General features: G+C 43.0%; 1 protein-coding gene across 1 annotated transcript; it reads right to left on the reverse strand.

Moving 5' to 3' along the window:
• Positions 1-10,664: 10,664 nt before the first annotated feature.
• On the reverse strand, positions 10,665-51,088 carry LOC147452479 (plant cysteine oxidase 4-like). The gene is made up of 5 exons (XM_086518158.1): positions 50,695-51,088; positions 12,169-12,341; positions 11,954-12,092; positions 11,578-11,781; positions 10,665-11,034 (listed from the first exon to the last, which is right to left on the reverse strand). Exons 1-5 carry the CDS (start codon positions 50,855-50,857, stop codon positions 10,913-10,915), a joined length of 801 nt encoding a protein of 266 aa, XP_086374284.1. The 5' UTR covers positions 50,858-51,088; the 3' UTR covers positions 10,665-10,912.
• Between the last annotated feature and the right edge of the window lie 21,001 nt (positions 51,089-72,089).

Consider the following 72,089-nt stretch of genomic DNA (forward strand, 5'->3'; position numbering starts at 1 on the left):
TTGCTCCTATTAAAATTCACCAACGGAATATCCAAGGTGGATTAAGTAAAAAAATCAAAACCATTAATAATTTCAATGTTCACGATACAACCACTGAATGATCCATCACCTATCCACATTTTGGCAGCATCCAAGATACAAGAGACATCCGCCCTTTCTTTTAATGGCCATTTTTCTATGTCCGTTTGACTATAGACTGAAATAAAGAAATACCATAGAAAACCAACATGTGCTCTTTAGTAAAGCCTAAAGAAAACATTGAGTGCTTATGCAGCAAGATTTTTTCTTTTGCAAAACTCACAATTGTGTGTGATTGTATTAGAATGCCACTAAGAAATATACAAATCAGCTACGAAATATACAAATCAAGCTCAAGCTCATGCCGAGTCTTGAGGGGCAGATGGTTACATAAAAGCTTAGTTAGAAATACCTACTAACGTTCTATTATCAAAATCCCACTCGTGTATACAATGAGGCTCGACCGGATGGGGAGGGTCGCCCTAAGCCAATCATCCGAGTTTTGCCTTTTGCCCATCACATATATTATCTCCTTAATCTCTTGTACAATCTATGAGAAGCTAGCCACATAGAGGTCGCCATCAAATACACGGCAGTTCTTGGCCTTCTAGATATTACTGAAGAAATGGTATCTTATAATTTGAACACAAATTAGAAGTGCACGACTTCGAAACTATTTTCCACCAAGGCACAAATCCTTCTTGAGAAACCCTATCTTCCACGTCCTTTGTATCCTTTTTTTTTAAAAAGTTATTTTTTAACATAAGAAAAACTTACATGTGGAGAATTTTCATCAATGGAAACAAAAGTTGAATGGATGGTTATCAAAAATCTAACGGCACCATGCTCATAATAAGTATGAGCCCCATTTTCCCTTGTCATTTTTATTATATAAACACGCATTTGTAAGGCCCTGCTAGGAGGAGAAGTCGTTGTGTGTAAGAAAATTCACTCACCAAAAAACCAAAAATTCAACATGGACAGTGGTCGGCGTTCAATGGCTGGTGGGTGGCATGCAACAACCGACGGCCGGTTTTTAGGTGGACTCGTCTACTCATGGGCGGCTACACACGAGCAATTGTCTCTCATGTGAGAGGGTAGCCCATAGAAGCCCCTTTGCATCTATAAAATGAGGCCTCTTCTGAACATGAAATGGGAATTAAGAAGAAGCAAGAAGTGCAAGATATAGAGAGAATCAGGCAAGATGACCACGAAGGGCTTCTAAACCCTTTGTAAACTACTTCAAGTTTGAAGTGCAAACCCATTGAGTGGCTGCTTTCCCGTGAGTTGAGGTATGGAGGGAGGTTTTTTCATATTTTTGCTCAATTGAACAAAAAAAGAAAAAACACTCTCCCCTCCAAAATGGAGCGAGATGTTTTCCTTCTCTCTCTCTCTCTCTCTCTCTCTCTCTATATATATATATATATATATATATTCCTCTCCCGCACCCCTCCCCCTTCTTGCTCTCTCTCTCTCTCTCTCTCTCTCTCTCTCTCTCTCTCTCTCTCATATGTTCAAGTCACGCAATGTTAGAAAAAAACCACGGTCTAGTATCAGACATACTGGTGACTTTCATATTCTATTATGGAGAATCTTCTCGGATTCCTACATCGATCACCTCAAACCAACTACTAAAAGCTAAATGAGGTAACACGTTTTGAACCCTGGCAGCCAGCACAGGAGTACAATAACGTAAGGCTAACCATCAAACCAGGTTGTCGTCGGTGATGTCATGTCCGCAATTTTAATATTAAAAAAACAGCCCCAACCTAGGCCAATTTGCCCTCAGGTCGCCGCTTTCCTCAGCCTGCTCCTGCGTCCACTCCTTCACCCCATGCGTGGTGCCGATGCACATCCTTGCCTTTCGAGTTTGCTTTCCCTTCGAAATCAAAGCGCATCAGTTATGATTCCCCTCTAAGATGATTTCTGAAAATCGTAGGTCCATACTCGACTGAAATTATATATACCGAGTTAGATTTCGAGCTTGCCTTTAAGGAAACCAAAAAAATTACACAAGTTTAGTGTATTACCGGCAAAAGCTTCCAATTTTGATCTAAAAATCGAAAAAAAATCAAGTTTTCCCTTATTTTCATCGGTTAGGGAAAATGTATTTTTCTAGCCAGTAAGAAAGAAACCGGGGTCCAATGTATTTTAAACAGCTAAAATTATAAAATATCGACTAGATTTTGAGCTTGCATTTCAAAAATCCAAGGAATTTACATACGTTTTAGTGTGATTACCTACAAAAGCTTCCCTATAAACAGAGATAATTTCACAGATTAGAGATAACGTATTTTTTTATCCCTGGATCTAGCCCTTTGAATCAAGTGGGCGCTAGCGCCTGGAATGAGAGAGAGAGAGAGAGAGAGAGAGAGAGAGAGAGAGAGAGAGAGAGAGAGAGAGAGAAGGGGGGGGGGGGATTCACCATCAAAAACTTACCGCAACACGTAAGTGTAGGAGAGGGGGTTTTTCTAACAAGTTACATAAGCGTATAAGTTAGGGGTAGGCTCCCAATAATTTATCTCCCAAACTTAAAAATAAGGGAGAGGGGTAGCATATTTAGGGGGCGGGGGGGAAGAGGGGGACTTGGCCGGGGTTGATGTTGATCGGGCACATAGTTTGAAAGTCAAGCTAAAACACATTGAGGGTACACCTAGTTATTAGCAGAAGTGGTTCCTTAGTACATTTTCAATCACTATGATACACACTCTTTGACTAGTTTTACTTAGTTAGATCATGTGAGAGATAAATTTTAAATGTAAGATAGGGGTATGATAGTTTTCTTCACTGATTGTCGTATAAGCGTAGAAAGGGGGGTCATATTCCCTGATATGAGTCGTTTATAGGGGTTCTATCAAAGTTGTCCGCTCACAGGTGGCGTCCTGTTTTTGTATATAGAGTGAATTCTCGGGATAGGGAAGTGTTAGAAAGATTGATCGAACGGGCGTCCACTTTGTCAAACATGTAGCCAAACACCACATTTGTACTCTTATTGTTTCTCCGAGCTAGTGTAGTGATACTCTGTGTAAATCCTGATTCCAGAGTAACAAGTCAATTTCCTGAGATGTACTTCTTTTATGATGATTGTAAAGGTCCATGTGAGTCAGCCACACTGGTCATTTAGAAATCCCTAGGTATAAAGGTCAATAACTTCATTGTGAAGAGAGGCTTATTTTTTAAAAAGAAGGAGCTCTGAAAACGTACTCTCGAGCTACTAAGCTGCTCCAACTTATAATCAACTTTTCAAATTATTGGGTTATCCGATGTCAATTCCAAAACTTGCATTATGTTCCTCTCTCTTTGCTCTTTCATTTAAGTGTAAGCATTGTTAGTTTTTGTTGAGGTTTGCAACTACGAGTCAGTGAGCCTAATCATCATATTTGAGTGTTTAAATCACTGTTTATTGGCATTTTGACCGTAGGAGAGTGTTGTTAGACCATAGGGCGACATCTTTGGTATGTTCTATTGCAGTTTTCAAGACCTTTTTCATGATGGATTGTGATTTTGGTACCCTGTCGGATTGCGACCAGACTTGGTAGGATAGTGCCCCTAGGTGTCTTAGACCTCCTCCTAAAGTTTCGTTGCATTTCGAGTCCATTCAAATGCCAAAATGGTGTGATGACCTAGAGTGGTGAGAAAGGACATCGGTAGATTTTCGTGATCATTGAGTGGTGGTTTTCTTGTTGAGTTGATGTGTTTGCTTGTTAGGTTTACTTTTGAGATTGACAACCTTAAAGAGTCTCCGTGCCCTATCAGAGTTACTTCTTTGAGTATTGACATTATGTTAGTGCCAGATAGATATGCTACAGACGTCCGTCGTGGCAGCCCACTAATAGAGAGGGAGGGGAGGGAGCTTGTTGCAAGCAATGGAAGCTTCCTGAACCTTTGAATCAAGTGAGTGTTAGCGCCTGCATGAGCATGAGTGAGAGTGAGAGAGAGAGAGAGAGGGGGGGGGGGGGGGGGGGGGGGGGGGGGGGTATGTGCGAGCAACATTTGCTGTAGAAAGTGTTGCCGCTTATTGCATGGATTTAAGTTAACTTCCCTTCAACGATGACAAACCTACAGGTAGACGCAAAGGTTTTCTCATGTGATGGAGAAGCTCCAAGTTTGCTGCTGCAGAGATGGCCAAATCGGCTCCCTTCTTGAATTCGTCGCAAGCAGTGGAAGCTTTCCGGACCTGCAAAACTCAATAGCGCATAGTTCAACCGAATTACTCAAGCGTGCACCACCACTACATGCATTCAAAGGATTTGTCCTCATATTCATCACATGTGCAACAGTAGAAGTCACATTGACAAGGCAGTTATGCACACATAAGAACCCACATCCCCCCACAAATTTCATTGCGCATGCACTTATGTTGACATAAAAACCCACATCTCTCACACATCATTGTGGACGCAACTATATCAAAATCATGACGCGTGCATGTGATGGATCATATAGCACAGAAGTAAGAGGGATTCTTGAAAACCCATCAGCATGGTGGTGTATGTGACTATAGCTAAGAGCTTCTGGCCTTGGAGCCTAAGGCCACAAGTGAGGGCTCTCACCCGGGCCACCGAATGCAGAAGATAATAGATGGCTTGAACGCCCAAAGAAGTCTTTGGTTGGGTTGCAAACATGAATTCGAAATGTCCTCACCAAAATTGCCACTCCTTGATTTGAAGGAATGCACTTGTTTTCCTCGAGAATAGTCGAGCACAAGAAGTTTTTAGGCGTTATAGTCTCGAGCTTAAGAAAGCGAGTCCTTTTTAACATCTATAGGAGATTTTCTGGAGGCTAGATTTAACTTGCAAGTCTTTACCAATGTAATGTGTATACAACATGCAAACTAAGTTTTTTTCACACACAAAAAAAAGAGAGGGGGGGGGGGGGGGGGGGGGGGGGGGGTTTAACACTATGGAGAAGGACTCATTCTCATTGAAATGAAGCGCGCGCACGCACACACACACACACGCACACACACACATAATATATATATATATATATATATATATATATATATATAGAGAGAGAGAGAGAGAGAGAGAGAGAGAGAGAGAGAGGGGCGGAGGGGGGGGGGGAGGGAGAGGGGGGAGAGGGAGAGAGAGAGAAGAAGAAGGAAAATTGTAGATGATAAAACATAGGGTTTGGATTTGTTGCAATATTGCTCAAGAAGCTATAGCCTACTTTAATACCAAACGTGAGGTTTAGAGTTGCAACATTGCACACAAGCTTAGAAAAAAAGAGAAGCTCGAAAGCCTTATGCACAAATGTAGTATTTCTTAGTGTGTAAGTGAAAGATAAAGAAATCCTAGAAGTGTATACAATGCATTAGAAAGAAAAAAAAGCTAGTGAGTAAAAACCCAACGATGATATGGTAATGGTAGTCTTTTTTTTTTTTTTTCAAAACTCACAATTGTGAGTGAATTATATTAATCAACCCAAAAAATTCCAATGTCTTGTCATGCTCGTGTTGAGCCATGACATCATCCAAGGACCATAATTACATCAGTAGTGATCCCAACCAACTCGTCCTTTTATCCTTGATACAAAAGGTCCATTATCATGTTCTTCTGAGATCTTTTAATTACCGATAGCCAAGATTTTCCCCCATCCTAGGCATACCCTCTGCTGACAACATGGTAGTCTTAGGTTATGCAAGAAAATATGGTCTCCAACAAATGGGAGACTATGCAAAACCATGAGATCCAAGTATCTCAAGCCTCTTTGACATAAAGATATATGGCATTCTACCTCCGCTTATAATGGGAATTACAAGGAAGGATGCTACCTCCATTATAATTTGACATTCTACCTCCACTTATAACAAGGAAGGATGTTGCTATGGGTTCTTTTGCTTTTTTTACTTGATAAACCCATTGTCTTAGTTTCATCATTATAAATTATCTTTCAATCCCATTGTCCCTTTGAAGAATGTCACGAGTAAACTAACTTCTTGTATTAATTTGATGTCAGATGACCTAAGTGTGCCTTACATGTATACCAACTTAATTGGAAGTGGATACGAAAACCTGAACCGACATACTATTTTGGGTCAATCTTCAATGCATTAATTAATTATGTGGGAAGATTCCTCTTGCAAGTTCCTCTGCCAACAATTCCAAAAGCAAGTGTCCCCTCGTCCCCGTTCCCACGCAAAGTGAGATGTCAGATGACCTAAGTGTGCCTTACATGTAAACCAACTTAATTGGAAGTGAATATGAAAACCTTGAAACTTAATTTGATGTTAGATGACCTAAGTGTGCCTTACATGTAAACCAACTTAATTGGAAATGGATACGAAACCTGAACCAACATACTAATGGTTCCATCTTCAATGCATTAATTAATCATGTGGGAAGATTCCTCTTGCAAGTTCCTCTGCCAACAATTCCAAAAGCAAACGTCCCCTCGTCCCCGTTCCCATGCAAAGTGAGATGTCAAATGACCTAGGTGTGCCTTACATGTAAGTGGATACGAAAATCCTGAACCGACATACTATTTGGGTTCATCTTGAATGCATTAATTAATTATCTGGGAAGATTCCTCTTGCAAGTTCCTTTGCCAACAATTCCAAAAGCAAACATCCCCTCGTCCCCGTTCCCACACAAAGTGAGATGTCAGATAACCTAAGTGTGCCTTACATGTAAACCAACTTAATTGGAAGTGAATATGAAAACCCTGAAACTTGATTTGATGTTAGATGACCTAAGTGTGCCTTACATGTAAACCAATTTAATTGGAAGTGATACGAAAACCCTAAAACTTAATAAAACATTAAAAATATAAGTATGATCGAATCATTTACACAATGGAACCAAAAAAGGGAAATTTTAATGAAGGATCTATTGGCCTCTCAATTTGCAACACTCATTCTAGGAGTTGTTCTTTCCTTTCTATGCATGGGAGCTTCCTTTGCTACATGCTTCTCATTTTTTGCAATACAATACCGTGTTCTATTGTATATCAATGAATTGCACAAGTTTATTGTGTCTATGCTTGGATATTTTCCTTGTCATTCTTATAATGAGCACCGAGAGCATTAAATTTATTTAAAAAATCCAATATAAAGTATTGACGACAAAAGGTTTGAAAACACAACACATAATAACAAATTTCAAATTTTCCTTGTGATTTGCTAGTCTACAATGCAATGTTTATGCTCACAGATGAAACATGTCTATACTAAAATCACCTAGTGAGGATGAATAGTGAAATTTAATTGACCTTGTAAGCAATTTCACCTACTTTTCTGACACCATAATGTACCTAGTATTTTTGTTCTTTTTTTAGGACATCTCAACATCTATATAAAATTCGCAATTTGGACTACACATATCAATCTTGTTTTGAAATCATACTTAGAACATCGGTGAAATTAAGAAAGAAATTAAGAAAATACGAACGATTGTTTCTTCTTAGAACATTGGTGAAATTAAGAAAGAAATTAAAAACCTTGATCATCTTATCTACAACAATTTCAAGATTTCCTATTTAAGTGTGTAAAAAGATTGATGTACTCCCAGAACCCGAAATATGTGAAGCATCTAAAGACTTACCCAATGGATGAGAGTCACTCAAGATGGTGAGTGGCCATTGATTCTCACCTCAAAGACAAGACGAGTGCAGAAAATTGGAAACTATACTCGAAGAAAGAGCTGGACAAAGCTCTTGAAAAGAAGATGAACCAGTTAATGAAAGGCTTGAAGCACTCTCGGAAGTAGAAAAAATCGGCGGATTTTTCCAGTTATTTGGGCCAGAAGCCGGCTTTTGAGGTGGCGAGCAAATCCATGAAGCATGTTCGTTTTAAAAATGACTCAGATTTGTCTTCGTCTTCAGAGAGTCCCAATAGTTGCAATTCTTGGCGCTAGCTTTTGAGAGTAGATGCTTTTGGGGTTTAGCGCTTTTGGGAGAAGTGCTTCGTGGGCAAAGGACCCTCGGGAGTTTATTGTTGCGATTCAAGAATAAAGAAATACCGCAAGGGGTGCCAGTCTTTGGGGCCAATGCATCTGGGCGTGGAACTCCGTTGTACCGTGCTCTCTCTCTCTCTCTCTCTCTCTCTCTCTCTCTCTCTCTCTCAAAGTTCATTGATTTTGCAGTTTCTGTTCGTGTGTTGCTATTGATTTCTTGCTTGGAGTGACCAAGCCTGTAATGGTGGTATCAGAGCTCAAGAAGATTCTTTTCCTATAGAGGATCCAATCGCTTCTGCAGCACACATGGGTTCTCGCAGAGAATCTGACAGAAATGACTCCCCTCTGCGGGGAGGTGAAGAGTCAAAACCTAGTGCAAGAATTGAAGAAAATCACGAGGATTTAGGAAAATTTTCGGAAGAGAACTTTGCTAGAGCGGAGTACAAACGTCAGCTACAGGTTGACAAATCTCGTTGTCCCCCAATCCTCAATACTCCTCTAGCTTTTATCACCACTCTTGAGAAAAAGGCGACTTCAAGAATGCGCTCCGTTCCCCCATACCATGGGACGAGAGCCATGGGACATGTTGGTTGGAGACATAAGATCTAGGTGTTCAAAGCCAACTTTGATCGATAAGCAAAACTATAACTCGGTATGCATTGCCTTGTAAAGTTCTTGAATTGACGCTCTTAAAACTTTATGAGAATTATAAAAAGGGCGTAGGAGTTGTTTGTCAAATTATTCCAAAGGGATTACAAAATAATGATGTAAACATTGTTAAGTGCCCCTGCAAACCTTCTTCTACAAAGTAAGCAACGTGTGAGCTCTACTGTGATCAATGGATCAAGATGTTGAAAGTTATGAGGGATTGAAAGAATGTTGATTGTGGAAAAAATTGCAAGACGGCACAATCCGAGGGCCTTCACCTTGTGCCGCACTAGGTGGAACATCCAAAAGCCACGAGAAAGGGGTATTTTTCCTATTCTCTAGGGGTGAAAATGTGAGTTGCCCTTTTTTTTAAAAAAACACACTACAATTGCCAAAATATATATATATATCATCAAATCTTACAAATTTGAAGGCATGTCAAAATTCAACCCTGGCCAAGAGGAGAGGGTGGGTACATGCCAACAATGTCATGGCATGTTTATTGTGATGACGTCAGATACTGTGGTTGGTGCCATATGTAAATAAAGTCATGCATGTACAAACTGCAAATATGCAACTAGTTACTAGCTTTGAACACTTGTTTGAAATATGAATGTGTGGTTTCCCAAACAATCCACAATCTTTTTAAAACTTGAATAACAAGAGCTTCGAGAGTTCACACACGTGAGTGTTGTGGAGGTTTTTGGAGACCAAAGAAGAATGAAAATTAGTCAGTGAAGAGTGGTAGCTTCTGGAGACAAAAGTACCGTGCGTGAATTTTAGTGTGGCTCTACATGTGTTAAGGGCATGTCTGCACTATGAGCTGATGGGTACATGTTTTCTCAATATGTGCCCTAGCTTGTGCAAGGGAGTATAGCAAGGTGCATTGTTTAACACTCTTTAGTTGAAGGTAGGCTGTGTGTAAAAAGGCTCTTTGCAGTGTGTGCAAAAGAGCTACAGTGGCATTTCAATGCCATGCATTCAGTTCTTGTTCCCTTATTGGAATGCACATATGTGAGCACCCCTTTTTGGTACTCAAATATCTGTTATGAAATATCATAGTGGTGGTCATTGTCATAAACTCGCACCTTAATATCAAACAAAACTTTTGCTAGGTTCGAGAAGTCATCCCTGTTGCCTACACTTTCATCCCAACCTACACTAAGTCAAATCATCATTGCAAAATTCCTCTCATGTTTGAGTACCCCTGCACTTAATTGAGCGTAATTACTGAATGAAATGAAACATATTGCACCCAAGTTAGGACCTACAAAGCTCTATTGGAGATACTTACGGAGGGGGCTAAGGCTTGTAAAAGAATTGAAGTACCATGATCGAGATTTGCGATGCGATACAATAATTGGTGAAGAGAACGAATTCACAGCTTAATGATAAAGGCCATTGATGGCAATTACAATGACCACTTTTCAATTGACAAGTCTATTCATTTGTGTTCTGATATGTGCATCTGTTTATGAAGACATGAACAATTCTCTTGAAGAGAAGGTGGCACATGTATACGTCTTTAAGTAAAACATTATAAAACCGATGAAGTCGCTCGTTCTTGGTACTAAGGCGTATACAATCCAAGCCATAGCTGTCTCTTAATTAATTAATAGGAACCATAAAAGGCAAATACATCGACCAAATAGGTGAGTACTTGCAACAAATAAGATGGGAAAGGATGCATGCCAATTCCAATTAATTTCATACTCTAATAGAGCATTGCCTAACAATTGGAAGAAAATCTCTTGTCAAGATGCACAAAATGCAAAACGCAATACTTGATTTGCTTAACATTCTCAAAAACCTTCACCTTCCCAAGGAAACCTCAAATTGACCATCAAGCCAGTGAATTGCGAGTCAGGCCATCAAGTTCCTCTTCAACAAATTTAAAAAATCATGAGATTGAGCATCAAGCCCATAAGTAGAGGTGAATTACCTACGAGGTCATCAAATTCCTCTTAGATCTTAGACAAATTCATGGTCATACTTCGCAAATGGGTACCCTATCATCCTCAAGCTAATGGACAAGGGCACAAGTAACATGGACAATGCACTTTGCCACTGAAAAACGATATGTACTCTCTCCTCAAGCACGGCAATCATGAAAGACTTCATGCATATCAGGAAGGACAAGCACAAGCGCCCAGAGAAACCTAGTATGAAACAAGTCGTCCACACTTGGGCGCCCCAAATTGACAGTTGGCCATAAATTTACGTACAAGGACCAGCAGCAGAAACACACTAGCAAATTTCTGATAATGATTGTGTCAGGCCCACTCCCTAATTTAAGTATACAAGATCTCTTTTGGTACAAAAATTTAATTGAAGCCTTCAAACCAGCTTTGTCAAGGTATGACCTGAGGGCCACTATAAGGAACTCCCTCAACAACGAAGTCATCAGAAGGTTGACATTCTTCAAGCCATGCAAGATCTAAATGCTGACCGTCTCTCCTCCGATCTACCGTACCTGACAAATGGAACCGCAACCAAAAATTATTAGCACAACTGAAAAAGCTTAATCTATACCTATATCTATACTTGCTGGAAATGTACAACAGCTCTATATATAGGCCAGAAAAGTCTGAGCTTACGAATCGTTAAGAGAGGCTAATACACTCACAAAAACACAAATGCACAAATGCCTTGTTTACCTCAACTGAAAAAGCTTAACCTATACCTATGTCTATACTTGCTAGAAATGAACAACAGCTCCATTATCAATTGCTTGTTGACAATTCATCACACGCACATACACACACACACCCCTTCATAAGGTCAGAAAAGTCTGAACTTACGAATTATACGAGATGCTAATTCACTCACAAAAACACAAAAGCAAGCACACAAGATGACTGAGACGGTGAAACAAGTACACAAATTTAAACAATCACAGCAAGGATAAGAACTTAATCCTAGAAACATACTCCACACGAGTACACAAACAGAGCCAAAAAGATCATATTATTAAATCCTAAAGTAAGCTATAAAGACTAAATGAGAAACTACTTACTTGCAAAGCTGGAATATGGAAAATCTCTATAGTAAGTGCAATGCCGGCCATCTTGTGCAGAATAGGGGGGTGCCAGTATATCGAGGACAGCACAAGATGTTACTGCTGTAAAAGCATGCATATTTCCTCCACTAGTAGGGTACAACACTGCCGGCTCGCAAGGGGCAGACATGGTCCTATCAACCACTAGCTTTGCTAGCCTTGCTGCAAAAAACATTCAATTGTTCGACTTCATCAAGATATCTACCTTCATAAGGTCAGACAAGCTTATTAATTACACACAAAAACCACAAAAGCAAGGCACGCAAGAAAATGGACAAAGAAGAGAAATCTTGTTGGAGTACAAAGACTAAACAGTAAACTTCTAGCTACTTACGTTGCGTGGCGACACTGGGATCAACCCAATCATAAGCCTTGACATGCATTGAACCGTACAGAAGCTTGCTGAACACAGTCATGCCTGGGTGATTGTGAAGGGGAATGACTGCTGATGTCGGCAAGCAAAAAATGCCCATCTACCCACCAAACAAGCATCATCAATGGCTATCGGAATATGAAGCCCAAGAAAACAAAACTGCATTCAGCTCTTACAGAGAATTCTTGACACTCGTATATATGCATGTAGGAAATGGGTGGAGCCCATCGAGAGACCATTGATGAATGCCTGCCTCTCCTGCCATTTAACATTCCAAAGAAACCAAAGCCTCGATCATTGTGTGGAGGCATAGATTCGTCTAATCCAACATCCATAGGCTTGATTTTATCTGAAAAAATAATCTCTCTCTCTCTCTCTCTCTCTCTCTCTCTCTCTCTCTCTCTCTCTCTCTCTCTCTCTCTCACTCAAACATGGCTGACATTCTATTACCTGAGCCCCCTTGGAGCGCCCAAAATGGTGTCGACCCCAAGGTAAAAACTGATACAAGGGTTAAAGGCCAAACTATGAAATTTGACAACATGCCAGGGGAAAAAAACCCTCCTAATGAGGGTAAAAAGTGCCCTAGCAAACTATTGGAGGAAGGAGGAAAGCAGGAGAGGGTATTCACCAAAACCTCTAAAAGATAGGCATCTCCAAGCTGTTGTGAAAGAGGAAAACCACCCAACGAAAAGTACGAGGTGGGACTTAAAGTGTGAAGAAATGTGCTCTAGTTCTAGCACTTCATACTTTTTAACTATGTTTCTAAACAGAACTTGAAAGATAACTCTGACAAGAGACTCAAGAGAATGTGCGTTTGATTGATTTGAATCTGTGTTACAACAGGCTCCTCATATAAAAGACGAAGAGACATAAATTAAAAAGCATGTCTCATGGTGAATAGACATGACTAAAGACGTAGAGACACGTCCCATTGGATGAAGAATCGCAACCATAGAGCGAAGGGGTATCACCAAGCGTTGAAGGGATGTCACTTGTGATGAAGAGGTGTGTCTTTAAAGCGACGAGTCGTGACCATCCAAGTGTAGGGGTTCTCCTTGGTTAGTCACTTCTCATAGCTGCAACCATGAGAAAGTGTATGATGCAATTGAGTCACAATCGTGACACTCCCTCCCATTTAAAATAATACCCATGTGTCAAAGTAAAGTATGCCGCTTGTCAAAGAACTCTTGGAGGAGGTTGAAGTACTGCTACATTTCTTCATCCAATTGCCAAGTAGAATCTGACTCATCCAAGTCTATCCATTTAACAAGAAACTGTCGTGATGTTTCTTTCTGACGTACGTCAAAAAGAAACAACACAAGAATCTTTTACAAGAATGATGTGTTCATCTTCAATTTCTGGTACATACAAGAAAATAAATCTACGACACGCAAATCTCCTCGAATATAATGTTTGAGCCATGGAACATGAAAAGTTGGATGAATCTTTTTTCATGAAGGCGGAAGTTCCAACTTGTAACTAATCACTGAATTTTTGTTGATGATCTTGGAAGGTCCATAGAAGCAAGGTCGCACAAAAAACTGATTTCACAGTTTTGTAGCAATGAGATGACACATACCTTCTTGGAATACTGTATGACGACGATGCTTGTTGACCTGCTTCTAATAATTCTATTGAACATGAACCAATTTATCTTGAACTTGTGCTTGCATTTCCTAAACTAGTTCATCTACTAATGCCACTTTGTGTTGAAGAAGAAAGTTTGTAGGCACGAGGGGAGTATGCCCATATGCGGAGTTATGCCAGTTACTAAATGAAGAGAATTGTTGTCAGCAAACTCCACAAGTGGTAACTAATCTTCCGAAGATGCCAATCGAATTTCAATGTAATGTCGAAGCATCTCTTCCAAAATTTGATTAACTCTTTCTGTCTAACCAACTGTTTGAGGATGATAGGCTTAACTAAACAACAAATACATGCCAAGAGACTTGAAAAGAGAGGTCCAAAAATGTCCAATCGATTTCAGATTTCTCTCTAAAATAATGGACTTTAGCAAGCCGCGTAACCTAAAAATATGTTGCACAAGCAATATTGCAACATCGGGAGTAGAAGCAGCTTTCTTGCGAGGAATGAAATATACAATTTTGGAAAATCGATCGACGCCACAAGAATTTGAGCATTGCCTTTGGGTGAACGACAATTTCACCCAGAAACTTAGCAGAAGTGAACATTATTGATAAATTGTTTTCATGATTTATTTTTATAACTGTCTTCCAGTTTTGCCCTACCTAAGCCTTCAGAAGTTCTTAAGGCCAATGTTCCACTATAAAGGAAGCAAGTGTGCTAGCGATTGGCATCAGATCAAGAAGCACTAGTTCAACCCCTGCATTTTTGCAGCAGCACATCAGCCTGGCGTTTGGTAGAAAATCAGCCAGTGACTCCAAATTTGCAGCAGATCAGCGAGTGTTTTCGATTTTCAGCCCTCTTCTTCGAGGAAGACGTGCGAGATCTACAAGCGGCAGCCATCCACGTGAGGTACCATACTTCGGCAGCCCATTGAGCCTCTTCTCGGCCATTCCCTCGCCCCATAGAGTGCTCCCATTGCTGCCCATCATCGGCATCATTGAGACCTGCGTTTTCAGCCCTTGGTTCCTCTCACATCGGGAGTGCAATCAGCCCTAGATCTACCGCTTGAAGGCCATCCGAAGCCCCACATCGAGACAAATCAAAAGGTGCATCAAATCAGCCCCGAAGTGTCAAAGGTACAACGGAAAAGGGTGAACCGGGTGATGAACTTGTCTACAACCGCAAGCAAACCTCCTTTCGAGACCGGGCAACCAATGGATCTCAGATCTATCGTGGCAAATATCCTTGTACACGTGCTCCTAGCGTGTACCACCCACCGAACGAGCACGGGTGGCTAGGCACGCATACAACTACGCGTGCAGAGGCTCAACACGGAGGGGAAGGAGGGGGGGGGGGGGGGGGAGAAATGAAATGAAATGAAATGTTATATTAACGTCTTCAAAAGGCCAAAATGACCTATGAGACCAATCAGTTACAAAATAGTGAATCTAATACCATGTCTGGGTACAAAAGAACTAGAAAAGAACTAGAAGTGGAACAAAATACTACTACTACTACTACAATCTAAAACTACGTGGGTGTAGCAGCTGATACAATAGGTACCCGGTAAACTGGATGTAACAGTGTGTGAAACAAAGATGGAAGAAATGGTGAGGATCCATCCTCATCTGCACTCTGGATGTCGAGAGAGTATGGCTCGAATCTTCTGTTGTAGTCTCCGTCGATGCTGTGTAGCTCCTCTCCTCAGTCGCGGTCGTCTGTATCTCTGTAGCTCCAATGCTCGGTCGATGAGAGTGCCAGTAGTGGTCGAATGAGTGTGGGACGAGCTCTGCAGTGGTGGCTGCTCCTCTGGCTGTCCCATATCTAGTGAAAAGAAATCTGTAATGTGTCTCTGGGACTGCCTCTCTCTAGCTCTCCCCAGTAAAGTGTCTCTATACCTGTGTAACTCAAGTAGATATAGTCCAAGACATCTCTGATCCTCATAACTCATGACCCTAGATAGAGGACCAAAACCCTCTCTGAATAAGCAGTGGAAACGCCCCCGTATCTCATAGAACACTGTGCAATGACATATGTAGTGCAACTCTGTCTCTGGCTCTCTCTGGCATAATCGGCATATCCTGCTGTCTGCTGGTATCCCTCTGAATCTACCGGTCTCAATCTCGAGCTGATGTGAGGATGTGCGTATCTGACCAATGGCACAACGCAAACCATGAGACATATGTGTGTCCATGTAGAGAGAGAGAGAGAGAGAGAGAGAGAGAGCACGTGATGAGAAACGCTAGAGATGGAGAGGCCGCACACTGCAAAACGCTAGCAGATGGAAAATGCTAGAGAAAGAGAGAGAGAGAGTGCTCAAACATTGGTACTCTGCAAAGATCACAACATGCCAAAAGTACAAAGGGGGGAGGGGGGGGGGGGCTTGCCTATATAGGGCAATTGGAAAAGTTCCCTATTTGCTGACAAAAAACCCCACGACCCCAAAAGCTAGAAAAAATGTTAATAAATATGTCAACTCATTGAAAGTGACCTAGTACGCATATTTGGTAGCAACATTGGAGAGAATTGACGACTAACCCCCGGAGCAACATAACCTTGTGAATAGACTTAAAAGCATCATAACCTAGCTTACTTACATAAAGTGTGATATAGCAAGGATCTCGAATCTATCGGGACAGATCTCCTCGTACACAAACTCCTAGCATGTACCGCCAACTGAACGGGCACCGGCAGCTAAGCACGCGTACAACCACCCATGTAGAGGCGCAACAAGGAGGGGAAGGAAAGCGCTAGAGAGAGGGAGAGAGATTGCAATGCAGCAACGCTAGAGAGAGAGATCGCTAGAGATGAAAACACTACAAAAAGAAAGAGGCCGCACACTGCAAAACGCTAGCAGATGGAGAGAGAGAGAGAGAGAGAGAGAGAGTCACAAATTGATGACGTGGCATCACCCTACGGATAGCCCCTGCTAACGTGGACAGGCTGTACGAACAAGCTGATGTGACAAAGTGCCACATGGCAGCCGTATGAAATTTTGCAATTCGCGCTAACTTGCTGATGTGGCACACAGTACAGATTTTCGCTTTTTGCGCTGACATGCTGACGTGGCAAAACTGTACGGAAATCCGTAAATACGTTGGATGCTTTTACTGGTAGATTTGGCAACAGTTGCATTTGGGTACTCAATTGCTTTTGAGTTTCATGTTTTTGGGGCTCTGTGTCACAAAGTGATGACGTGGTGGACAGCAGAAACCCTAATTTCTGCCAGAAACCCTAAAATTCCTGCAAACCCTAATTTTTGCCAAAAACCCTAAATTCCGGAAATCGCGGAGGCGGATTATTAAAAAAAAAAATTTGGAAAATGATGAGCGACGCGAATTTTGCTTTTGCTTTTTTTTTATAAAAAAAAAGAGAAAAGACTCTCTAAGAGAGAGAGAGAACTGATGCTTTTGATTTTAAAAGCTTTTGGGGCTCTGCTTTTGGGCATCCCTTGTAACCTTTAAATTAGTGGTGAGGGCCTCACTTCTCAGAGCATCTGGACGCAGAGTCTGAGAGTGAAACCCTAACCGCTCTCTTGTACTTTGATGATTGATTAATACAAAAAGAAATACCGAAAGGGGCGCCAGTCTTTGGGGCCAATATCTCTAGGCACGGAACTCCGCCGAGCCAGTGCAAATCTATTGTGATCTGTGAATTGTTTTGAAGTGGTTATTTGGTGCTGTCGCGGTTGATTCTTGACTTGGAGTGTCCAAGTTTGTTACAGTGGTGTCAGAGCACGGCCGATTTCTCTTCTACAGGAAATACGATCCCCGATTTTTTTTTTTTCCGCGGCACCTATGGCTTCAGGCAATGATCAGTCGACTCCCTCTGCATCTGGAGATGCGGGCTGGGATCACAACGAAGATTCAGACAGAGAGTATGGCCCGCCTCAGCCTACTCAGGCGGAGCAAACAGAGATGGAGCGTCGTCAATTGATTGGCGATGCAACAAAGATGATGCTCAATTTTGCCAAGGACCCGAAGATGGTAAAATATATGAACCAGACCTCTTTGAAAGAGGTACAGATGGAGTGGCAGAGAACCACAACACCACTCCCGAAACCCGCTCTCAAGAAACCTTCTACCTCCAAGAAATATACGGAGAAGGAACTGGAGAACGTGGTTGATGCACGGATTGCTCAGCTTTTCGACGTGCAAAAGAAAGGCAAAAAGCACGGCAAAAAGCACGGCAAAAAGCAGAACAAAGGTACTGACTTCCCGGGATATTTGGGTCGTCAGTCGACATTCGACAAAGCAAAGAAACGGAAGAAGCGTGTTCGATTTGAAGGAGTACCCAGTTCTTCTTCTTCTTCTTCTGACAGTTCTTCTAGCTCCTCGGATTAGAGCGAAGAAGACAGAAAAAAAAAAGCAAAAAGCGAAGCAAGACACAAAGCTTCGGAACGGGCAAGAAAAAGGCAAAGAAGGCTACATCTCGCCCAGAGACTGACAGTTCTACTGAGGACTCGTCTACAGACAGCTCAGATTCCGATGACGGAAAGTTTTATGCGAACAAGAAGAATTTTTACAAAGCCAACCAGTATGACTTTCTCGAAGATAACAGCAAGAAAGTCCGAGAGTTTAAGGAAGGTGGCCACTCGATCAAGTTTGATACTTTTCAGGATACTCAGATGCTTCGAAGGCTTTGTCTCTTATACAGCAGTTTGACATCGCTTTCGCGGGAGGACGCTATTCAGAGCACTCCAAGATTCGGTGAGCTGCCTCTTACTCTGAGGGGAATGCTCCTACTTGGTGGTCCACGCTTCTATTAAGCAAGACTGTGCCAGTTACATGGCTGAAATTCAAGAGGCTTTTTATTTCTTCTTGGTTGACTCAAGAGTTTGAGCGAGATATACGAGCTGCTTGGAACCATCTCCGGATGACCAAGAGCGATACAGTGAATTCTTATTGTGAAAGATTCTGGAGCTCTTTTCTACCCGCCTCTTCATTCAAGAAGATCTCGTTCAGAGAACAAATTGAGCGGTTTACCTTGGGTCTACCTACAGAGATCCGAGATCACTGCTTGGAACAGAAGTCAGCTTCTATTCAGGAGTTGATGACTCATGCGAAGCGGGGCTTTGCCATTCACTCTGGCAGTCTGACTTACCCCACAGATGAGGCCATGACACAACGAGCCAAACAGACTTCTGGGAATGAAAGTAGAATGAAAAAGAGCAACCCAGAGAAAAAAAAAGGATGCACGACCCAAGCTTACTCCTGAGGAGAGAGCTCGCTTCATCAGAGAGGGGAAGTGCTTTGGATGCGGGAAACATGGACATATTTCCGCAAAGTGCCCTGATAAGGCACAGAAAGAACAGAATGATAAAGACGACGACAGGTCTGAGAGTTCGAGAGCAGCTGAGGAATGTGGCAGAAAAGGCAGATAGAAAAGCAGAACTGGTACCACATGGCGTGGGACTTGCACCGAATCAAATGAATGAAAGTACAAACTTTGCCGTTTTTTTTTTGGGGCAAAGTGAAGGATCAAGAAGCTCTTTTGAAGGAGCCAAGGCCAACTTCTTTTCACTTGGAATTGGCGGCTCGATTTGGAACTGCGCCCGACAGACTGACGCCACTGGCGGAGGTAGTTCGACTGGCACCCGGATGGGATGTTGCCATTACACCGAGCATTGGCAAACTTCGTTTGCAATGACAGGGGTGTTCAGGGCACGTGAGTGACGTTCTACTCGGGATCCCTTGGTACCACAAGAACTACGCCGTGGTTGACTACCGGGCCGAGAAAGCGACTTTGATAAATGAAGGGCTTAGAGATTGTACTTGATGAACTTCAGTTTTTCTTACTCATTCTTTTGGGAGAACTGAACCATGGATAAAAGTTGAATATGTTTTGACCTGAAGAAAAGAACGCCAAGATTTTTTTCTCCACGCTCATGCCGATTGCTTTTGAGAGGGCCTGAAGATCATACCATTGATCTGATATTTGGAAGCACGCCACCGAATCGGCCACCTTATTGTGTGAGCCGAGTACAGAATGAAAAGATTATGAACTCAGTGAAAGACCTCTTGGAAAAGGGTCTTGTCCAGCTTAGTACTTCACCGTATTGCTCTCCAGTGTTGTTGATTTTGAAGAAAGACAGATCTTGGAGAATGTGCATCGATTATAGCACTCTCAACGAAATCACCATCAAGAACAGATTTCCGATTCCTAGGATCGATGATATACTCGACAGGTTACAGGGATCCTCGTGCTTTAGCAGGATTGACTTGAAGAGTGGATATCATCAGATCAGGATAGCGCCAGGAGATGTCTACAAGACAGCTTTTCGGACGACTTTTGGGTTATTTGAGTTTTTGGTGATGCCTTTTGGCTTAACCAATGCTCCTGCGACATTTAACCGGATAATGGACAGGATTTTTCAAGAGTACAGGCTATTTGTTGGCACTTTCTTTGACGACATCATTGTTTTCTCGAAGAATGAGGCAGAACACAGAGATCATCTGCTTCAAGTCTTTAGGCATTACGAGATCACACGCTAGTGATTAATGCAAAGAAAAGTGAATTTTTTCCTACCATGGATACACTTTTTGGGACACATTGTGTCAGCAACACAACAGGAGTGCAAATGGACCCGGCCAAGATAGAGACTATCCGTGATTGGCCCGATTTGAGGAATGTCCATGAAGTTAGAAGCTTCTTGGGACTATGTTCATACTACAGGCGGTTCATACGAAAGTTTGCAGAGGTTGCTTCCCCTTTGCATATCTTGACACAGAAAGGAGTACCTTTTTCGTGGGGACCCACAGAGGTGACTGCCTTTCAGACATTGAAAGAGAAACTGACTACGGGACCTATTTTGACTTTGCCGGACTTGCAGAAGTCATTCGAAGTATATTGTGATGCTTGTGGTCGTAGTCTGGGTGCGGTCTTGATGCAAGAAGGCCATGTCATAGCTTACGAGAGCCGTTTGTTCTCTAGGCCGGAGATGACAGCACAGATTTATGAGAAAGAGCTTTTGGCGGTTATCCATGCTCTTACTCAGTGGCGGCATTACCTACTCGGAGCGGATTTTATTGTCTTTACAGACCATCAGAGTTTGCGCTACTTCTTGTCACAGAAGCAGCTTTCGGAAAAGCAGATGCGGTGGGCGAACATCTTGTCATAGTTTCACTTCCAGATTGTCCATGTGCAGGGACAGAAGAATGTGGTGGCAGATGCTTTGTCTCGGAAACCGTTGGTTCTGGCTATTTCCGCGATACATCATAGGAGCTTCGAGGATATGGTCGATCAGTGTGCCACAGATACAGATTTTGCAGATATTTTCACACGGATACGGGATGGGGAGACAGTAGCTGGATACTCCCTTCGGGAAGGCTACTTGATGAAAAAGACTATGTTGTGCGTTACACAGCCGTTGAGGGAAAAGGTTATGACTGATTGCCACTGTCCACCTTTTACGGGTCACCGCAGCATTGCTACCACCATGAAAGGGGTAGAGAGAGATTTCTTTTGGCGGAGACTGAAGAAGGATGTGGAAGAGTTTGTGCGCAGTTGCTTGGTATGCTAGAAGGTCAAGTTTGACAGGCATAAGGCACAGGGATTGTTACAGCCTTTACCCATACCCACCCACCCGCCCCTGGGAAAATATTGAAATGGATTTCATTTTTTTTTATCTCCCGAGAATACAGAATGATCACGATGATTTTCCGATTACATGGCACGCCTGAGACGATTGTCTCCGACAGAGACCCCAGATTTATGAGTTGTTTTGGAAGGCAATTTGGGAGAACATTGGGACGCGGTTGCAGTTCTCGTCATCGTTCCACTTGCAGACTGACGGGCAATTTGAGATTGCCAATTCAGTGATTTTCGATTTATTGAAGTCTTGTATCTCGCATCAGAAGACTCAATGGGAAAAGAACTTACCTTTGGTGGAATTTGCCTACAATAACACGATACACTCTTCGACGGGGAAGATGCCATGTGAGATTGTTGAAACTGCTGCGAAGGTTCCATCCTTCCTGAGCACGAAAGATTAGAAAATTTGAAGCGGATGTATATTCGCGAGATTTGGATACAGCTTTTGCCAAGGTTCGCGAGACTTTGCAGGAGTCTCAAGAACGACAGAAAAAGGCAGCGGATCGCCATCGTCGCGACTTGAAACTGAAGAAGGATGATTGGGTGCTCTTACTTTTGAGAAGGCACGTCTAAGAAAGAAAAAGGGAAAGGAGAGGCTTTTTCCAAAGCTTAGTATGAGATACTACGGACCTTTCCAGATTACTGACAAGATAAATGATGTCTCCTTCCGATTGGAACTGCCAGATACTTGGAGGATTCATAATGCATTGCATGTGAGTCTCTTGAACCCTGTTAAGGGTGATGTGCCTGATGATGGGGAGCCTGATGAGCAACCCGAAGTGGAAGAAAACGAGGAGATCCTTGTTCCTGAACAGATTTTGGCACATAACGATACGAAGAATAAGGGTAAAGTCCGAAGGCGGTTCTTGGTTAAGTTCAAGAACTTTCCTGCATTTGATGCGAAGTGGATGGAGGAGGAGGACCTAGCAGATACTCCTCGGATTGTGAAACTTTACCTCGATGTTTTGGTTTAGCATAGTCTACTCCAAACGGAACCCAGAAACTCAGCTTGGCCGAAGATCTGGTGCAGTGGGATGCACAAGAGGGGAGTCGCTCCACTCCTTTGTCAACAGATGCCTCGATTTTGATACTAAAGTCACTGATGTCTCTTTGAGCTTCAGGGATACTGAGAGCTGACAGTATTCTGCTGGATGACTTTATGAAATGGAATTCCTGATTATGATACTGATTTGTTCTTGACTTCTTGTGAGTGCAGGAACTGATAGCCGAAATGACTGCAGCATTTTGGTCTGATTGATCTCGAATAGACATGGTTGCAATAGGGGTTAGTCAATCGGACATCGATGAGGTCCCGATTGGACCTAGATGTGATTGCTAGCTACATTGCCGATAAATCATGGTCTAAGATCCGAATGAATGTTGAATGTCATGTGATGTCCTGTGATGTCTGGTGATGTCCTGTGATGTCGTGTGATGTGACTGTCGATTTTGTACATGTGCTAGATGTGTGTTCCTAGTACGTAGGTACTAACAGTCAGTGTCTGCTAAGACGGTTTATGGCTTTTGTCGGTTTTGCAGGCGTAATCGCGGTCGATTACAATGCTTTCAAGAGGGGGGTATGTCACAAAGTGATGACGTGGCAGACAGCAGAAACCCTAATTTCTGCCAGAAACCCCAAAATTCCTGCAAACCCTAATTTTTGCCAAAAACCCTAAATTCTGGAAATCGCGGAGGCGGATTATTTAAAAAAAAATTAAAAAAAAAAATTTTTGGAAAATGATGAGCGACGCGAATTTTGCTTTTGCTTTTTTTTTTTAAAAAAAAAAAGAGAAAAGACTCTCTAAGAGAGAGAGAGAACTGATGCTTTTGATTTTAAAAGCTTTTGGGGCTCTGCTTTTGGGCATCCCTTGTAACCTTTAAATTAGTGGTGAGGGCCTCACTTCTCAGAGCATCTGGACGCAGAGTCTGAGAGTGAAACCCTAACCGCTCTCTTGTACTTTGATGATTGATTAATACAAAAAGAAATACCGAAAGGGGCGCCAGTCTTTGGGGCCAATATCTCTAGGCACGGAACTCCGCCGAGCCAGTGCAAATCTATTGTGATCTGTGAATTGTTTTGAAGTGGTTATTTGGTGCTGTCGCGGTTGATTCTTGACTTGGAGTGTCCAAGTTTGTTACACTCTGCTTTTAGCATCCCTTGTAATGTTTATAAGTGATCCAAGGGGCTCACTTCTCAAAGCATCTAGACATAGAGTCTCAGAGCGAGCACCCGCGAGAGTTGTACTTTGCTCAAAGATTAAGATAAAAAGAAACACCGAAAGGGGTGCCAATCTTTGGGGCCAATACCTATGGACCGTGTCGACTCTCTCTCTCTCTCTCTCTCTCTCTCTCTCTCTCTCTCTCTCTCTCTCTCTCTCTCTCTCTCTCTCTCTCTCTACTGAAGTTCAGTGATTATGAAGTTTCTGTTCGGGTGTTGCTATTGATTTCTCGCTTGGAGTGTCTGGTTACAATGGTATCAAAGCACAAAAAGATTCTTCTTCTATGGAGGATCCGATCCTTTTTGCAGCACACGCAGGTTTCTGTGAAAGAGTCTTCGTGCCCCGACCCCGGACTTATTAGGCACTCCCATGTTAGGTTTAAACTTTAATGGCCATGTGGCCGATCGCCCATCACTAACTGCTACTAACCCTAAGTGTACAGCTATACACTTTTGTGAGCCATTATTGTGTTTTAATGCATAAGATAGAGAAGAAAGAAAGGAGGCACACAGTGTGTGTTGGCTCTCCCCCTCCAACCTGTGTGTGTGGCTATGATGGTGTGTGTGTGAGTGTGCGATTCATCTTCCTCTTCCGCTGTGCTCCCGACTCCTCTCCTTCATCTGGTATCAGAGTTGTTGCATTCCCGAAACCGCTTTCGCGCGCGCGCACTTTCAAGAGTGCAAACAGGGTTCCGACTTCGGCATCGGCAAATTCAGCATTCCGAGAGCGTTTCCAACATGCATCCAACGGTTTTACCTCCCTTTCGGAGCCATTCGTGCCATCAAAAACCTCATTCGAGCTACGATTCAAAAGCTGCATTTTTCAGCCCTCTTTTGGTAGTTCGTGCTACAGAGCTTCCATAGCTATTACATGTACCATTGTTGCAGTCTCTTTTCCATCTACGAGAGCACACGGCTCATTCGGGAGTGTGTAGCCTCTTTTGGAGTGGCCTCATACACACACACAGAGTGGGAGTTTGACGGCATTGTCTTCTTCGGCTACATGTACAGATACAGGTACACGTACAGGTACATAGACCGGCTTGGTTAGCTTTCTTTGTGCTTCTCGGCCTTGATCTCGGCTTCGGCTACTACAGCATCGGCATCGGTTCACATGCTATAGGTTTCAGTGCTTGCGGTATTCTGATTCTAGTGGGAGCAGTTTTTTATGCGTAAATGCATATGTTGACACTTTTGACAGTGTTTGAGCTCTTTTGAGAGCGGTTTGACTCCCCGCGGGGATATTTCTTTGCATGCACATGCTTTTGGCGCATGTTTGAGCGTCGTGACAGACTTGTTACGTCTTTGTGGATACTGTCATTGTACGCTTTTGTGGAGCCATCCTTTGGCTAGTACGGCAGTCCCGACCATTTATGAGACTTGGCTATACGTTTTACTGCATAACCTACGTTGTTGAGGGTCGATAGCATGAGGTTTTCATTGAGCTGGAGTATTCTCAAATATGGAGATACCTTCGGTAATACAGGTAGTTGGAGCATCCCTTTCGTGGCCTCGCCATAGGACATGTATAGAGTGGTATAGGTGCTTTTGACGCCGAATTGGCGGTCTATGGTCAGTTTGACAGTTTATACGCCTCAGTTGGTCTCTATATAGTGTGCTTTTGAGAGGCATTTCCCTCTTTTATGCTTTGTGAGTGATATACTTGGTCATTTTGTCTCGTATTTTGGTTGACATAGTCCCAAATACAAAGAAGACTCTTGTTGAAATTTTCCCATAATCTTTTGGTAGTTTTGTCACCATGTCTACTAGCAAAGACCGTGACATTTATGACATAAAGAAGTTTGATGGCACTAATTTTTAGCTTTGGAAGAACCAAATGCATAATGTGCTTATCCAAAAGAAGTAAAAGTTGCCTATTGCCTATGAAGCTAGAACTGAATATATGCACATGACTCAATTTCAGTGGGAGGAGCTTGATGAGCTATGCAGGTCTACAATTAACTGCACCTTGGTGAGTCGGTGTACTTTTTAGTGTTAGAATGTGAGACTGCTCATGCTATATGGCAGAAAGTATGCGACACTTACCAAAAGGATACGGCTAGCAATAAGGTTTTCCTGATGCGAAAACTTTTCAGCCTTCGTATGAAAGAGTCAGCCAGCATTGCCAGCCATATCAATGATTTTGATTCTCTTTTTGCTCAAATTCGTGCACAACGCATGACCATTGATCATGAGATGAAAGCGACCTTTTTGCTTTGTTCGTTGCCATCCTCTTGGGATATCTTTTGCACAATTGTTAGTAACTCTGCTCCTAATGGTACGCTAAAGTACGATGATGTTACTAGTGCACTTTTGTCAGAGGAGATGCCTCAGAACACCATGACTAGCTTACATTATGACAAAGCTCATTATGTGCAAAGGGATGATAAGCAACGTAAGGGCCGTTCTTTGCAACGTGAGTCCAAGAAAGAGGGCAATAGAGATGCATCAAAGGGTAGATCAAAGTCTCGTGGTCGCCACAACATTCAATGCCATTATTGTGATAAGTTTGGTCACATAAAGAAGGATTCTTATGCTTGGAAGCGTGACAAAGAGAAGGGCAAAAGTATAGGCAAAGATCATGATGATAAAGAGGAGAAACCAAAGAGTTTGGTTAAGATTGAAGAATTGAACATAATTCAAGATGACAATGATGCGCAAGACATTAGCATGTTGACTGAAAATAATGATATCTTTTATGATGCACATGAAACTCTATCTTTGCAGAGTTCTATGCCTGCTGAACTCCTTGTTAGTGGTGAGGTATCCCACACATGGATTCTTGATTCGGGTGCTTCGTTGCATGTCACACCTCATAGGCATTGGTTTACTACATACAAAGAAACCATTGGCTCTATTACACTTGGTAACAGTTACTCTTGTGACATTGTTGGGTAGGTGATATTGCCTCGGTTATGGCAAATGGGGTGAAGTTTATCATTCCTAATGTGCGTCATGTTCCAGCCTTGACACGCAATCTGATTTTGATTGGACGTTTTGATGACTTGGGTTACAAAAGTCACTTTTCATCAGCAGTCTTAGCGTGTTGCAAAGGGTCATCTTACTATAGCCCATGGTTCTAAAGTTGGTTTACTTTATCCTCTTTATGTATCTGATAAAAACAGTGTTCTTTCTGTAACCGAGCTGCCAACCGTTGCTTTGTGGCATAGCCGGTTAGGACATATGTCAAAGAAGGGAATGAAAACACTCTCTCGTTTGGGCTACTTACCGTCTTTGTCATTTTCTGATTTTTCCTTTTATGAGCACTGTCAATATGGAAAGCAAACACGGACACATCGTACACATTCTTTTGACAAAGAAAGAAAACCCTTACAGATTGTGCACAGTAATTTATGTGGGCCTATGCCTTCTAAATCCCATGGTGATGCATCCTATTATGTTACATTCATTGACGATGCAACACGGCATGTTTGGGTCTATGCCATGAAGTCTAAAGATGAGACCTTTTCTTGCTTCAAGAAGTTCTTATTTAGTGTTGAAACTCAGTCTGAACATAAGTTGAAAGCTTTGCGCTCAGACAATGGTGGAGAATATGTCTCCAAAGAGTTTACAGAATTCTGTTCAAGTAGGGGAATTAAGCGTGAGTTTAATAGCTCCATATACCCCTGCACAAAATGGTGTTGTGGAACGAATGAATAGGACCATCAAAGAGCGGATTATGTCTATGCTATCACAGGCTAATTTATCGCAAGCGTTTTGGACTGAAGCATTATACACAACCGTGTACTTGATCAATAGATCACCACATGCTTCATTACAATTTCGTGTACCTTTGGAGCTATCTATGGTCAGAACATAAATTGTCTAATGAAAAAATCCACACTTGGCTGTGAAGCTTATGCACATGTACTCCAAAGAGTTCCATGCTAAGCTAGATCCTAAGTCCAGGAAATGCAACTTCATTGGCTATGATGTAGATGGTCAATTTGGCTCTCGTTTATGGAATCCAGAAAGTCGATCAATGATCCGTAGCAGTGATGTTGTCTTTAATGAGACTCAGATGCATAGACAACCAGTGAAAGAGGTTGAATTCTGAAAAGTGACATTTTCCGATGTATCACCTCCTGTCTAGACAGCTCCCGAGCCACTTAGTACACAGGCTAGTATGAGTTCTGATCAGCCGCGGAGATCTCAAAGAGTCTCACATCCGCCAGAATGTTTTGTTCCAGGCGTCGATTTTGTTTTGCTGACATATAGTGGTGAGCCTTCTTGTTACAAAGAGGCAATGCTAGCCAATGATAAGATTTAGTGGGAACATGCTATGAAGAGAGAGCTGACCAGTATTGCAAAGAACAAAACATGGGAACTTGTTTCATTGCCAAAAGGTAGAAAAGCATTGCCTTGTCAATGGGTTTACAAGAAGAAGATTGACACTTAAAAAACTCGTTTAGTGGCCAAAGGTTTCAAGCAAGAATATGGTGTTAATTTCCAGGAAATCTTTTCTCCAGTGGTCAAGATGACCACACTGAGAATGTTGCTTGCTTTGGTTGCCACTGAAGATATGGAGCTTGATCAAATGGATGTCATTACAACTTTCTTACATGGTGATCTCCAAGAAGAGATTTACATGCAACAACCTAAAGGGTTTGTGCTAAAGGGCAAGGAACATTTGGTCTGTAAGCTTCTGAAAAGTCTCTATGGCTTGAAGCAATCATCCAGACAATGGTATCAAAAGTTTGATGCATTTATGCGTTCCCTAAGCTAAAAGCGTGGTAATGAGGATCCATGTCTTTACGTGAAAAGACAACCCAATGGACAACTTATTATGCTTATTCTTTATGTAGATGACATGCTTATTTCTGATCATTCCAAGAAGGACATTGCTGACTTGAAAACCAAGTTGAAAAGTCAATTTGACATTAAAAATTTGGGTAAAGCCAATCACATTTTGGGTATGCGCATTACTCGTGACCGTAAGAAGAGGTTATTGTACCTTTCTCAAAAAGAGTATGTGCACAAGGTTCTTGATCATTCAACATGCAGAAGGGGAAGGCTTTGAGTACTCCATTGCCTGCATATTTCAAACTTAGCAAGAACAACTGTCCCAAATCTGCTGAGGAAAAAGCTGCAATGGCCAAGGTTCCTTATGCTTCAGCTTGAGGTAGTCTCATGTATGCCATGGTGACTACAAGACTTGATATTGCACATGCAATGGGAGTTGTCAGCAAATTTATGTCTAACCCTGGTAAAAAGCATTGGGATGCTATCAAGTCGATTCTCAGATACTTGAGTGGCACTGCAGATAGACAGTTATGCTATGGTCGTGGAGAGTCATCCATTCAGGGATTTGTACACAGTGATTATGCAGGCTGTGTTGACAGTCGTAAATCAACAACAGGTTGGATTTACACATTTGTTGGTTCTGCTATTTCTTGGAGATCCGTTCTTCAAGACTGTACATCCATTTCTACCACAGAGGCAGAGTATGTTGCATTTAGTGAGGCATGCAAAGAAGCTGTTGACAGTCGTAAATCAACAACAGGTTGGATTTACACATTTGTTGGTTCTGCTATTTCTTGGAGATCCGTTCTTCAAGACTGTACATCCATTTCTACCACAGAGGCAGAGTATGTTGCAGATTTATGTCTAACCCTGGTAAAAAGCATTGGGATGCTGTCAAGTCGATTCTCAAATACTTGAGTGGCACTGCAGATGGACAATTATGCTATGGTCGTGGAGAGTCATCCATTCAGGGATTTGTACACAGTGATTATGCAGGCTGTGTTGACAGTCGTAAATCAACAACAGGTTGGATTTACACATTTGTTGGTTCTGCTATTTCTTGGAGATCCGTTCTTCAAGACTGTACATCCATTTCTACCACAGAGGCAGAGTATGTTGCATTTAGTGAGGCATGCAAAGAAGCTATTTGGCTTGCTCGCCTAGTGAAAGATCTTGGATTGGAGCAGTATACACCAATTCTTCATTGTGATAGTCAAAGTGCTATTGCCTTGGCTAACAAGCCAATGTTTCATTCCAGAACGAAACACGTTGATGTGCGTTATCACTTCAGTCGTGAATCCCTGACAAACAAGAGCCTTGATTTAGTGAAGATTCCTACGTCAGAGAACACAGGGATGCACTCACTAAAAGTCTCTTCAGTCATCAGTTTCAGCACTGTCGTGAATTGATGGGCATTGGGTGAAGAGTGGTTCTCTTCCATTCTTATGGTCTCCCACATTGGCCATCAAGTGGGGAAATGTTAGGTTTAATGGCCATGTGGCCGATCGCCCATCACTTACTGCTACTAACCTTAAGTGTACAACTATACACGTGTGTGAGCCACTAACACTAAGTACAATGTGTATTGTGCCTTAGTGCATAAGATAGAGAAGAAAGAAAGAGGGCACACAGTGTGTGTTGACTCTCCCCCTCCAACCTCTGTGTGTGGCTACAGTGGTGTGTGTGTGAGTGTGTGCGATTCATCTTCCTCTTCTGCTGTGCTCCCACCTCCTCTCCTTCATCCCACCCTTCATAAATCGCGCATCAAGAGCACTCCCGTCTTCATCGCCCTTTCTTATAGGGCATAAAGCCATAAAGAATCTTAGATTACACATGGGTACTTGTGGAGAATCTGACAAAGATAACATCTTTAGGAGGCAAGCAAAAGAAAAGTTGAAACCCGATGCGGAAACTGAAGAAAAGAATGAAGATTTGGACAGATTTTTGGTGGAAATTTTGCCAGAACGGAGTACAAATGTCAACTGCAAGTTGACACATCTATGGAAAGATTGATAAGTACTCCATAGACTCGAGACTTGCGAAACACCTAAAGAATTACCCGATTGATAAGATTTACTCGAGATGACATGTGGCCATTGCTTCTCCTCTCATGTAGGGAGGAAAGCCCAAAGGACAGACGAGTGCAAAAAAGCGGAACCTGTACTTGCAGAAAGAGATGGATAAGAACTCTTGAAAAGAAGATGAACCAAGGACCACCAGAAGATAACTAGAGAGTTACAGAGCAGCAATCGAGTGCGGAAGAAAAGGAAAGATGAAAACAGAGCTCGTACCACATTGCGTGGAGACCGAACCCAATCAGATGAACGAAAGCACGTTAGACAGGCTAAGGCCACAGGCGGAGGCAGTTCTAGCAGCACCCGGACGGGATGTTGTCATTACACCGATCATTGGCAAACTTCATTTGCAATGACAAGGGTTTTTAGGGCACGAGGACTTCTATATCATGCCTTTGGAAGGGTGTGATGTCCTACAAAGAATCCCTTGGTACCACAAGAACAACGCAAAGATTGACTATCGGGCTAAGAAAGCGACTTTGACAAATGAAGGGCACAGAGACTGTACTTGATAAAATCCAGTTTTCTTTACTCGATTTTCTTGAAAGACTTGAATGATGATTGAAGGTTGCATATGTTTGACCTCGAAAAGGAACAACAAGATCTTCTGCAATAGAGGCTGACTGTTTCTCTGAGGGCGTACAAGGCAAGTTGCCTCCTTGTCACAAGACGGGCACCACATGCCAATAGAAAAGAACAGACTGAACAAACTTTTAGCACTTCAATAACAACTGAATTGAAAGAGAGAGACAACACGCGACACGGAGTGGCGGAATTCCACCCCAGAGAGTATTGGCCCCAAACCTTGGCGCCCCTTTCGGTATTTCTTTATATTGCATCAACACAGTACAAGCAAGTACTCAAGACTCTGCACCATCTCTAGGAAGCATGCCAGAGAATGAGCCCTTCGCACATATTTAAAGGCACTTAGCCTATGAAAAGCAGTTTCCATGAAAAGCCTTCAAACTCAAAAGCTTTTGGTCCAAAAGCAATGCCAAAAAGCTACCATCGTAAATCACAAAATTCCCTACAACTTCCACGTCAGCACTGTCAGTGCGTTTTGCAAAAATTTGCCATGTCAGCACTGTCAGCGAAAAATCCGAAAACTGCCACATCATCAGCTGCTATGCATGTGTGTGGGTCCTGCTTTATTTTAATCCTTTATGTCACTTGGGGCCCCATCGGACGGGGTCACCATAAGTTGTAGGACTTCTTCTTCTGTTACTTGTTCTTCTTAGGGTTTAGGCCCCTCAGCTGGCATCTGCAAGTTGGCTCCATTCTTCGGGGCTTTGACACGTCAGCAGTTTGTGTCGTGTGACATCTCCCCTTCTTGAAAGAGAGTAATCGTCCACGATTACAGCATATCTGCAAAACAACTCAAGTTAGCTCAAAAATTTCCAAGGGACAATAAGTTTGCTCTTTTTGTTAAGGAGTTAGCTTCTCCTCTTGGCTCTTTTGATCAAGGAATTGGCTTCTCCTTTTGTCCCAAACCGCATTGATCTTCCACTGGTGTCTTGATGCACTTAAATTACATACCCAAGCAATCTCATCCAATTAGGAATATTCAGTGGTTGGCACATCACAATGCAACACAAATGCTCACATATGCATGTTACAAGACATTGAAACATAAAGTCGCCGATGAACACTCCTATATAACCTAACAAGGTCCGGGTCAAGAGATATTCAACGACTCCCTCATCACTCCTCCCGCATAACCTAAAAAGGTCCGCGCCGGGAGATATAGAGGCCTTTTACAACCAAACGCCCCCCAGACCGCAGCCTGCGTTGTTTGGAGGTGCTGAGAGTACCACTGCTCAGACTTCTTAATACTCCTCCCGCATAACCATCCAGGTCCAGGCCGGGAGTCACAACAACAATATTTTTCAAGCATACAACCAAACGCTCCCCAGACATCCCGTCTGCGTCGTTCCGAGGTTTAAACAATACCAAGGTCATCTGCTCATGACGAGACATCTACTGAGAGATGTCGAGAAATTTCAAGTTGTAATCTGCTAGGGTTTCCATAGCAAGCATTTCAAGATACTCTACTCTGCCAGAAGTTGCACTTAGAAGGAAGATGTCCGAAACCATATAACTTCGGGCAAAAAATTTCTTGAAAGCTTGCCAAGTCCTTGGAGTGTGCGGCTTGGTAGCTATAGACATCAACATCTGCATGGCACTGCTTTTGAGAAAAACAATGACCCGAAACAAATCTTGGATCCTTCTTTGCAAGTGATCTTTTTGGCTTATGCCTTGTAATACATGAGCGATGAAGACGGGAGCGCGCTCAATGCGCCATATATGAAGGGTGGGAATGGCTAATAAGTCCGAGGTCAGGACCCGAAGATACTTCAAATAAAATTCCAATAGACTTTTGGAAGTGCCGGTTTGCTCTGTCTGCTCTTTGGTAGGACTGGTATGCTTTCAAAAAAGCACACGCCTGATGCTCTGATACCACTGTCACAAGACGTACACCACGTGCCAATAGAAAAGAACAGACTGAACAGACATTTAGCACTTCAATAACAATTGAACTGAAAGAGAGACGACACGCGACAAAGAGTGGCGGAATTCCACCCCAGAGAGTATTGGCCCCAAACCTTGGCGCCCCTTTCGGTATTTCTTTATATTGCATCAACACAGTACAAAGCCAATACTCCAAACTCTGCACCTTCTCCAAGAAGCATGCCAGAGAATGAGCCCTTAGCACATATTTAAAGGCCCTTGGTCTATGAAAAGCAGATTACATGAAAAGCCTTCAAACTCAAAAGCTTCTAGTCCAAAAGCAATGCCAAAAAGCTGCCAGCGTAAATCACGAAATTTCGTACAACTACCACGTCAGCATTGTCAACGAAAATCCAAAAACTGCCACGTCATCAACTGCTACCCATGTGTGCGGGTCCTGTTTTATTTTAATCCTTTATGTCACTTGGGGCCCCATCGGACGGGGTCCCCATATGTTGGTAGGACTTCTTCTTTTGTTACTTGTTCTTCTTAGGGTTTAGGCCCCTCAGCCGGCCTCTGCAAGTTGGTTCCATTCTTCAGGGCTTTGACACGTCAGCAGTTTGTGACATCCTTCACGTCCTGAAGATCACATTATTGATTCCTGGTAGTACACCACAGAACCGGCCATCTTACAAAGTTAGTCGAGGCCAAAATAAAAATTAAAAAACAATGAACCAGAACAAATTTCCACATTACGAGGATCAATGATATACTCAATAGACTTCAAAATTCTACTTGCTAAATTGATATGAAGAGTGGTTATCATAAGATGTGAATTGCTCCTGGAGACGTCTACAAGACGGCTTTCAAGAGGAGTTTTGGGATTTTCAGAGTGTTTTACAAAGCAAGAGTACAGCTGGACCAAGTCAAAATTGAGACTATCCACGATTGGCCTAACTGGAAGAATGTTCATAAAATTACAAGCTTTTTCGGCTTGTGTTCTTACTAACAGCGGTTCAGTCGGAAGTTCGCAGAGGTAGCTTTGCCTTTGCACTTATTGACCCAAAAAGGAGTCCCTTCCTCGTGGGGACCGACAAAGGTGACTGCTTTTCAGGCACTTAATAAAAAATTGACTACTCGACCAGTTTAGCTTTGCCAGACTTGCAAAAGCCATTCGAAGTCTATTGTGATGCTTGTGGTCGTAGTCTGGGAGCGATCTTAATGCAAGAAGGCCATGTGATTGCTTATGAAAGCAGAATGTTTTCAAGGCCAAAATTGGTAGCACGGACTTATGAGAAAGAGCTATTCGCAGTGATCCATGCTCTTACACAGTGGCGATATTTTCTACTCAGAGCCAATTTCACGGTCTTTATTGACCATCAGAGTCTATGCTACTTCTTGTCACAGAAGCAGCTAAAAACAGATGCAATGGGCTAGAATCTTGTCACGATTTCACTTCCAGATTGTCCATGTTTAGGGACATAAAAATTTAGTGGCAAATGCATTGTCTCGGAACTTGGAAGCCCCTCGTCTTGGCTATTTCTGCAATCCATCATAGAAGCTTCGAGGATATGGTTGACCAGTACGCCATGGATCTGGACTTTACTGATGTTTTGACTCAGATACAGAATGGGGAGATAGTGCCAGGATATTCCATACGGGTAACGGGATGGCTACTTGATGAGGAAAACAATGTTGTGTGTTACACAACCTTAGAGAGAAAAGATTTTAACAGAGTGCCATTGTCCACCATTTACGATTACCGCGGCATCGACACCACCTTGAAGGTGGTGGAGCGTTATTTCTTTTGGCCGAGACTCAAGGATGTGGGCAACTGTTTTCGCAGTTGTTTAGTATGCCAAAAGGTCAAGTTTGACAGGCATAAGGCACAAGGATTACTACAGCCTTTTACCCATTCCCACCCGCCCCTAGGAAAGCATTGCAATGGATTTCATCTTTGATCTTCCCAAGACTCAAAGTGGGCATGATGGCATTTGGACGGTCATCGACAGATTCAGCACACATGACCACTTTATTCTGGTAAAGAAGACAGTTTAGCCCGATCACTTGGCGAAACTGTTTCTCTCACAGATTTTCCGAATATATGGCATGCTTGAGTCCATTGTTTCGAACAAAGATCCGCGGTCTACTAGTTGTTTTGGACGGCAATCAAGGAGAACATTGGCACACGGTTGCAGTTCTCGTCCTCGTTTCACACACAGATAGATGGGCAATCTGAGATAGACAATTCAATGTTTTTTGAATTTGTTCAAGTCTTCTTTTTCAAATCAGAAGACTAAATGGGAAAAGTATTTTCCCTTGGTGGAGTTTGCCTACAATGCCACACAGGAAAGGCGCCATTTGAAGTACTCGAGGGTGCTAAGAAGGTTCCTCAATTTCTAAGCACCTAAGATAGATTCTTTCGAAATAGATTTTTGAAAAAATCGAAGTCTAGAAGGCATGGAAGGCCATCTAGCCGTTCAAAGGAGGAGAGCTCGTCCTCTTTTGAGAATGACCAGATCAACAAGAAAACCAAGGAGTTCAAGGAAGGGAGTCAGGCCGTCATGTTTCAGACGTTTTCAGGCTACCAGGACCCCCATCAAGCCCTTGAGTTTTTACAACAGTTTGACGTCGCCTTCTCTTGAGAGCAGGTTTCACAACTTTCCAGGGAGCGAATGGTGGCATCTTACTTGAAAGGAATTGTGCAGGCATGGTGATCTACTCTATTGTTACGCAAAGAGAGGCCCATGCGACGTGGTTAAAATTTTTGATATTAGATGAATATGCGAGAGATGTCATCACAACTAGGCATCACTTGAAACTGATTGACAAAGATACATTGGATGACTACTACCAAAGGTTTTGGGATACTTGTTTGCCAGTGTCTTCATTTTGGAAGATTATTTTGAAAGACCAGATTGAGCGGTTTTGCTATGGTTTGCTAAAGAGAATCAAAACTATGTTTTAAACCAGAAGTCTGACTCGATTCATAGACTTATGAGACGTGACTAAGCAACGATTTGGAATGCATGCCGGCTCATTAACTTATGCGACGGGCATGATAGTATCCACCTCATAAAGGCAAGAGTCTGCCAGTGAAGAGAATGAATCAAGGGAACCAGATGACAGCTCATTATCGGATTCTGGAGAATCATAGGGTTCCAACGAGCCAAGGAAACCAGATGTAAGTTCATCAAAGGATTCCAGAGAAAGAGGAATCAGATGATAGTTTGTCTTAGGGTTCCGATGATTGACTCTGACGTGCCAATGGACAAGGGAAGCGAAAGACGCTACCCGCAGGTCCGAAGACACAAGGAAATTTTAAAAAAAGGGAATCAATTGGTAGATCATAACATTCCCCAGATATAGGATAAGATTTTGAAGCTGACCAATACACGAGGGACTTGGACACTGCTTTTGCCGAGGTCTGCGAGGCTTTAAGATCGACATTGACGAGATTTGAAACTAAAGGAAGACAATTGGGTGCTCTTATGTTTTGAGAAGGCACGCCTAAGGAAACGAAAGGGAAAGGAGGGGCTTTTTCCAAAGCTTAGCATGAGGTATTATGGTCCTTTCCAGATTAAAGAAAAGATAAATGATGTCTCCTTTTGACTCAAGCTGGCTAATACTTGGAAGATTCACAATGCATTCCATGTGAGTCTCTTGAAACCTTTTAGAGGTGAGGTACCAATTGATGGGGAGCCCGATGAGCAACCCGAAGTGGAAGAGAGAGAGGAGATACTCGTTCCTGAACAGATTTTGGCACACAAGGAAAGAAAGATGAAAGGTAAAGTGATTCGGCGGTTCTTGGTTAAATTCAAGAACTATCCGGCATTAGATGAGAAGTGGATGGAGGAGAAGGACCTAGCAGATACTCCTCATATTTTGGAACTTTACCTTGAAGCATTCAGTTTAGCATAGTCTACTCCAATAGATCCCCGATGTCAGCAAGGTTGAATTTGGTGCAGAGGGATTGCACAAGAGGGGAGTCACTCCGCCCTTTGTCAACAGATTACCTCGATTGAATAAGGTCACTGATGTCCCCTTTTGGGTTTCAAAGATACTGCTCGGCTGACAGTATTCTGTTGAATGACTTTATGAAATGGAATTCCCGAAATTGAAGATGAATGATTTGTACTCTCTCATCTGACTTGTTTGAGTGCACGACCTGAAAGACGAAATGACTGCAGCACTTCGGTCTCATAAATCTCTATAGACATGATCACAATAAGGCTTAGTTAATCTGGCATCAGTGAAGTCCGGGATGGATCTAGATGCGGTTATACTAAATACATTACTGACAGTCATGGTCTGAGATTTAGAATGAACTTTTCTGTGATTGATTTGTCATGTGATGTCCTGTGATTTGAATGTTGTCTTTGTACAAGTGCTAGATGTGGCGTGTCTAGTGCGTCGATACTTAAAGTCAGTGTCTACTAAGTTGGCCTTTGTCTGTTTTGCAAACGTAATCAAGGGCGATTACAATTCTTCCAAGGGGGAGGTATATCACAAACTCATGACATGGCATCACCCTGCGGACAACCCCTACTGACGTGAACAAGCTATACGGACAAGCTGACATGGCAGAGTGCCACATGGTAGCAGTACGGAATCCACAGTTCGCGTTGACTTGCTAACGTGGCAGACATTAAGAATTTCCGCTTTTTGCACTGACATGCTGATGTGGCAGACATTACAGAAACCGTAAATTACGCTGGATGCTTTTACTGGCAGATTTGGGAACATTTGCTTTTGGGACTCAATTGCTTTTGAGTTTCATGCTTTTGGGGCTCTGCTTTTAGCATCCCTTGTAATGTTTAGAAGTGACTGAAACCGGCCCGTAGGGCGGTAGGCTTTGGCTTTCACCCGAAATTCTTTACTTTAGACTTTAGGACACAAAGGAACTTTACGAATAAGCCTATGACTGGAATTCAACACTTCAAGCCAAACCACGGCCTGGCAGATAGAGCGCTACTAAGCAGACAACGACACCCTGTTGGCCCCAAAGACTGGCGCCCCTTTCGGTATTTCTTTATTCTTGTTATACTTGAGAAAAACCTGTAGACTTCTACAAGCTGTCCCACCTTTATCGAGCTAAAATTGCTTTACTACAACCAGATCTCGGCAACATAACCACAGTAGAAGTCTCCACAGACAAAATCCCAAGCAAGAATTGACTTTCCATGCACTTTAGAGCTCTTTGCAAAACCTGGCGAGAAATTGCAGCTTGCTGAATTCTCTGTTTTGCACTGCCCATCACTTTTCTGGGTGCTCTTGCACCTGTAGGGTCACTTGCCCCTTGAATTAGACGAGATTTCTCACAGGAAATCTCTCTAAATTGTCATGTACAAGCACCTAATGCTTTCCCGAGGCTCCCCTGACAAATAAACGATCTGAACGCTTTCACCTAACCCTCACCAAGCTGTCCAAACCTGTCCATGGCTGTAATTGCAAGTTTTTGACCCAATTTCGCCAACATAACAACGCAAATATCCCTGTAGGTCAAAAGTACACGTCAAGGACACTTTCCCTTGCGGTATGGAAGTTTTACAGTGAGCTGCAAGTCAATTTCAGCATGTTGTAATTTTCTGTTTCGCCACTATTAGGTGCCTATTGCCCTGTACACGCATCCCAAGGCCTTTCCGAGGCTCCCCTGGCAATTCCCTGCAATTTAGGTGCAAAACCCTAAACCTGCAGAAAAACACAGCTGGCTGTAATTCTCTGTTTTGGACCGTTTCAAGCAAAGAGAGCACGTCTACACGTGTCTCAGGTGCTCCCGCACGCAATGGGACAGTTCCCCAGTAAATTGGACGAGTTTTCACGCGAGAAAACTCTCCGTTTTCGCATTCCTTCACGATGGAACTGTGCATACTTGAAGGGGATTAGCAATTAGCTAATTCGGTTCCTGTACAAAAGGCTCTTGCCTTGGCAAATGCACATAAAACCCCGAGAACTGTACATGGTCATCTGAGAAGCCCAACTAGTGTGGCATTACCATATGTGCAAAGGGGGGAGAGATGCGCGAGAGCAAATCGTCACCCTACATAGGGCAAGGGAAAAGGCAAGCTCTCCATTAAAGCTGTGAGCACCTCTCACGTGCACATGGCTCTGTGTGCCACGTACACATACTTCATCGACTTCCAGAGCCAGTTTTCCCCTTCTTCCTAGATAGGGATGTCTAGAATCCTAGGAGGATTAGTACCGGCAATTTTGTGAGCCTGTTCGCAGGACCTCCATGTCCGGACAAATCCATTAGATTAGGTTTTCCAATTTGGAACCCTCTTGCATAAATGGTTTGTATACGCGTTTTGACAGATGTTATTACACTACGGTGGGCATCTGGCATGACGAGCATGTAGTTCTAGGTTAGAGGAATCCGACGTGCCACACTACGCGTCAATCGGATTCCCAAGTGGGCAGATGTGCCACAATCTCACCAGATTTGGACCAATTTTTAATAAATCATTTTATGATTTATTGTTGGGAAAAACTGGTGGACACTTGCCCTACCTAAGGTTTAATAAATACTTAAGCCTACAAACTCCCCTTTAAAGGGGAACCTTCAGCCAGCATTTTATACCAGATGGTGCTAGCACTGGGAGAAAGCTAATTCAGCCAACGTTTTCAAGCAATCAGCCCTAGCGTTTTGGGAAGGCAGTAACAGCCACCGTTTTTCAGTTTCAGCCCCTGGGGTTTTCAGGACAGCAGCAAAAACAGCCAGCGTTAGTTCTTTTCAGCCCAAGTGTTGGGCAGCAACAGATCAGCCCTGCGTTTTTCAGTTTTCAGCCCATCCCTCGCCGGGTGTGCAAGAGATCCGTAGCGGTTCCCATTGACGGATGCGGTCCGGTACTTCGGCAACCTTTGATCCCTCCTCTCAGCAATTCCCATTGCTCCATTGCTGTCCATCATTTGCCCATCGAGATCTGAGGTTTCAGCCCATCATCCTTCTCACATCGGAAGTGCAAATCAACCCATGGTGGTCATCCGCAATTCCCATATCGAGAAGGATACAAGGTGCATCAAATCAGCCCCGGAGGTGCCTCATCTTGAGGAGTTACCGCAGCGACATTCCCTAATCGAATCGGTAGAGTCTGCATTGAGGTATTGCATTGTGTATACATTCCATTTACGCAATCCAAAGCAAATACCACATCGGTAACGGTGGGGGGGGCCCTTGAGAGGGTTGGTTGGGACCCCATCGGGTGTCGCTCTCTTCTTCTCTCTCTTTCTCTCTCCCTCTACACATCTCTATTGCATTCTCTCAATCCCTCTCTTCAGGGGAACATAAAAGGAACATTCATTGAAGTACAAAACATTCACTAACGCAAGGAAAGAAGGAAAGAAGGAAAGGATTTTTGTGGAAGTGTAAAACTAGATCTTCACCATTTTTATTCCGCTGCACCTGACATTGGTATCAGAGCTTTGAAGATTTTGCACTAATCCGCTAATCCACAAGAAGTTTTTTTCTCTCTTGTGTTTTTTGGTTGTGTTGGCAGCCCTTCGGTGTATACTCCTCCCACTCTTGGAACAGCAGGCCTGCCATTGTGCGCCTTGAGCGTCCGAAAATAGCAACCAATTGTATATCGGGTATTGCATGCGGGGTGCGCTGACGAGGGGGTAGATAGTCTCCCGAAGATTAGTCTGCGACCTTCCTTGAACCAAGAGGAGAAATCCTTGCATGGTCAAGACTCGTAGCGGTATGAATACCTCCCCAATCAAGAAGGCAAGTAAGAGCCACCTATGGATCCTCCCAGCCCTCCCCCAACTCCTCCACCTTCGCCATCAAATCCCATGGATGCTATGATGCGCATGATGATGGAGATGATGATGCGGCAAGACGAAGCTCTGCGACAAGAGCGTGTGGAAGCTACGGAGCGTGAGGAGCGTCGATTGGCGGCCGAAGCCGAGGCTCGTAGGCTGGAAATGGATTCCATGCGTGATCTCATCACCACCTTGGCGGTGCGACCCAATCCCCCATCTTCGGAGCCTTATTACGAAAAGCTTGCCAAGACTATCGCGGAGGCAACCATTGCTACACGGATGACCGGTGATACTCCTTCCTCTCCTGACTCGTCTAAGGAAAAGGACAAGAATTCTAATGGGAATGGCAACAATAAAAAGAACTCTCCAAATTCTTCTCAATCTACTTCTGCCTCTCAATCTCAATCCAAGGGCGATAAATCTAAGGATAAGGGTGAAGGAAAATCGGATAAGCCTCAACTCACACCTGATGAAAAGATTGCCCAAGGGGTTTTAGGTGGTCCATTAAGTAGAGAAGAACAAGCATTGTATGCAAAAGAACGTAGGTGTTTCCATTGTTCAATCGTAGGTCACATGAAACAAGAGTGTCCTAAGAAAGAATCTAAAGAGGAAATCTCTACTGCGTCCACTTCTGACGCTACCCCTCAGGTGAATGCCATGAGTGTGGTAGAGAAAGAAGCTAAGCAGGAGGGGACTTTCGAAGAGGATGAACTCATACAATGTGATGGACTTATGGACGTGTTAATGGTCAAAGGGTCATTGTGTTGTTTGATTCTGGAAGTTCTCAGGATGTCATAAGTGAATCTCTTGTGAAACGTGCACGTCTTCAGACAAATCCAATCCCCACCATCCCAGTGCAAGGATTTTCTAAAGGCATGGACGCTTCTCTCTCTCACGAAGTTAATGATGTCAATTTAATTGTTCAACAAACTCAATTTACTCGTCATTTTGTGGTCTCTAAACTTGCAGGATGTGATGTCATTTTGGGCATTAAGTGGTTTCACATGTTTAAGCCCATTGTTGATTGGGAGAAGTACACGCTTCTCATCAATCACAATGTGTCGTAGCCAGTCCTCATTCGCGGCGAGAGCTCTCTCCCTCTCATTTCTCATGTCCAGGCTAAAAGAGAGCTACATCGAGGAGCCCAAGCGGCCGTCATCTATGTCAACCCCACATCCAGGAACTTGGGTATTCCCGACAGGTATGGTGAGTTATTTGAAAAGTTTGAGCATTTATTTCTTCAGGATGATCTTCCCCCTACACTCCCTCCCAAGCGACCCGAAGATCATGTCATCGACCTCATGGACGGAGCACAACCTGTAAGTAAGTTTCCATATCGTATGAACAAGGCTAATGAAGAAGAGCTAGAGCGACAACTAGGTGAGTTGTTGGATAGGGGATATATACGTCCCAGTGTAAGTCCTTTTGCTGCTCCTTTTCTTTTTGTTCGTAAGAAAGATGGCTCATCGCGGTTATGTGTGAATTACAGGGCCCTCAACAAGATGACGGTCAAGAACAAATTTCCTATGCCTCGCATCGAGTACATTTTTGAGCGTCTCAATGGGGCAGTGGTGTTTTCAAAAATCGATTTGAAGAGTGGCTACTACCAGGTAAGAATCGCAAAGGGAGACATCTACAAGACCGCCTTTCGGACCGAACGCGGGCACTACGAGTTCATTGTTATGCCGTTTGGTCTAACAGGCGCACCAGGTACTTTAATCGCATGATGATGAGTATCTTTATCGATTTGGTCGGTAAGTGTGTATTTATCTTTTTGGATGACATTCTCATTTTCTCCTCTTCTTGGGAGCAACATGCTATTGATGTGTAGAAAGTTTTAGCTCGCTTGGATGCTAACCGTCTTTATATTGCAACAAAGAAGTCGGAATTTTTTCTGACTCTATATGCTATTTGGGCTACATTCTCTCTCTCGAGGGCATTCAATTTGATCCCGCAAAGGCAAGTGAGGTAAGAGAGTGGCCTATGCTTGAGACAGCATATGATGTTCGCTCATTTTTGGGTTTAGTTCTCACATTAGGCATTTTGCACATATTGCCGCACCATTATCTGACTTGTTAAAAGGCGTCAAGACACGCCGTCAGCGCGTGGTCATGATCGATGCCGCTAAGAGTGCTTTTGAAGCGCTCAAAGTAGCAGTAACCGAGGCGCCATGCCTCGCCCTCGCCTCTTGGGATGAGCCTTTTGAGGTGTGGACTGGCGCTAGTAACATTGCCCTTGGCGCAGTGTTACAGCAAAACAACCATCCAGTGGCATTTCTCTCTCGTAAACTCAATAGTGCTAAGAAGAATTATTCTGTTTATGATAAGGAACTTCTCTCTGTCATTCATGCATTAAAGCATTGGAAGCATTTCATTTATGGGCGTGAGTTTGTTGTTCGCACAGATAACCAAGCACTTAAATGGCTTCAATCTATGCCTAGTGCACATTGGAGTGATAGGCAAGCACGATGGTCTCAGTTTTTTGAGCAGTTTGGTGGTATGATTGAGTATGTCCCTGGAAACGCTAACCCTGTTGCAAATGCACTTAGTAGGAAAGGACAAGTTCTCTCTCTCGAGTCTCATTCTTTTCTTTCTATTCAAGGTGTTAGTTTTGATGATCTTAAAGACAATTACGTGGGTTCTGAGTTTGAAAGGCATTGGTTACAAGCATTGAATGCACAAGGTCCGTGCAATTATCTCATTTGTGATGGATGGCTTTTCTTCAGGAATCGCTTGTGTGTGTTGTCTTCTCACCAAGCACCCATTTTGCATGACGCACATGATGCTTTGACAGGTGGGCATAGGGGTATTAATGCTACATTAGAAAAGGTTGAACGTTTTTTCTATCGGCCAAAGATGCGTAAGGATGTGTATGCTTATTCTACTAAGTGTGTTGCGTGTCAAAAGGTTAAAGTCCCTTGTGGTAAGCAACAAGGGCTACTCATGCCGTTGCCTATCCCTGACGGACCATTTGAGGACATTAGCATGGACTTTGTAACTAATTTACCTCCTTCCACGTCTGCACGGAACGCGCAATGTCTAACCATCGTTGATCGGTTTAGCAAATTTTGCATGTTAATCCCTTGCAAGGCTAATGTTACTGCACAAGATGTTGCACAACTGTTCATCAAGCATTGGTATCCATTGTGTGGTCTACCCAAGTCTATTGTGTCGGATCGTGATCCTACGTTCACATCCCATTTTTGGCGTGCTTTGTTTGAAAATTTTGGCACTCAGTTGAATTTTTCGTCTGCATTTCATCCACAGTCTGATGGACAAACTGAAATTTACAATCAATTGGCATTTGATGTTCTCAAATCGTGTGTGCATGATAAGCAATCTAAGTGGGAGCAATATTTGCCATTAGTTCAAGCTGTCCTCAATGATTCTTTTTCTAGTGCTATTGGTCGCACTCCATATGAGGCTGCATTTGGCCGACCTTTTCAATCATTGTTGACTAGGTCAATTTCCAAGGTTAATGATGCTAATTGTGTTAGTCAAACCTATGCGGAGGTACTCGAGAGTGTTAAGCTTCGGCTTAGCAAGGCTCAAGAGTCCTATTCTAGGCATGCTAATAAGCATCGACAGGATGTCTCATTTAAGGAAGGTGACTGGGTGTATTTAAGGATCATGAAGCAACGACTCAAGCAAGTTGGTTAGAGGTGTCCTAAACTCTCTTTTCGTATGTATGGTCCGTTTCCAATCGTCAAAAAGGTAAATGATGTTTCCATGCAATTACGTTTGCCATCTTCTTGGACAATGCATAATGTTTTCCATGTTTCTTGGCTTAAATTGTTTCAGGGTGATCCTCCACGGAGCGTTCCTGACGAGGACCGACCGAAGATTGTTGATGACGCCGAGGTGATGGAGCCCGAGCAGATCCTTTTGCATCGATTCAAGCACGGCACGAAGAAGCAAGCACGACAATATTTCCTCAAATTCAAGGATCGAGGGACACATGAAGCGGCGTGGGTGGACGAGGAATTCTTCATCGGTTACCCGGATTTGCTAGCCTCATACAAGGAGGCCATGCGGATCGGTACCCGTACCTCATCTTAAGCAGAAGGGGATGTCACGTACACATGGCTCTATGTGCCACGTGGACATACTTGATCGACTTCCAGAGCCAATTTTCCCCTTCTTCCTAGATAGGGATGTCTAGAATCCTAGGAGGATTAGTACCGGCAATTTTGTGAGCCTGTTCGCAGGACCTCCATGTCCGGACAAATCCATTAGATTAGGTTTTCCAATTTGGAACCCTCTTGCATAAATGGTTTGTATACGCGTTTTGACAGATGTTATTACACTACGGTGGGCATCTGGCATGATGAGCATGTAGTTCTAGGTTAGAGGAATCCGACGTGCCACACTACGCGTCAATCGGATTCCCAAGTGGGCAGATGTGCCACAATCTCACCAGATTTGGACCAATTTTTAATAAATCATTTTATGATTTATTGTTGGGAAAAACTGGTGGACACTTGCCCTACCTAAGGTTTAATAAATACTTAAGCCTACAAACTCCCCTTTAAAGGGGAACCTTCAGCCAGCATTTTATACCAGATGGTGCTAGCACTGGGAGAAAGCTAATTCAGCCAGCGTTTTCAAGCAATCAGCCCTAGCGTTTTGGGAAGGCAGCAACAGCCACCGTTTTTCAGTTTCAGCCCCTGGGGTTTTCAGGACAGCAGCAAAAACAGCTAGCGTTAGTTCTTTTCAGCCCAAGCGTTGCAGCAGCAGCAGATCAGCCCTGCGTTTTTCAGTTTTCAGCCCATCCCTCGCCGGGTGTGAAAGAGATCCGTAGCGGTTCCCATTGACGGATGCGGTCCGGTACTTCGGCAACCATTGATCCCTCCTCTCGGCAATTCCCTCGCCGAAATCGAGCGCTCCATTGCTGTACATCATCGGCCTCGTCGAGATCTGCGTTTTCAGCCCATCATCCTTCTCACATCGAAAGTGCAAATCAACCCGTGGTGGTCATCCGCAATTCCCATATCGAGAAGGATCCAAGGTGCATCAAATCAGCCCCGGAGGTGCCTCATCTTGAGGAGTTACCGCGGCGACATTCCCTAATCGAGTCGGTTGAGTCGGCATTGAGGTATTGCATTGTGTATACATTCCATTTACTCAATCTAAAGCAAATACCACATCGGTAACGGTGTGGGGGGCCCTTGAGAGGGTTGGTTGGGACCCCATCGGGTGTCGCTCTCTTCTTCTCTCTCTCTCTCTCTCCCTCTACACATCTCTATTGCATTCTCTCAACCCCTCTCTTCAAGGGAACATAAAAGGAACATCCATTGACATACAAAACATTCACTACCGCAAGGAAAGAAGGAAAGAATTTTTGTGAAAGTGTAAAACTAGATCTTCACCATTTTTATTCCGCTGCACCTGACAGCACCTGCACCCACTATTCACACACACTGTAGCACTTACTTATGGGCTGAAATCAGCCCCCTCTTGAAATGGGCGCCCCCTCTTCATGCAGACTGGGAAAGCTACTCAGGAGCCGCCATGTGTCCCTTATGCCTCTTTTGAGTTAATTCCCTAGTACCCACCAACTTATAAGTGTTGCGAGGGGCCTAAATGAGTTTGAATTGAGCCTAGACACCCTTTTACTACTCGGATTCAAGTGCCGATTGGCCCGACCAACTCGTGGTGACATGCCCTTCCCGACTACGGGTGAAACTCTCGGCCATCGGCCGTTTCACACTCGCCATACAATGTCCGGCCATTTGCAACTTCAAAAAGAAGGTCCCAAAAATAAAACAAAATCATCGGAAAGAAACCAACAACTCAAGTTAGCAATTGCCACGTCCTCATGACAGTGACCCAAGGGGGCAGAGCATCTTGACGCAGAGTCTGAGAGCGAGCACCCGCGAGAGTTGTACTTTGCTCAAAGATTAATATATTAAGAAATACCGAAAGGGGCGCCTGTCTTTGAGCCAATACCTTTGGGCACGACGGACCATGTCGACACTCTCTCTCTCTCTCTTTCTATTAAAGTTCAATGATTATGAAGTTCTTGTTCGTGTGTTGCTATTGATTTCTCACTTAGAGTGTCCAAGCTGGTTACAGAGAGAGTGTCCAAAAGTTGGTACTCTGCAATGATCACAACATGCCAAAAGTACCCCCGGGGGGGGGGGCGGGCTCTATATAGGGCAATTGCAAAATTGCCCTAACTACTGGCAAAAAACCCCACGGCCCCAAAAGCTTGAAAAAATGCTAATAAATTTATCAACTTGTTGAAAGTGACCTAGTATACATTTAGTAGTAGAACTACACAAAACTGGACTCTTGATATCGGGAAACCGTAGGAACGGGGGTCTCGCCTCATGCCAACCTACCGGGTGGGCAACACCTTGGAATGCATCATCGAGATAGCTACTTCTACCTCAGGAGCGGCCAAGCACAACCACAAAATAGCGCTCACTCCCTAAACTCGCCTTGAAGAGTTACCAAGGCAACATTCTCCATTCGAGTCAGTAAAGTCTACACTTGAGGTATTGCATGTGTGTACATTCTATTTATGCAATCTAAAGCAAATACCACATTGGCAACGGTGTGGGGCTCCCTTGAGAGGGTCGGTTGGAACCCTGGTGGTATGACCCAATAACAAGACCAGATGCTATAAGTTGTTCCAACTTATGGGCACCTGTCGACAGGGCCCCAAGGACACTAGAAATTGAACAAAAGACTGGCGGACAAGCTGTATGGACCCACCGAAAATCACGCTGACTCGCTATACGGACGGTCGAAAATCGCGCTAACAATGCTGACATGGCAGCGTACAGAATTTCACATTTTGCGCTGGCTGAAAAGCGCTGCCAGCTTTTGGGCCAATTTGCTTTGAGTTTAAAGATTTTCATGTAACTGCTTTTCCATGAGGGCCTTTAAATCAGACCCAAGGGCCACTCTCTGGCTTAGTTGTGCTGACGAGCCTACAAGCAAAGCACCCAGGGGCATTGTAACTTTGCTCAAGCATTAATATAGAAATAAATACCGAAAGGGGCACCTATCTTTGGGGCCAATCTCTTCGAGCACGCAACTACGTCGCGCCGTGCCGACTCAATTGAACTGTGAATTAAAGAGTAAAGTATTTTTAAGTGATTCTCTCGTGTGTCGTGACAATTCTAGACTTGGGGTGCCCAAGTCTGTTACACACCCCATCAGGTGTCATTTTCCTCTTTTCTCTCTCTCCCCCCCTCTACACATCTCTACCGCTCTCTCATTCCCTCTCTTCACGGAAAATAAAACAAACCATCATTCAAGCTAAAAGCAATCACTAATGCAAGGAAAGAAGTAAAAGATTCGTGGAAGTGTAAAACCTAAATCTTCACCATTTCAATGAAGCCCTACAGAATGTTCCTAATTCTTTTTTCGAAATCCCTGCGCATAGGCCGAGGCCTCCTTGCTCCTTTGTGATGGAGCACCTGCAAAAGCACAAACACAAAACAACTCGTATCGCAAATTCTCAATCGGTACATGTCGCCCCAAGTGCGGAAAACGAACTTCACATACTAGCTTCGCATAATCACTTGCAAATCCCCAGCAGGGGTGCTCCTTGGTGCAAGCGCTGGGAGGGGGATATCTGAATATATAAGCATCCGTACACGGCAGGAATAGCTGGTGCGGTGCAGACAGACAACAGAGAAGGTGGCGCTAGAGGAGAGATGGGGCCGGCGGTGGTTTTAGCGTGAGAGAGAGAGAGAGAGAGAGAGAGAGAGAGTCACGTTATCCACAACGCTGGTCTTTTTTTTTTTTAGACTTTTATTTTAAGTGGGTTGGCAGCCCACTTAATATCTCTTTGTTTTCTTTTTTTCTGTGAACCTAGTCAAAACTCAGTGAACTGAAAATTGATGCTCCATAGACACGTTCCAAGCGTCCCTAAATGCAATTCTCCTTGGATGCAATTCTCAGGCACGGATGCAATGCAAACACAAATTCCTCGCGGGAAAGCATATGCTCCTCCCCAAAGCACTTAAAAATATTCCGCTTTTTAGACAAAAATTCTCAAAACCCATTTTTATTCTTGGGCTTGCATCTCTATGCGTATTCCTTTTTCCCGTTAGGATTTCCTGCTAGACCAATGGAATATTCCATTTCCGATGATCCATCACCCATCACCTGACACATCAAGAATATCCACTTCTCGGTTCTCCTACCAAACTAACGGTACAATCCCTTCGCAACGCTCAATGTCACCCATCATGGTTTTTTATAATTCCAAATAGATCTACAGTTTCTAACCTTACGGTTCAAGTGCACACATTTAAATCTCCTAATTTCAATAAAAAGAAATTACTCAAAAAATAAGAAGACAAAGTTCGTTTTTCCGCACTTGGGGCAACAGGTACCGATTGTAAATTCGCTATATAAGGTGTTTGTGCTTTTGCAGGTACTCCGTCACAAAGGAGCAAGGAGGCCTCGACCTATGCTGCAGGATTCCGAAAACGGGATCAAGAACGGTTTGTAAGGCTTCACGCTCTAGGTACATACCGAAATGAAATCGAGAGCTCGTCTCCTAGGAATTTCCCGCACACGAAGGAATTGACCATCGAGTCTGATGAATTGGAACAGAAGGGTCACTCCGGTTCTTGTGCTTGTAAAAAAATTCTCCCTAATAAAGATTCTCTTTAAGGGGGGGAACCAGCTTGTCTCAAAAAGGGAGGAGTGTGACCGACGACCCTACAAGTAAGCTACTGCGATGAGAAAATAGCAATGAAAGTACCTCTTCCCAAAAGGGTGAGATCTTCCACTATGCCTTCATCTGAAACGGCTAAGCGGTACTTGAGCCACTCTCCGATTTTCCACCCAGTGTGTAGGAACAGTCGACAACGCCTCTCTGAGAAAGAAAGAACCTCAACACGGTCACCAATGCCATGTTTATAGACATAGGGATTCCAAAATTCCTCCTCCTCCAAACATATTCTCCAGAAGTACCACCGCCTTCTTTTCCAGCACCTAGTGTCTTTCAACCTCATTGCATCTCTTCTCATGGTAGAGAATCGTGACATAAATGAGATTCCTCTAGTTGTGTTGATAACAAGTATGAGGAGAATTTTCCACCACTAAATTTATCAATATCTAATAAAAAATTGTACACCTAGGAAAATCAGAGAGACTGAAAACCAAGTAGTAGTCTTGATGATTGCTTGTACTGTCTACTAGAATTACTCCTCCACTGTAACCGGTTACTTTTGTATAGGTTTATCTAGAGGGCTGGGATCTCAAGATGTTCAATTAATAGAAGACACTTTACTCTTGGAAGAGAGATGAGCCAGAGAGAGAGAGAGAGAAGGGGGGGGGGGGGGGGGGGGGGGGGGGGGGGGGGGGGGGGGGGGTAGTTAAAAGAAAAACATTGTATTCAAGTTTCCTAGACACCAAAAGTATGTGGTAGGAGACAAGACAATGCACGAATTTCTGTACATCTGATATGATACATTACAAAGCAACTGTAAGTGAGTGTGGTAGGCACAGGTTTTGAACAAAAGACTGTTGGGAGTGTAGAACATGGTTGCTCTAACCTTGGAAGACCCGATGCATGTCTATATTCCTCGGTAAGTACAATTAGCAGGACATATGCAGAACTAGTCAACTCCACCATGTGGTAATTGGGATTTGTATATATCACAAATTTGGGAGCCATCTGTAAGGATGATAATCAAGATAAAGTCATCGCCCCTAAGTGTGGATATAAATGAGGGCCCGCAAAGGTGCACGAATAATCTTTGGGTGTACACAAAACGAGGGATGAATTCAATTTGTGACTGAGAACCTGGACAAAAAAAGCACAAGTACACAGTGACAGCAGCCGGCTCAATGATAAGTGGTAGGGATGGCCCCAAACCAAAACTAGCACCGACACACTATTGTGCTAAAAACCTACACCTTTCCAGTTGGAACCATCACCAAGACATGTTTATTCTCATTGCTCTGTGCTGACATGAACCGACCATCACGCCCACAACAAGCATCTTCTCAAGTAAGGCAGCCATAGCCTAAGATTGTACACAAGCACAAATCACCTTGGAGGCCCTCACAAGATCCAATCATAAAGAGTCTGATTTCTCACATCTTCAAACAGGACCCCAAGGTACAAATCAATCTCTCTCTCTCTCTCTCTCTCTCTCTCTCTCTCTCTCTCTCTCTCTCTCTCTCTCAATATATATATATATATATATATATATATATATATATATATATACACACACACACACACACACACACACATGCAGAGTTTCCGAAGCTTGAAGCCAATTCTAGAACGATGGATGATACCTAGAAGGAGGCGCACCATCTGGAGGGCCGGTGTGGAGAGAGGAACCCCAGAAGGCACGAAAGTGGATTTGCAGGTCTCGTAGAGCCTCTGAACCGGGAAACGAGGATCATGTTCGCCATCCTCTGCTGGCTCCGGCCTCAGACGCTCCTCCTCCAAGCACATCCTCTGCGAGAGAGAGAGAGAGAGAGAGAGAGAGAGAGAGAGAGAGAGAGAGTCCGCGTACACAGAGACAGGGGGAGAGGCCCGAGGGGGAGAGTCTGTGTGTGTGTGTGTGTGTGTGTGTGTGTGTGTGTGTGAGAGAGAGAGAGAGAGAGAGAGAGAGAGAGACCAAAAAGAAAAGCGTGTGAGTGTGTGAGAGAGAGGACTGAGCCCGGGGGGGAACCAGCGGCGCTAACCGTGGGCGGGATGCGACCGATAAGAGCAGATTTAATAAGTCAATCTAAACTAACGAATGGTTGGACACGGGAATGTTGTAATGTACTTAAGTCTTGGACACCATGTACGTTGGACAGAGAGGTAAGTCTAAGAACTAATTTGAGTGACATTTGAGTCTTGAGAGGAGAGCCTAGAGGAAAAGAGGACCAAGCAATCCCAAGAGACCTCAAAGATACTAGTGCAAGCTACAGCCGATGGCCTTTGATCGCCTCTTTCTCTTTCCGTGCAAAACTCTCTCTCTCTCTCTCTCTCTCTCTCTCGTTGGGATTGCAGAGAACACATCAGATGAAGGAGTCGTCGACATGTGGCAGGGACGGGGGGCGGAATCCTCCCCCCATTATAAATAGTATAGAAGTATAGATTTTTGGACAAGTCTTGAACTCAAGGCATGAGAGAGAGAGAGAGAGATGTTCGAAATAGTGAGAGATATAGAGAAAACGTTTTGACATCGTGGGAACACATACATACCTCTTTCAAACCATGCATCAAGGCTAGCAAATCTACCATGGATTGATAGATACTTGTTACCTTCCGAAAGAAAAGACTTATAACTTAATTGAGAATTTGAACCTCAACCGACAAGCAAGAAGTCCACGGAGATTTGGTGTATAGGTTGCACGGAGCATTCGACTCGTAGAGTATTCAAAAATTGTTGCACAACTTAAAAATTAGCTTTTATACTAAGGCTAAGGCGAAAGGTAGGAGCTCGAATCCCCAAAAACACAGCATAGTCTAGCTCATCGAGTGCATAAAATTGTAAAGTCATAGGGGAGATTAATTTGTAGCTAGCTATAGCATTACCTCTTACCAAGTACTCCATGCATAACATTATTAAAGCTTAAAAAGCTTGAGCGAAAACTTATATAAAGACGAGAGAGACTTCCGTCGCCTTCTGCGGCGGTGCTGCCCAGGGCAGCAAGAAAAGAGATCATTTAAAGCCGAATAGAACGTAGGCCTTATATGTTGCCACGATTTTTGTAAAAACTTTAGAAGCTTTCAAACACAAATTTTACATTTGTAAATTTGTATACTAAAACCCCTCTATGTTTTTTTGGGTAGGGTCTTAATCTCGGCATGTACATTGTTACATAAAGGTATAAATTGCACGTTCACACTAAACTAAATCAAGTTTTCCAACCAACCTCAGCACCAGCACCATCAGGCAAAGTGAAAATGTCAATTTTAAATTAATTATTTATTCTTCAAAGGTAATATTTGAAATTTATAAGGAAGCTTTAGAGGAGGAATTTATATGGGCTAGCACTTTTAGCGGTACCATCATCTGCGAGCTGACAGCCATATGTATGCCTCAGCTACTTGGGTGTGTACTATGTAGCTAGTGCTACGTCCAATAACTAGGTAGCCCCTACCGCCATTAAAGAGGGGCGGGTCTACACACTACGGAAGGGGTCCATGAGGGCAACTATATGTTGGTACATTCAACATGAGCATCTCATTAAAGGAGTGGAGGGAGGCGATTCAAGAGAGAGAGAGAGAGAGAGAGAGAGAGAGAGAGAGAGAGAGAGAGAGAGAGTCCAAGTGGATGAATGTGAAGCTATATATTAACATGAGTCTCTCTTGTCTTTATTTGACTCAATTACGTCATAAAATCTAATGTCTGACCAACTCAAATGATTTTCTCATATTAAACTGATCATTTAATGGTTAGAATATAGACATGTGCTCATGGATCTGTCTCAACACAGGGCCAAGGTTAAAAGGGTCCAAATGAGAGATGGTCTGTGAAAGAGCAATGCTACCCAATGGAGCTTAAATACCTTAGGGTTAGCTTCATTAAAGACCTCCAAAGGTTAGTGTTAAAAGTCCTTTGACCTTAGGTAAGCTAGGGTTGTGCTTAAGGTGGGAACCTGGCCCAAGCTTGAGGTGCTTGTTGTGCTTGCTGACTAAGGTGCTTGGCGTGTTTGCTCACTAAGGTGCTTAAGGTGCTTAATGACTAAGGTGCTAAGGTACTCCATGACTGAGGTGCTTAAGGGGCTTGAGGTGTTCCACAAAGTCAAACATATCCCTACTCATGAGGGGGCAAGCCCTCAGTGTAGGAGCATGAGAGAGAACACACACACCCTCACTCAAACCAAGCTTGGTTTAAAGAAGCAACTAGAACACTTGTCCAGATCCTCTTCATGTTGCCCTCATGGTGTGCCTAAAGCCTATTGGTTGGCCTCTCAAGGGATCCAATGATAATTTAGTTAATTAATTGATTGATTATGCATTTATCAAGTCCTCTCTCTCAAAGGGGAAAGGGGGACACTTGTCCCAAGGCTAGCATGCTTGCTTGATATGCACTATGCATGCGATTGGCCAGGCTTGCAGGGGTCTCTTTGACAGATCATCTCTCATTTGGACCCCTTTAACCTTGGCCCCATGTTGAGACAGATCCATAAGCACATGTCTATATTCTAACCCTTGTTCCCGTTTATTCTCCACATTAAATGATCAGTTTAATATGAGAAAATCATATGGGTTGGTTAGATATTAGATTTTATGACATTACCTCTCTTTTGAAATCATAGTAGTCCTCTACTATGAGGTAGGAGAGATGAAGCCTTAGTCATTAGTCGATGTTTCTTAGCGAGCAGAGGATCCTGTTTTACCCTACGACATCATTCCAAGATGGATGACTAATCCATTTGGTGCTTGGGAGACGTAGCTGCCGCAAGCATGTCTACCCTTTAGTCCATTTCATTCTCCCAAGTAGAGTGACAAATTCTACTTGGTGTTTGAGAGACATTGTCATCACAAACATGATTCTAAGCCTGCATACTATTTACATTTGTGAAGAATAAAAAGAGAATTAGTCTTATAAGACAAGAACATTGATCATTTAGAAGAAACATGTGCATTTGCTTACTCTAATGTAGCATTGACAAGGTTCATACTATCCTTAAGTTGTATTCCTTGCATCCATCTAGCATCTTCAAAATGATAACTTTTGAACTTAATAAGATACCATCGGATAATCTTACCATGTCGTAGTACCTTGTCTTCATCCCGAAGGATAGCTTCGGGTTGTAGCACCTCTTCTTGGTCTTCGATTTCTTAAGGGTCTTCAATAATTGGTTCACTTGGTGGCTCTCCTTTGTAGGGCTTAAGTAGGCTCACATGAAAACGATCGTGTATGAGTCAATGATTGGGCAGCTTGAGTCGATAGCCATCTCATTGATTGGCTTCAAGATTTGAAAAGAACCATAGTATCTTTTGCTAGTTTAGCATAATACTTTTGATGGCCCTTAGGATTTTTGCCCATCGTTTGCCTCAATTGAGCCTTGGGAAACTTAAGTAAGACCCAATCATTTTCTTTGAACGTTAAGGCCCTTTTGTGCTTGTCTTCAACAGCTTTTGGCCTTTGTTGAGAGATGGATATAGCCTTCTTAATCTTTTGAAAAGATTCTTATAGGTCACGACTATACTCATCTGCAGCGAAGATCTTCCCATGTACTTTAAGTAGCAAGGGATTTTTAGGTCTTCCCTCTATGATTTCAAAAGGTGCTTTTCCCATAGAAGTATGGACAGGATTATTGTACGCATACTCTACAAGGGGAATGTACTTCTCCCATTGTGAGCGTTGATCTACTTCTGTAACATAAGTCTTTAGTAGATCGAGAATCGTAAGATTTGTTGGAGGGGAAGATGGGGGAACGGTTTGTTACCATATACATGTGGTAGTGATGTGTATAAACACACTTAGGACTGCGGGGCATTTTTTCCCACTTTAGGAGCTTTTTTCTCGCGTGCATTGTATATATGTCCATAACTCTAAAGCTATCTATCTTTCCATTGCACACTAAGTAATACACTCTCTATTGTGTGCCTTGAGCTTCCTTCATCTTCTCCAAGCTGTGTGTGTTTTTCTGCAACCATAATTCCAACAATTGGTACCAGAGTAGGTTGCATCCTCCTGAGCTTAGTCGCCAACAGCTCCAGCATACGCCTGCTCACTTTCTCCGATTTTAGTGAGCTTTGGTGAGCGTTTTCAGGTCGACAAAAATTTTGGGTAAAGGTCGTAGAGCTTAGTCTGCTCAGATTTCTAATTCGGGCTCATTTCAGCCTCCATTTCCACTATAGGCAGTACTGCACAAGCTATTTCATCATTTTGTGCAAAATTTATGTCAGTACTGTTTTTTGCATAACAAGTCCCTCACAGTCTTCTACGGTTCGTGCTATATAGCACGTGTTGTTCTCGCTTCGTTTCTCCTCTTTTCGGGCAGTTTTCACATCATGTGCAGCATTTACCATGGCTGACAACAACACAGATGTGTTCAAGATGTTTGCTGCTAAGGACAGATTGGATGGGGACAGTTACCCTATGTGGGCTTACATGATGCAACATGTTCTTGTGTCAAAGGGCGTCTGGAATATTGTGCAAGGCATTGATGTACGTCCTGGTTCTAAGGATGTAGGCGATGTTGAGGATGTTGCAAGTCTTGCTGCAAGGATTGCTGTTGTTAGAGTTGTTCTACCTATGGCAGAACAAGCTCTTTGGGATGTAAAGGATGCGCAGGCTCATGCGTTGATTGTGTTGTCTGTGAAGCGCACCATTACTCCTCACATTCGTTCAACGAAATCTACAAAATAGGCTTGGGATATTCTAGTGGGTCTTTATGCAAGCCGCAATGAGGCAAAAAATGCATTGATGCGTAAAGAGCTGGAGTCGAAGATTATGCATGAGAAAGATGATATGGACACTTTCTGTTGGAATTAGGGTTGCAGAGAAACGCACACAGCTTGGAGAAGACGAACGAAGCTCAAGGCACACAATAGAGAGTGTATTACTTGGTGTGCAATGGAAAGATGGATAGCCCTAGAGTGATGGGCGTATATACAATGCACAGGGGAAAAAACCTCCTACAGAGGGAAAAAATGCCCCGACGGTCCTAGTGTGTTCACACATATCACTACCACATGTATATGGTAACAAATCCCCCCTGGAGTGATGCAGTGAACGAGAGCTGGCACATGAGTAAAGGGAAGTGCCATGCCCTGAGGACAGGATCAGTCCACAAAGGGGAGTAAGCCCAAAGCTTTGCGGAAAGCTTCAGGCTTCTCACGAGACAATGGCTTTGTGAAAAGATCTGCAAGGTTGTCCTGTGTTGGCACATAAGCCAAGCTGATCTCTCCTGCTGAGAGCCTCTCCTTGACATAGTGGTAATGCACCTCAATGTGCTTTGTGCCAGCATGAAAAACTGGGTTCCTCGCAACTACCAATGCGCTCTGACTGTCAGTGTAGATAGTGTTGGCAGTGTCCTGTCCAACACCCAAATCAGCCATAAGGCGTCTGAGCCATAGACACTCAACCGTAGCTGTGAAGACTGCCCTGTACTCAGCCTCACAACTCGAAGTGGCCACAGTAGGTTGCTTCTTGCTCAACCATGATATACATGAGCTACCAAGCATGAAACAAAAACCACTTGTGGACACTCGCGTGTCAAAACAACCAGCCCAATCTGAGTCCGAAAAAGCATGTAACTCTGGCGGCAATGATCCCCCCTTGGGATAAAACAAGCCAAGATGTAAAGTGCCACTAAGGTAGCGGAAAATCCTCTTGACAGCCTGCCAATGCTTAGACCCTGGGCTATGCATAAATCTGTTGACCTGTGAGACTGCAAACTGAATATCTGGCCTCGTGTTGCATACATAAATGAGGCATCCAACAGCAGTTTGGTAAAGAGTGACATCAGCAGGATCGCCAACATCATGTAGACTCAATTTCAAACCTGTTTCCATGGGAGTGGCAATAGGTTTGCAATCCTCAAGTCCAAACTCACATAGCAATGTCTCTATGTAACTTTTCTGACACAAGGCAATACCACCATCACACTGCTTAAACTGTATACCCAAGTAATGATGCAACAGCCCCAAATCTTTCATCTTGAAAGTAGCATTCAAATCAAACTTAAATTCAGCAACATGTCTCTCATTTGGTCCAGTGATCAGCAAATCATCAACATAAAGAACCACAATGAGAAGTACATCACCCTCACGCTTTACATACAATGTGATTTCTGTTGGACTGTTACGAAAGCCTTGTTTGACCAAATGAGTGTCAGCTTTCTCATACCAAGCACGAGGAGATTGCTTCAACCCATACAAAGCCTTGTTACATTTGCACACTTTGTCCTCTTGTCCTTCTATGACAAAACCGTGAGGCTGCGCTACATAAACTTCCTCAAATATGTCACCATTCAAGAAAGCAATAACAATGTATGATTGATGTACATCCCAACCAAAATGAGCTGCCAATGCACATAGAAAACGCACAGTAGTCATACGACAAGTGGGAGCAAAAGTTTCTTCATAATCTATGCCTTTTTGCTGTGCATAACCCTTTGCAACAAGTCGAGCCTTATGGTGATCGATCTCACCATCCGGCTTGCGTTTCAACTTGTAAACCCACTTCGTACCAATGGCCTTTTTGCCAGGAGGAAAATCACATAAAGTCCATGTGTCATTTTCTATAAGTGCATCATATTCTGATTGCATGGCAGCCATCCAATTTTCTGAATTCTGTGCTTCATCAAAAGACAGAGGCTCCTCAACATCATGTAAGCTAGACACAGCCAAAGCATAACAATCTGATGCATAAGATGCATGGCGAGAGCCTGAATGAGTACGACTAGACAAAGGTGCATCCAATTTACTGTCACGCAAAGTGTGCACGAGCCATTTTGGCATACCTCTAGCCTGCTCATTTTCAACCCTTTCCTCATCAAGTACATCATGTACATCTGCATCAGTAATAGGCTGATCTAAAACATTTTCAGAAACCCCCATAGGCTGTACATTTGCCTCATTGGAACTTACATTCGTATTTCCACCACTGAAAAGAGGCAACAAAGTGTCATAAATGTCCTGTGAGCTTACATTACTGTCTCTAGTACATGACAGCAAGGGCTGAACAGAATCTTCCACAAACACTACATCCCGAGAAACCAGAATACGTTTTGTTTGCGGATGATACAAACTGTAACCTTTGCTTTCAGCACTATAACCAACAAAAATACATTTGACAGCCTTATCATCCAATTTTCTGCGCTGCACTTGTGGCACCAAAGCATATGCCAAACAGCCAAAAACACGCATGTGCTCAATAGAAGGCTTTCTATCATGCCATGCTTCATATGGAGTAATAGACTGCAAATCTTTCGTAGGACGCCTGTTAAGTACATAAGTGGCACACATGATGGCCTCAAGCCAAAAAGAATGCGGTAAAGCTTGACTTTTGACCATACATCGTGCCATTTCCGTCAGTGACCTGTTTTTCCTCTCAGCAACACCATTTTGCTGAGGCGTATAAGGCACTGTACATTGGTGTTTTATCCCACGACTAGCCAGAAATGCATTAAATTCATGAGACATATACTCCCCCCCTCGATCGGAACGGAGGGTGCCCATAACACATTTCGAGACATTTTCAACCATAGCCAGAAATTGTTTGAAGCACATAAAAACTTCGGACATCTCTTTAAGCGGAAATACCCATGCATGCCTGGAGTAATCATCAATGAAAGTCACGAAGTACAGGTAATTGTCCAAAGACAGAGTTTGCATGGGCCCACAAATCACTATGCACAAGATGCAACCTGCATGTGGCCCGAACTGAACCATCCTTTGGAAACTTAGAACGCTGCATCTTACCCAAAATACAGCCTTCACAAACATGTTTGACAGGTGCTTCAAGAGGTGGCAAAGAAGCAACCATGTCAGATTTCTGCAAACGCAGCAAACTGGCAAAATTCAGATGACCAAAATGTGCATGCCAAAGTTTTGCATCTGAAATAGCCCTTGAATCTGCAACAGCATTTGCAAAATTTTGCCCACACTTGTCATACAAAGTGAGCTTATACAGCCCACGGCACAAAAGACCAGATGCAACAATTTCATCACCAAAACTGAGATCATGAACTGTACATCTGTCATCCACAAATTTGACTACAAGTCCAAGTCTAGTAAGTGTGGATACAGACAAGAGATTCTTCTTGATCCCAGGTACATAAAGTGCATCAACAAGTGTGAAGGAACTGCCATTAGCAGCAGTGAGCACAATCTTTCCAACTCCCTGAACTGGATAAGAGGCGTTGTTGGCACAAGTGACTGAATTCCCATGAGGGACTGACTCGAGAGAGGTAAACAATTCACGATGTGAGGTAATGTGCTTTGTAGCACCATTGTTGAAATACCACACATGTGAATCTGCAGCAACTGACAAGCATGCATCATGGACAGCAGGATTGTAAGTGCACTCTGCGCTAAAAGCCCATTCTGCATCAACATCAGCAACACAGTCTCCTTTCACAGAAGACTCAACAATGGCCGCATTTGTAGTGGAACCAGCATTTGCAGTGGAACCACCCTCTTTCTTCTTAGCCTCTTTGGCCTTCAACTTAGGACACGACTTGATCAAGTGATCATTGGCTTTACAATAATGGCAACGCATCTTCTTTTTGCCCTTATCACCAGAATTTCTAGACGAAGTGCTGCCAGTAGAAGCATTAGGAACATAAGTTTTTCCACTCGCAGCAGAATCATAAGAAGTGGCTGCATTGCTGTCACCACCCTTTCTTTGAGAAGCAATAAAAGCCTGTTCAACTGCACGCTGTCTAGTCCTGTTTTTTCTGGAAAGTGACTCTTGCAACAGCAATGTGCATAATGTATCAAACTTGACAACTTCAGGATTTCCTTGGGTCATAAGTCTCCAAGTACTAGCAAAAGTCTGGTAGGAATCTGGTAAGGCATCAAGAACAGTCTGCACAAGGGAACTGTCTGAAATGACTTCACCTGCAAAAATAAGCTGCTCATTGATATCCTTGACACTAGCAAGGAAAGTGTCCATATCATCTTCCTCATGCATAATCTTCGACTCTAGCTCTTTACGTAGCAAAGCAATTTTAGCCTCATTGCGGCTTGCATAAAAACCTGCTAAAATATCCCAAGCCTGTTTTGCAAATTTTGTAGAACGGATGTGAGGAACAATGGTGCGCTTCACAGACAACGCAATCAATGCATGAGCCTGCGCATCCTTAACATCCCAACGAGCTTGTTCTGTCGTAGGCAAAACAACTCTAACAGCTGCAATCCTTGCAGCAAGACCTGCAACATCCTCAACCCTACATCCTCAGAACCAGGACGTACATCAATGCCCTGCACAATATTCCAGACACCTTTTGACACAAGAACATGTTGCATCATATAAGCCCACATAGGGTAGTTGTCCCCATCCAACCTGTCCTCAGCAGCAAACATCTTGAACACATCTGTGTTGTTGTTGTCAGCCATGGTAAATGCTGCACCTGATGTGAAAACTGCCCGAAAATAGGAGAAACGGAGCGGGAACAACCTGTGCTATATAGCACAAACCGTAGAAGACTATAAGGCACCTATTATGCAGAAAACGGCACTGACAGAAATTCTGCACAAAATGACGAAATAGCCTGTGCAGTACTGCCTGCAGTGGAAACGGAGGCCGAAATGAGCCCAAATCAAAATTTTGAGCAGACCAAGCTCTTCGAGCTTACCCAAAATTTTTGTCGACCTGCGAACGCTCGCCAAAGCTCACTGAAATCGGAGAAAGTGAGTAGGTGTGTGCTGGAGCAGCTGGCGACTAAGCCTGGGAGGACGTGACCTGCTCTGATACCAATTGTTGGAATTAGGGTTGCAGAGAAACGCACACAGCTTGGAGAAGACGAAGGAAGCTCAAGGCACACAATAGAGAGTGTATTACTTGGTGTGCAATGGAAAGATGGATAGCCCTAGAGTGATGGGCGTATATACAATGCACAGGGGAAAAAACCTCCTAAAGAGGGAAAAAATGCCCCGGCGGTCCTAGTGTGTTCACACACATCACTACCACATGTATATGGTAACACTTTCCTTGCTGGTGTCAAGGATATCAATGACCAACTTATTTTTGAAGGTGAACTCATTTCAGACAGTTCCCTTGTGCAGACTGTCCTTGATGCCTTACCAGATGCTTACCAGATTTTTGCTAGTACTTGGAGACTTATGACCCAAGGAAATCCTGAAGTTGTCAAGTTTGATACATTATGCACATTGCTGTTGCAAGAGTCACTTTCCAGAAAAAACAGGACTAGACAGCGTGCAGTTGAACAGGCTTTTATTGATGCTCAAAGAAAGGGTGGTAACAACAATGCAACCACTTCTTATGGTTCTTCTGCGAGTGAAAAATCTCATGTCCCTAATGCTTCTGGTGGCAACAATTTATATGGAAATTCTGGTGATAAGGGAAAAAAGAAGATGCCTTGCCATTATTGTAAAGCTAATGATCACTTGATCAAGCAGTGTCCTAAGTTGAAGGCCAAAGAGGCTAAGAAGAAAGAGGGTGGTTCCACTGCAAATGCTGGTTCCACTATAAATGCAACTATTGCTGAGTCTTCTGTGAAAGGAGACTATGATGCTGATGTTGATGCAGAATGGGCTTTTAGTGCAGAGTGCACTTACAATCCTACTATCTATGATGCATGCATGTCAGTTGCTGCAGATTCACATGTGTGGTATTTTGATAGTGGTGCTACAAAGCACATTACCTCACATCGTGAATTGCTCACCTCTCTCAAGTTCGTCCCTCATCGAAATCCAGTCACTTGTGCCAACAATGCCTCTTATCCGGTTCAGGGACTTGGAAAGATTGTGCTTACTGTTGCAAATGGCAATTCTTTCACACTTGTTGATGCACTTTATGTACTTGGGATCAAGAAGAATCTTTTGTTTGTATCTGCACTTGCTAGACTTGAACTTGTATCAAATTTGTGGATGACAGATGTACAGTTCATGATCTCAGTTTTGGTGATGAAATTGTTGCATCTAGCCTTTTGTGTCATGGGCTGTATAAGCTCACTTTGTATGACAAGTGTGGACAAAATTTTGCAAATGCAGTTGCAGATTCAAGGGCAGTTGCAGATGCAAAACTGAGATGCATGTTTTGGGCAACTGAATTTTGCCAGTTTGCTGGGTTTGCAGAAATCTGATATGGTTGCTTCTTTGCCGCCTCTTGAAGGACCTATCAAACATGTTCGTGAAGGCTATATTTTGGGTAAAATGCAGCGTGCTAAGTTTCCAAAGGATGGATCAGCTCGTGCTACATGCATATTGCAACTTGTGCATAGTGATGTTTGTGGGCCTATGCAAACTCCGTCCATGGGAAATTACTTGTACTTCGTGAATTTCATTGATGACTACTCTAGGCATGCATGGGTATATCTGTTGAAAGCTAAGTCCGAAGTGTTCATGTGCTTCAAGCAATTTCTTGCTATGGCTGTAAATGTCTTGAAATGTACTATGGGCACCCTCCGTTCCGATCGAGGGGGTGAGTATATGTCTCAAGAATTTAATGCACTTCTGGTTAGTCATGGGCTAAAACACCAATATACAATGCCGTATATGCCTCAGCAAAATGGTGTTGCTGAGAGGAAAGACAAGTCTCTTACGAAAATGGCAAAATGTATGGTCAAGAGTCAAGCTTTACCACATTCTTTTTGTCTCGAGGATGTCATGTGTGCCACTTATGTACTCAACAGGTGTCCTACAAAAGCGTTGCAGTCTATGACTCCATATAAATCATCGCATGTTAGAAAGCCATCTATTGAGCACATGCGTCTTTTTGGCTGTTTGGCTTATGGTTTAGTGCCACAAGCGTAGTGCAAAAAATTGGATGATAAGGCTATCAAATGTATTTTTGTTCGTTATAGTGCTGAAAGCAAAGGTTACAAGTTGTACCATTTGCAAACAAAGCATATTTTGTCTCACGTGATGTTCTGTTTGTGGAAGATTCTGTTCAGCCTTTGCTATCATGTACTAAAGACAATAATGTAAGCTCACAAAACATTTATGACACTATGTTGCCTCTTTTCAGTGGTGGAAGTACGAATGTAAATTACAATGAAGCAAATGTACAACCTATGGGGGGTTTTGAACATGTTACAGATCAGCCTATTACTGATGCAGATGTTCATGATGAGGAAAGGGCTGAAAATGAGTAGGCTAGAGGTATGCCAAAATGGCTGGTTTGCGTGATAGTAAATTGGATGCACCTTTTTCTAGTTCAAGTTCTCGCCATGCCTCTTATGCATTAGATTGTTATGCTTTGGCTGTGTCTAGATTACATGATGTTGAGGAACCTCTGTCTTTTGATGAAGTATAGAATTCAAAAAATTGGATGGCTGCCATGCAATCAGAGTATGATGCACTTATAGAAAATGACACATGGACTTTATGTGATTTGCCTCCTGGAAAAAAGGCCATTGGTACAAAGTGGGTTTACAAGTTGAAATGCAAGCTGGATGGTGAGGTTGATCGCCATAAGGCTTGACTTGTTGCAAAAGGCTATGCGCAGTGAAAAGGCATAGATTATGAAGAAACTTTTGCTCCCACTTTTCGTATGACTACTATTCGTTTTCTATGTGCATTGGCATCTCATTTTGGTTGGTATGTACATCAATTAGACATTGTTATTGCTTTCTTGGATGGTGACATATTTGAGGAAGTTTATGTAATGCAGCCTCGCGGTTTTGTCAAGAAAGGACAAGAGGACCAAGTGTGCAGATGTGTAAGAAGGCTTTGTATGGGTTGAAGCAATCTCCTCGTGCTTGGTATGAGAAAGCTGACACTCATTTGGTCTAATGAGGATTTTGTAATAGTACATTGTATGTCAAGTGTGAGGGCAACGTACTTCTCATTGTTGTTCTTTATGTGGATGATTTGCTGATCACTGGTCCCAATGAGGCACATATTGTTGAATTTAAGGCTGGTTTGAATGCTACTTTCAAGATGAAAGGTTTGGGGCTATTGCATCATTACTTGGGCATACAATTTAAGCAGTGTGATGATGATATTGCCTTGTGTCATAAAAGTTACGTAGAGACATTACTATGTAAGTTTGGACTTGAGAATTGCAAACCTATTGCCACTCCCATGGAAACAAGTTTGAAGTTAAGTCTACATGATGCTGGTGATCCTGCTGATGTCACTCTTTACCAAACTATTGTTGGATGCCTCAGCTATGTGTGCAACATGAGGCTGGATATTCAATTTGCAATCTCACAAGTCAAGAAATTTATGCATAGCCCAGGGTCTGAGCATTGGTAGGCTGTCAAGAGTATTTTTTGCTACTTGAGTGGCACTTTACATCTTGGCTTGTTTTATCCCAAGGGGGGGTCATTGCCGCTAGACTTACATGCTTTCTCAGACTCATATTAGGCTGGTTGTTTTGACACGCAAGTGTCCACAAGTGGGTTTTGTTTCATACTTGGCAATTCATGTTGTTTACTGATAAGTTAGATAGTGGAGTCAACACTGGGCAAATAGGAAGCTTGGGGACTGCCCAACGCTCCCTACCTCTTGGTGTTGACCTTGGTGTTAAAGCCATTACAAGCAACGGTAAAGACCTTGGGATAGTGGAGTCGACACTGGGCGAATAGGAAGCTTGGGGACTGCCCAACCTCCCTATTGCTTGGTGTAACCGACGATGGAGACCCTTTTGGTGATGAGATTACAAGTCATGCAGTGGAGTCAATAATGGGCGAATAGGAAGCTTGGGGACTGCCTAACACTCCCTATCGCTCGGTGATGACCTTGGTGATAAAGTCATTACATGCGACAGTGGAGTCAACACCGAGTGAATAGGAGGCTTGGTGACTGCCCAATGCTCCCCATCGCTTGGTGCTGACCTTGGCAAATGGGCGGCGGCCGAGTAAACATCCATGGATATCACATTGTTTTGAGTCAGGGACCAGGCTTGTCAGTCCTACAGGTGCTTGGGTGATCGCCGATGAGAGGCGCACCACATATCTCATTTGATACTATTTTTACTTTGACCAGCCACTGTGGGCGCCCATGTGTGAATGGGTTAAACTTTTATAAAAGGTCCATTTGACCTAAAAATCCTCATTCAGTAAGGTGGAAGCTAAGAAGTGCCCTCGCTCCATCTCTGTCTCCTTCTCCTTCGTGTGCTCACATGTGTGTGTGTGTGTGTATACTTGAGAGAGAGAGAGAGAGAGAGAGAGAGAGAGAGAGAGAGAGAGAGAGAGAGAGAGAGAGGCCTTGCCGAAGTGCAAGAGGTTGAGCGGTATATAATTGCGGCTAGGAAAAAGGAAATCGAGAGCTTACACAAGGCAGAGCAACGAAAAGAGTTAAAAGAAAAAGGCCCTATGTCAATATCCTTGCTAGGAGAGCAATCGCGTGCTCATGAATTAGCGACCACTAAGGGTCAACCCATAGAGAGCCACATTGCATCTAGTTCAAAGGACACCCCTAGAACCTCAGTCCTAGATGGAGCGTTCCTAAATGAGAACTGAGAGTACAAACTACAAACGGAAACTCAAACCGACCTATACACATGTCACACCTATCACGTGGGTTGGTTAGATGTCCTACAATCCACATTGGGTGCTACTAGTGTAGAGGATCAACAACAAAGAGTTTGTGAGGTCATCCATAGGGTTATTGAGCTAGAGAGACAGAACAAGGGGATCCACATGCCTTCAACGGGTCTCATGAGATTCGTGGATGCAGGAAAGGCTAAACAACCAACCTTATCGCAAATGGAGACTCCCTCGTCAGTAAGTCCGATGGATCCTCCCTCGTCAGTAAGTCCGATGGATCCTCCATATGTTGTTTCGCCAGGGGTTGTTGGGTATGCAAGCCCAATTCTGGTGTCAAGTGTCAACCCTGCGGGAACCTCCTCATAAAGCATGCAGGGAAAGGTCTGTTAAGGTTAAGTATTTTGCATAGCAAGTTTGCTATAAATATCATGTAAATATTTTCACAATACAATAGAATAAAAAGAGCGTGAGTTTGTTCTCGTTCTGCTATGTCGAAGCTCTCTCTCTCTCTCTCTCTCTCTCTCTCTCTCTCTCTCTCTCTCTCTCTCTCTCTCTCTCTCTCTCTCTCTTTTCGTTTCTTCTGTTGCACACTCTCAAGCTCGCCATGAACCCCCATCGACTGCATCCTCAATATCTTCCAAGTCCAACACGTGGTATCATAGAGTCTGCGATTCCCACGCCATAGGTGTGGCGGGCATAACGTCTGAAGGTGCTTCTCCAGGAGGCACACAGAGCCGGAGTGCTGAGGTCTCGGTTTACAGAGTCGCCACTGCGCAACCACAGGCAAGAGAAGGTGGGATGCAAGAGAAGGTGGGATGCCAAAGCAAGGAGGAGAGGAACTCTTGGCACCAATAGATTTGGCAAGCACTGCGTTCTAAACTGCTGCCGATTGCAGAGCTTCGTCAAATTGCAAAGCTACATGGTTTGGTGATCACAAAGACACAGGCCGAAGCCTGCATAACTTTCGCAACCTAGACTAAGTGAACCAACTACGGTGTCATCCTAAAACCTGCTCACTACTCGCACTATTTTCGAGAGATACAGGTCATTATTTTTTATTAACAAAAAATAAAGTGTTGATTAAAACCTCATATTGCAGCTAGGGTTCCCACACAGTGTGATAATTCACTAAGGCCATTTAAACCCCCTTATTCATCGTCATCGACAAGTCGTGTTCGGCGATTTTGTAGAGCTTAAAGATTTCAAAAGGGTTTGCATATTGGCATTGTTCAATGCAAGATATTGAAATCAAGGTCAGTAAAAGTAGAGCAAATATGTGACTCCACAATCAAAGCTTCTAAATAAAGAAAGAAAGTGCAGAACCATCCAACATTTCCAATGGTTCTGCTTCAATCACTCAATACATCAACAACTGCTACACATCTCACATGAGTATCTACTTCGCGAATACAGTATAGGTTTTTCAAAACCAGTTTAGTGTCATAGATCTATGGTTTTGTCCATTGTCAACATCATTGTCCAAAATCTTGTTTTAGATTATCTATTGTCAGTTATTGTCATGCTTCTCAGTTGTCCTCATGCAAAACTTTTGTACGGGTTATAGAAACTGCCACATAAAAAGTGGTAAGACTGCCCTTTGTTGTTTGGTCGAGTTCTGGTAAGTCTCACACTGATAGTTATTTGAGGGAAGTACACACACACACACACCTATGTTATTGTCAAGGGGGGGACTTCTACTCATGGTTTCAGGTGAATGAACTCTGCCATGGTGTGTCTGTCTCGTGTCCATTGTTAGTGGTTTGGGCTTGAGGGGGGGGTTGTTGGGTATGCAAGCCCAATTGTGGTGTCAAGTGTCAACCCTGCGGGAACCTCCTCATAAAGCAGTAGGGAAAGGTTTGTTCAAGGTTAAGACTTTTGCATGGCAAGTTTGCTATAAATATCATGTAAACATTTTCACAATACAATAGAATAAAAATAGCGTGAGTTTGTTCTTGTTCTGCTCTCTCTCTCTCTCTCTCTCTCTCTCTTCGTTTCTTCTGCTGCACACTCTCAAGCTCGCCATGAACCCCCATCGACTGCATCCTCCATAGCTTCCAAGTCCAACAGGGGTCACAGTGCAATCTGAGCCCACAAGTGATAGCTTTACCTTTCCAAGTCTAGCTCATCTTTCCCTTGATGACACCATGGCTACCATGCCTACCCCAATAATGGGCATGCCAAGAAACACGCCATGGACCTCATTTGTTAGTAAAGCACCACTACATGGTAGCTCAATGCTTGTAACAGTACCTACAAGTGTGGGTTCCAATCGTATACAACTATGGGTCCTCGTACTCATGTAGTTCCTACCCCTCCCATTGTTTCAACAACCTATGCTCCACAACCACAACACCCAAGCTCTTATTTCAATGGGACCATACCAGCTAGCATTAGCATGTCACATCCAACGTCTGTTATGCCTAGGGGCACACATATGAACTTTGGACCGCCACATGGCACAACATCGTACCAAACTTGGAACCCAAGGGCTTCCTATGCGCTAAGCCCAATGCCATTACCTACTCCACATGTAGTCTCTGGAACGCCTTCACCCATGGTGCCTGCTCACTTAGATGACTTGGCAACATTTGCTCAAGCTATCGGTCGATCTATTGCTGAGAATATGCATAACACGCCTGATAGAGAGCCTAGAAGTAAGGCAGTACAAATAGCCAAGATCACACAAAATTTTTAGTGGAGATGGGGATGTGAGAAAGCACATCGAAGTGTTTGAACAAATATGCGATTCCCTAGGAGAACACAATGACTTACATAAGAGTAATGCTTTAAGGGAAAGAGGTGCAGGAAAGGAAGCTTATAGCTTTTTAGATGGGTACTCTAGATACAATCAAATCTCAATTGCACTAGAGGACCAAGCTAAAACGGCTTTTATAACTGAATTTGGAGTGTTCGCATTTTGTGTTATGGCTTTTGGCTTAACCAATGCTCCTGCTACCTTCCAAAGATTAATAAACACTGCTTTAGAGAATATTTGAGAGAGTTTTGCGAAGCTTTCTTAGATGACCTTTGTGTTTATTCCTCTTGGAAAGAACATTTATCATGTTTATGAAAAGTGTTTGAGAAGTGCAGATTGTATCACATCTCCTTAACACTAGAATGGTAACCTAACACGACATAAAAGTGTTCTTTCAGGGTTTTGGGAAAAAATTCCAAAACCATAGTAGATCCACTCATTTTGAAAAATCCTGTCATGAGCTTATAGTTCAATAACTACTACATATGGAAAAAATGAGAAACTTGTAATTTTTCTCATCCCTTGGTCATTACAAGCCTCCAAAGTTGATGGACCAGTGCATTTTGCCCAAAACAACAATTTCTTGTGGTTGATTGCATATAAATAAGAGTGGGGATTTTTGTAGGACATGAGATAAAATGCCATGTTAACTTCAATGGGTTGGTGACCAAGACATACTGTTGCTTTTACCTCACTAATTGTTTTTTGGGCAAAAGAAATAGGTACAAAAAAGTTGCATTTTTGCCATTCTGCGGACCTCTCATCAAAGTTTCTATAGTCACGCTCAATGCAGATACTATATACATGTTTTCTTAGTTCCCTTTGGGCCTTTGGATTCAAAAGGAGCCATGGATCATGTCAAAAGGATAATGGATCTTTTACAATTGGAACCTTGGGGGCAATGATAAAGTGCTAAATACAACAAACATGAAAAAACTGGGTTTAGCATTATGACCTCTAGAAACCCATAGAAACTACTCAATATCTAGCCAAGTTTGTAATCTATGATTAGATATGGTTACTACCTACAAAATACACACAATTGGCCTAAGAAACTAGCAATATTGAGAAAGTTATACTTGCTACTTTAAGATGTATTGTATTCTTCAACAATCAAAAAACTCAACCATCATCATATACTATGCTATATAGCATATTAGGTCCCCCAAAACTCAAGGAAGATTAGCTTTATGTTATACATTACACTTACATAATCAAAATTGAATTTGGATATCAAGAAAGCCACCAAAAAAATCATAAAAGTGCTAATTTTGGCCAAAAAAACAGGATTATGCAATTCTTGTAAATTGGTCATAACTTTCAATTTTAACACTTAGCTCTCCCTACAAGTATCAAAACATGTTGAGAACTATGAAGGCCTAACCTCTAGCCATCTAAACCTCACAAACATGAAGTTTAGAGTGGTATAGTTGCCAAAAATTGAAAAAACGCCAAAAACAGGACCCGTTTTTTCACAGAGTTTAGGTTCAAAAATGTTGTGCAAGAGTAAGGTTAATGGTGAGATCGATACTCCCAAAAAAATGCTAAGTTTTTTTCAGCTCATAAGGCAAATTTGTGGATATATAGCACCTAGAAATTCATTTTCATACTCTTCAAATAATTCAAGAAAAATGGTCACTTAACAGGACACAAAAGTGTCCAAGGACTTCCTTAAACCCTTTAAGTGTTAAACCCTTTAAGTGTTAAACCCTTTAAGTGCCAATTTTGGGTTAAACATGGAGTCATTTTAGGGCATATAGTGTCCAAACTGGGATTCCACAGATGAGAGCAAAATTAAAGCCATTACTGAATTGCCACCGCCTACAAACTATAAAGGAGTTCAAAGATTCATGGGCCATGTTGGTTATTACCGGCAGTTTATTTTAAACTTTGTCGAGATAGCTCGTCCTTTGTACAAGATTCTTATTGAGTTCCACTGGACCGCGGAGTGTGACCATGCTTATGAGTCATTGAAAAAGACCTTGACAAGTACTCCCATTCTACGAGTGCCCGATTGGAATGTAATTTTCTATGTGCATATTGATGCATTGAACTTTGCTATTGGGTGTGTTCTAGCTCAACCAGGAGAACGAAAACTGGACTATCCCATTAGCTTTGCAAGTCGTCGTCGTCAATTGAATGATGCTGAGAGAAACTACACCACAAGAGAGCGGGAGTGTTTAGCTATGATTTACACAGTGAAGCAATTTTGCTACTACCTTCTAGCCAACAAGTTTTTTTTCTATGTTGATCATCAAGCATTGTTGTATCTAGTAAATAAACCTTGTTCCACAGGAAGAATCCGGCCAACAATTTTTTTTTCTATGTTGATCATCAAGCATTGTTGTATCTAGTAAATAAACCTTGTTCCACGGGAAGAATTACATGATGGTTGTTGATTCTTCTTGAGTTTTATTTTACTGTTATGGTGAGACCTGGCAAAAGACATGTCATGGCCGATCATATGTCTCGCATACCCAATGGTGAAGCCCCTGCCGGAGTCGATGATGAATTTCCCAATACTTCCTTATTTCTAGTTGATACCATGTGTGAATGGAGTGAGAAGATTGTAAACTTTGTAGTTAATAGTACTCCATCCAAGGAGCTTCATAAGGATATAGCTCAAAAACTGTTACAATAATGTGAACCTTATTCTCTAATTGCAAGAACTCTCTACAGGCTAGGAAAGGACGATACGTTGTGCCCATGAGGATGAGTATTTATACATACTGCAAGAAGCCCACATGGGTATAGCCGGAGGAAATTTCTTAGGGGAACTAACTGCTAGAAAGGCGTTGCAATCAGGCTATTGATGGCCTACCTTATTCAAGGATGCATCACTTTTTGCAAAAGGATGTGATGAATGCCAACGTTACAAGATCACACAACGAAAGGATAAGATGCCCTTACATCCTGTTATAGTGACAACCATATGAAAAATGGGGTTTAGACTTTGTAGGCCCAATTAGTCCGGCAGCTAGTAACACTTGATCTTGATATATTATCGTTGCCACTGACTATGTGACAAAGTGGGCGCAAGCCAGGGCGACACGTAAGGCTAACGCAAGGTCAACTGCCAAGTTTCTCTTTGAGAACATTATCACAAGATTTGGTTGTCCCTTTGAGATTGTGAGTGACAATGACACTCATTTTATAAATGGAGTGATAAAAGAACTCACTACCAACTTCATGATAGCTCATCATAAGTCCACACCTTATTATCCACAAGCAAATGGCCAAGCTGAATGTACCAACAAGACCTTAATTTCTATCTTGACCAAAATGGTGGGATTTGAAGCTGACTTCAGCTCTATGGGCTTATCGTACTTCTTACAAAGTGGCTATTAATTGTACACCATTCAAAATGGTATATGGCCAAGAAGCAGTTATGCCATGGGAGTTTGTAATTCCTAGTCTACGCGTGGCTCCACAAGAAGGTTGGGACGGTAACCCTTTAGTTGAGCGTTTATATATCCTTGAGAGGGTAGATGAAGAAAGACAATTGGATGTGCAAAATGCACTTGTGGAGAAAGATAAAAGGAAGAAATGGTTTGACCGTCATCTAAAGAACACAGATATTAATGTTGGTGATAAAGTCCTTATGTATGGAGTGCGTAACAAAAATAAAAAGTTGAAATATGTGGGAAAAGGTCCATATAGAGTATGTGAAATCACCCCACAAGGAACCATTTGTGTAGAGACTCTTGATGGAGTTGAAACCATTGGATTTCTTAATGGTAGAAAATTTAAAAGATATTATGATCCTTTAAGCCAAGAGGAGCTATGCGCCATCCATTAAAAGAAGGCAACCAAGGCATAGGTAGAGTTGAAGAAGATACAAGCTCAAGCTGAG

Source organism: Adiantum capillus-veneris, chromosome 8, assembly GCF_014529385.1.
Source record: "Adiantum capillus-veneris isolate H3 chromosome 8, ASM1452938v2, whole genome shotgun sequence".
NCBI classification, from domain to species: domain Eukaryota; kingdom Viridiplantae; phylum Streptophyta; class Polypodiopsida; order Polypodiales; family Pteridaceae; genus Adiantum; species Adiantum capillus-veneris.

Bases quoted from the DNA above. Each gene is read 5' to 3' on its own strand.
- LOC147452479 (XM_086518158.1), bottom strand. From the start codon at position 50,857: ATGTGCTTGGAGGAGGAGCGTCTGAGGCCGGAGCCAGCAGAGGATGGC. The intron at 12,342-50,694 runs GTATCATCCATC...TTATTTTTTCAG, and splicing joins GATGGTGCGCCTCCTTCTAG to ATAAAATCAAGCCTATGGAT. The intron at 11,035-11,577 runs GTAAGTAGTTTC...TCCATTTGTCAG, and splicing joins TCCATATTCCAGCTTTGCAA to GTACGGTAGATCGGAGGAGA.